Here is a 72,089-nt window from a genome sequence, read left to right as displayed (position 1 = left end):
TGACTTCTGTTGACTCCAACATGGCAGCTATCTGTTTGGGTTGTTTTGGTCTCTGAGCGCCGTACTCAGATTATTGCATGGTTTGCTTTTTCCGTAATGTTTTTTTGAAATATGACACAGCGGTTGCATTAAGGAGAAGCGTATCTAAAGTTCCATGTATAACACCTGTATTTTCATCAACATATGATGAGTATTTCTGTAAATTGATGTGGCTCTCTGCAAAATCACTATTTCTGATTTTTGTGACTCCTCTCTTTGGCTGAAAAATGGCTGTTTTTCTATGACTTGGCTCTGACCTAACATAATCGTTTGTTTTGCTTTCGCCGTAAAGCCTATTTGAAATCGGACACTGTGATGGGATTAACAAGAAGTGTATCTTTAAAATGGTGTGAAATACTTGTATGTTGGAGGAATTTTAATTTTGAGCTTTCTGTTGTTTTGAATTTGGCACCCTGCACTTTCACTGGCTGTTGTCATATAGATCCCGTTAACGGGATCTCAGCCCAAAGAGGTTTTAAGCAGACTGTGTTTGTCTGTTGTTGTGAAGATCCGATCAAAATTTCTGACCAATTTATACAGAAATCCAGGTATATTCAATGGGTTCACATACTTTATCTTGCCACTGTAAGTATTCAGACTCTTTACTCACTACTTTGTTGAAGCACCTTTGGCAGCAATTACAGCCTCAAGTCTTCTTAGGTATGACGCTACATGCTTGGCACACCTGTATTTGGGGAGTTTCTCCCATTCTTCTCTGCAGATCATCTCAAACTCTGTCAGGTTATTTTCAAGTCTCTCCAGAGATATTCGATCAGGTTGAAGTCTAGGCTCTGGCTGGATATTCAGAGACTTGACCCTAAGCCACTCATGCTTAGGGTCGTTGTCCTATTGGAAAGTGAACCTTCGTCCCAGTCTGAGGTCCTCAGCTCTCTGGAGCAGGTTTTCATCAAGGATCTCTCTGTACTTTGCTCCGTTCATCTTTGCCTCGAACCTGACTAGTCTCCCAGTCCCTGCCACTAAAAAATTACCCCACAGCATGATTCTGCCACCACCATGCTTCACCGTAGGGATGTTGCCAGGTTTCCTCCAGACGTGACGGTTGGCATTCAAGCCGAAGAGTTCAATTTTGGTTTCATCAGTGGCTTCTGTCTGGCTGCTCTACTATTAAGGCCTGATTGGTGGAGTGCTGCAGAGATGGTTGTCCTTCTGGAAGATTCTCCCATCTCCACAAACAAACTCTAGAGCTCTGTCAGAGTGACCTTCGGGTTCTTGATCACCTTAACACATTTATAAATACGGCGGTAATGTAACAAAATGTGGAAAAAGTAAAGTGGTCTGAATACTTTCCGAAGACACTGTATATACTTAGTGAAATGGAAATGAAGACAGGTGAATCATCAAATCAGATAGTTAAACAGAAGGATTAGGATTTCAGATATTACTAATAATTGGGCACATTACTAATAATTGGGCACATTAGTCGTAGGCAGGTAATGTGGAATGGCACATACAGTACTAGACTGCATTCAGAGGAGCAGGATAATATTCCATACTAGAGATGGATGTATATCAGTGACTCTAAAGTGCATGTACTTGGTGCTACTTCACAATGCCATGAGTGTGGGTGATTGCTCTTATTGATTTGTCATTTTACTCTGTCTGGGTACTGTCTCATCCTTATGCGGCCACTCCCAATACACACACACACACACACACACACACACACACACACACACACACACACACACACACACACACACACACACACACACACACACACACACACACACACACACACACACACACACTGTGAACACCTCTTACGGCAGAGGAAAACTAGTGGGGAAGAATTCCAGGTTATTGAAATGAAAAGTGACTGCATTTAATTACACACCATTCCACTATGAAGGTAGTTTTGTCGCCAGGGAAATGCAAGTAGCAAATAAGTACCTCCCATGGTAACTGGGTGACAAGGACCAAACTGGTCACTAGAAACACCTCTCTACTGGGGGACAAGGACCAACAAGGCCACTAGAAACACCTCTCTACTGGGGACAAGGACCAACCTGGTCATTAGAAACACCTCTCTACTGGGGGACAAGGACCAACAAGGTCACTAGAAACACCTCTCTACTGGGGGACAAGGACCAACAAGGCACTAGAAACACCTCTCTACTGGGGACAAGGACCAACCTGGTCACTAGAAACACCTCTCTACTGGGGGACAAGGACCAACCTGGTCACTAGAAACACCTCTCTACTGGGGGACAAGGACCAACAAGCTCACTAGAAACACCTCTCTACTGGGGGACAAGGACCAAAAGGCCACTAGAAACACCTTTCTACTGGGGGACAAGGACCAACAAGGCCACTAGAAACACCTCTCTACTGGGGGACAAGGACCAACAAGGCCACTAGAAAGACCTCTCTACTGGGGGACAAGGACCAACAAGGCCACTAGAAACACCTCTCTACTGGGGGACAAGGACCAACCTGGTCACTAGAAACACCTCTCTACTGGGGGACAAGGACCACCAAGGCCACTAGAAACACCTCTCTACTGGGGTACAAGGACCAACAAGGTCACTAGAAACACCTCTCTACTGGGGGGCAAGGACCAACCTGATCACTAGAAACACCTCTCTACTGGGGGACAAGGACCAACCTGGTCACTAGAAACACCTCTCTACTGGGGGACAAGGACCAACCTGGTCACTAGAAACACCTCTCTACTGGGGGACAAGGACCAACCTGGTCACTAGAAACACCTCTCTTACTGGGGGACAAGGACCAACCTGATCACTAGAAACACCTCTCTACTGGGGGACAAGGACCAACCTGGTCACTAGAAACACCTCTCTACTGGGGGACAAGGACCAACCTGATCACTAGAAACACCTCTCTACTGGGGGACAAGGACCAACCTGGTCACTAGAAACACCTCTCTACTGGGGGACAAGGACCAACAAGGTCACTAGAAACACCTCTCTACTGGGGGACAAGGACCAACCTGATCACTAGAAACACCTCTCTACTGGGGGACAAGGACCAACAAGGTCACTAGAAACACCTCTCTACTGGGGGACAAGGACCAACAAGGTCACTAGAAACACCTCTCTACTGGGGGACAAGGACCAACCTGGTCACTAGAAACACCTCTCATGGATACTGGGGGACAAGGTCATTGTTTTAAATAATCTAATCTAACCTATTAGCATGTCCAACTGAATGATGCACTTCGGGTCATGCATGCTTTCACAATGACGTCAGACAAGTGCCAGATCAGCCTAATATTTTGGTTGACAGATTGAAGGAAGAGCAAGGGGTCAATTACAAGCTTCACTCTGTCAAGAAGTAGAAGTAATCATCTTAGTATGGATCTTTTCTTCCAGGGTGTTCTGCTCTTGTCCCCAGCTTGGATAAAGGTGGTGAGGAGATTGACCAGTATGGCCATCACAAGTGCTGGTCCTTAAGAAATGACACTGAGAGGGATGCTGGATGCAAATTAGCAGTGACATGCATGCCTTCACTGGGTTTCTCAGGCACTGAGCTCTGGGTGCGTTTGTGTGGCTCACTGGCACGTTGTGAATTTGAGTTGCCTCTAGTGTGTTCATGGAGTCTCGCTTTCCCCTCTCTCTGTGATTTAGTTGATTGATTTAGTTTGAATGATTTAGTTGATGCGTGTTGGAGGCACTGTTTGATTGCTTGAACCACTTTCTCTGTGTTGTTGTGTATGAACTGCTCTACGTGTTTGCCTTGCTTTCCATGTGGGGCTTCACAGTTTCTGTGTGTTTGTGAGTCTCTGTGCGTCTGAAGAGAGAGAGAGTGCTTGTGTGTGTGTGTGTGCTTGTGGTCTGTCTCTGTGTGGCGTGTGTGTGTGTGTGTGTGTGTGTGTGTGTGTGTGTGTGAGTGTGTGTGTGTGTGTGTGTGTGTGTGTGTGTGTGTGTGTGTGTGTGTATGCGCATGTGTGTGCGCGTGTGTGTCTGCGTCTATGCACTTGTGTCTGAGAGTGAGAGTGTGTTTGTATGTGTGTGTTTGTGTGTGGGTGTGTCCAGGCTGTAGGCAGGGAGGGAACAGCTGTCGCCAGGGGTGGAATAATGAGTGCAGAGAGGATGGCATCATTCCACTGGCAATGGGTATCAGAGTAGTGTATTTTTTTTTTAGAACAAAGACACCATACCACAGGCTTGTCATTTTCATTTCAAGTTTTTGTTAGTCTTTGTTCCCACATGGCAGCCATTGTCCTCTATTGTTAGTCAACCGTGTACAACTGTGGCTTTAGAAGTTTTAGTCCATAAGGACTTCCGGCAGCAAGGGGAAATCCATAAGGAGGGCCATATAGCTATCCATAGTGGATTCAATTACTTTGTGATGAAGTTAATACAATCTGAGGTCAGTGCTAACTGAAGCTTCAATTATCGCACTATTTTCAGGGAAAAAAGCTGGGATATTAGTGGTGTAGCTTGTCCTCTCTAACCATTCTCAAACTACCTCTCAAGTTATCCATTATAAATAATAAGGAGCATATCGGGTCATTGAAGGGGTTTGATTCACAATGGCCTCTGTTTCCTTCCTATATTTACATTAAGATGTTATCCTGTTTTCCTAAATAACTCTGTTTAATGTATCTGATATATATGATGTATCTGCTGTCTAATGCATCTGATATCTTATGTATCTGATGTATCTGATGTTAAATGTATATGATGTCTAATGTATCTGATGTATCTGATGATTAATGTATCTGATGTCTAATGTATCTTATGTATCTGATGACTAATGTATCTGATGTTAAATGTATCTGATGTCTAATGTATCTGATGTATAAGATATCTGATGTAAATGAAGTATAATGTATCCGATGTCTGATGTCTATTGTATCTGATGTATCTGATGTCTAATCTATCTAATGTATCTGATATCTAATGTATCTGATATCTAATGTATCTGATATCTAATGTATCTGATTAATCTGAAGCCCAATGTATCTGATGTCTAATGTATCTGATGTCTAATGTATCTGATGTCTTATGTATCTGATGTCTAATGTATCTGATATATCTGATGTATCTGATGTATCTGATGTCTAATGTACCTAATGTATCTGATGTCTAATGTATCTGATGTCTAATGTATCTAATGTATCTGATGTCTAATGTATATGATGTCTAATGTATCTGATGTATCTGATGTCTAATGTATCTGATGTATCTGATGTATCTAATGTATCTGATGTATCTGATATCTAATGTATGTGATGTATCTGATGTATCTAATGTATCTGATGTATCTGATGTCTAATGTATCTGATGTCTAATATATCTGATGTCTAATGCATCTGATGTATCTGATGTCTAATATATCTGATATATCTGATGTCTAATGTATCTGATGTATCTGATGTCTAATGTATCTGATGTATCTGATGTATCTAATGTATCTGATGTATCTGATGTCTAATGTATCTGATATATCTGATGTCTAATGTATCTGATATATCTGATATCTAATGTATCTGTTGTCTGATGTATCTAATGTTTCTGATGTCTAATGTATCTGATGTATCTGATGTTTAATGTATCTAATGTATCTGTTGTCTGATTTATCTTATGTCTAATGTATCTGATCTATCTGATGTCTAATGTATCTGATGTATCTGATGTTTCTGATGTCTAATGTATCTGATGTATCTGATATCTAATGTATGTGATGTATCTGATGTATCTAATGTATCTGATGTATCTGATGTCTAATGTATTTGATGTATCTGATGTCTAATATATCTGATGTATCTGATGTCTAATGTATCTGATGTATCTGATGTCTAATGTATCTGATGTATCTGATGTCTAATGTATCTGATGTATCTGATGTATCTGATGTCTAATGTATCTGATGTATCTGATGTCTAATGTATCTGATGTATCTGATGTCTAATGTATCTGATATCTAATGTATCTGATGTATCTGATGCATCTGATGTCTAATGTATCTGATGTATCTGATGTTTCTGATGTCTAATGTATCTGATGTATCTGATGTCTAATGTATCTGATGTATCTGATGTCTAATGTATCTGATGTATCTGATGCATCTGATGTATCTGATGTCTAATGTATCTGATGTATCTGATGTTTAATGTATCTGATGTTTCTGATGTCTAATGTATCTGATGTTTCTGATGTCTAATGTATCTGATGTATCTGATGTCTAATATATCTTATGTATCTGATGTCTAATGTATCTGATGTATCTGATGTCTAATATATCTGATGTATCTGATGTCTAATGTATCTGATGCTGTATGTATCTGATGTATCTGATGTCTAATATATCTGATGTATCTGATGTCTAATGTATTTGATGTTGTATGTATCTGATGTATCTGATGTATCTGATGCATCTGATGTCTAATGTATCTGATGTATCTGATGTATCTGATGTCTAATGTATCTTATGTATCTGATGTCTAATGTATCTGATGTATCTGATGTCTAATGTATCTGATGTATCTGATGTCTAATATATCTGATGTATCTGATGTCTAATATATCTGATGTATCTGATGTCTAATGTATTTGATGTTGTATGTATCTGATGTTTCTGATGTCTAATGTATCTGATGTATCTGATGTCTAATGTATCTGATGTATCTGATGTCTAATGTATCCGATGTCTGATGTCTATTGTATCTGATGTATCTGATGTCTAATCTATCTAATGTATCTGATATCTAATGTATCTGATATCTAATGTATCTGATATCTAATGTATCTGATTAATCTGAAGTCCAATGTATCTGATGTCTAATGTATCTGATGTCTTATGTATCTGATGTCTAATGTATCTGATATATCTGATGTATCTGATGTATCTGATGTCTAATGTACCTAATGTATCTGATGTCTAATGTATCTGATGTCTAATGTATCTGATGTATCTGATGTCTAATGTATCCGATGTCTGATGTCTATTGTATCTGATGTATCTGATGTCTAATCTATCTAATGTATCTGATATCTAATGTATCTGATATCTAATGTATCTGATATCTAATGTATCTGATTAATCTGAAGTCCAATGTATCTGATGTCTAATGTATCTGATGTCTAATGTATCTGATGTCTTATGTATCTGATGTCTAATGTATCTGATATATCTGATGTATCTGATGTATCTGATGTCTAATGTACCTAATGTATCTGATGTCTAATGTATCTGATGTCTAATGTATCTAATGTATCTGATGTCTAATGTATATGATGTCTAATGTATCTGATGTATCTGATGTCTAATGTATCTGATGTATCTGATGTATCTAATGTATCTGATGTATCTGATATCTAATGTATGTGATGTATCTGATGTATCTAATGTATCTGATGTATCTGATGTCTAATGTATCTGATGTCTAATATATCTGATGTCTAATGCATCTGATGTATCTGATGTCTAATATATCTGATATATCTGATGTCTAATGTATCTGATGTATCTGATGTCTAATGTATCTGATGTATCTGATGTATCTAATGTATCTGATGTATCTGATGTCTAATGTATCTGATATATCTGATGTCTAATGTATCTGATGTATCTGATATCTAATGTATCTGTTGTCTGATGTATCTAATGTTTCTGATGTCTAATGTATCTGATGTATCTGATGTTTAATGTATCTAATGTATCTGTTGTCTGATTTATCTTATGTCTAATGTATCTGATCTATCTGATGTCTAATGTATCTGATGTATCTGATGTTTCTGATGTCTAATGTATCTGATGTATCTGATATCTAATGTATGTGATGTATCTGATGTATCTAATGTATCTGATGTATCTGATGTCTAATGTATTTGATGTATCTGATGTCTATTATATCTGATGTATCTGATGTCTAATGTATCTGATGTATCTGATGTCTAATGTATCTGATGTATCTGATGTCTAATGTATCTGATGTATCTGATGTATCTGATGTCTAATGTATCTGATGTATCTGATGTCTAATGTATCTGATGTATCTGATGTCTAATGTATCTGATGTCTAATGTATCTGATGCATCTGATGTCTAATGTATCTGATGTATCTGATGTTTCTGATGTCTAATGTATCTGATGTATCTGATGTCTAATGTATCTGATGTATCTGATGTCTAATGTATCTGATGTATCTGATGCATCTGATGTATCTGATGTCTAATGTATCTGATGTATCTGATGTTTAATGTATCTGATGTTTCTGATGTCTAATGTATCTGATGTTTCTGATGTCTAATGTATCTGATGTATCTGATGTCTAATATATCTTATGTATCTGATGTCTAATGTATCTGATGTATCTGATGTCTAATATATCTGATGTATCTGATGTCTAATGTATCTGATGCTGTATGTATCTGATGTATCTGATGTCTAATATATCTGATGTATCTGATGTCTAATGTATTTGATGTTGTATGTATCTGATGTATCTGATGTATCTGATGCATCTGATGTCTAATGTATCTGATGTATCTGATGTATCTGATGTCTAATGTATCTTATGTATCTGATGTCTAATGTATCTGATGTATCTGATGTCTAATGTATCTGATGTATCTGATGTCTAATATATCTGATGTATCTGATGTCTAATATATCTGATGTATCTGATGTCTAATGTATTTGATGTTGTATGTATCTGATGTTTCTGATGTCTAATGTATCTGATGTATCTGATGTCTAATGTATCCGATGTCTGATGTCTATTGTATCTGATGTATCTGATGTCTAATCTATCTAATGTATCTGATATCTAATGTATCTGATATCTAATGTATCTGATATCTAATGTATCTGATTAATCTGAAGTCCAATGTATCTGATGTCTAATGTATCTGATGTCTAATGTATCTGATGTCTTATGTATCTGATGTCTAATGTATCTGATATATCTGATGTATCTGATGTATCTGATGTCTAATGTACCTAATGTATCTGATGTCTAATGTATCTGATGTCTAATGTATCTGATGTATCTGATGTCTAATGTATCCGATGTCTGATGTCTATTGTATCTGATGTATCTGATGTCTAATCTATCTAATGTATCTGATATCTAATGTATCTGATATCTAATGTATCTGATATCTAATGTATCTGATTAATCTGAAGTCCAATGTATCTGATGTCTAATGTATCTGATGTCTAATGTATCTGATGTCTTATGTATCTGATGTCTAATGTATCTGATATATCTGATGTATCTGATGTATCTGATGTCTAATGTACCTAATGTATCTGATGTCTAATGTATCTGATGTCTAATGTATCTGATGTCTAATGTATCTGATGTATCTGATGTCTAATGTATCTGATGTATCTGATGTATCTAATGTATCTGATGTATCTGATATCTAATGTATGTGATGTATCTGATGTATCTAATGTATCTGATGTATCTGATGTCTAATGTATCTGATGCTGTATGCATCTGATGTATCTGATGTCTAATATATCTGATGTATCTGATGTCTAATATATCTGATGTCTAATGTATCTGATGTCTGTTGTGTCTGATGGCTTATATATCTGATGTCTGTTGTGTCTGATGTATCTAATGTATCTGATGTTGTATGTATCTGATGTATCTGATGTATCTGATGTCTAATATATCTGATGTCTAATATATCTGATGTTGTATGTATCTGATGTATCTAATATATCTGATGTCTGACGTATCTAATGTATCTGATGTCTGTTGTGTCTGATGGCTTATATATCTGATGTCTGTTGTGTCTGATGTATCTAATGTATCTGATGTCTGTTGTGTCTGATGTATCTAATGTATCTGATGTCTGACGTATCTAATGTATCTGATGTCTGTTGTGTCTGATGGCTTATATATCTGATGTCTGTTGTGTCTGATGTATCTAATGTATCTGATGTCTGATGTATCTAATGTATCTGATGTCTGTTGTGTCTGATGGCTTATATATCTGATGTCTGTTGTGTCTGATGTATCTAATGTATCTGATGTCTGTTGTGTCTGATATATCTAATATATCTGATGTCTGATGTGTCTGATGTATCTAATGTATCTGATGTCTGATGTGTCTGATGTGTCTGATGTATCTAATGTATCTGATGTCTGACGTATCTAATGTATCTGATGTCTGATGTATCTAATGTATCTGATGTCTGATGTGTCTGATGTGTCTGATGTATCTAATGTATCTGATGTCTGACGTATCTAATGTATCTGATGTCTGATGTATCTAATGTATCTGATGTCTGATGTGTCTGATGTATCTAATGTATCTGATGTCTGATGTGTCTGATGTGTCTGATGTATCTGATGTCTGTTGTGTCTGATGTATCTGATGTCTGTTGTGTCTGATGTATCTGATGTCTGATGTGTCTGATGTATCTGATGTCTGATGTGTCTGATGTATCTGATGTCTGATGTGTCTGATGTATCTGATGTCTGATGTGTTTGATGTCCAATGTATCTGATGTCTGTTGTGTCTGATGTATCAGATGTATCTGATGTTTGATCTATCTAATGTCTGATGTTGTCACGTTCTGACCTTAGTTCCTTTGTTTTGTCTTTTGTTTTAGTATGTTAGTTTGTCTCTGATTTTCTATTTCTGTGTTTGGCCTGGAATGGTTCTCAATCAGAGGCAGCTGTCAATCGTTCTCCCTGATTGAGAACCATATTTAGGTAGCCTGTTTTCCATTGTGTTTTGTGGGTGGTTATTTTCTGTTTAGTGTTGTGTTGCACCTTACCGGAATGTCCGTTGGTTGTTTATTGTTTTGTTATTATCTATTGTATCTGATGTTTAATGTATCTGATGTCTGATGTCTAAAGTGTCTGATTTATCTGATGTCTTATGTGTCTTATGTGTCTTATGTCTCATGTATCTGATGCCTGGTGTATCTAGTATATCTGATGTATCTAATATTTCTGATGTCTGATGTATCTGATGTATTGATATTTTTTATGATGTCACATGTATCTGATATGTCTGATGTATTATGTGTCTGATGTCAAATGTATCTGATGTCTGATGTATCTAAAGTGTCTGATGTATCTGATGACTTATGTATCTGATGTCTTATGTCTAATGTATCTGATGTGCCTGATGGGTGGGAGGCACCCACTCCTCTTTATATTCTGAATAGAGACAGTTTGCGCTGTTCTATGAAGTGAGCAGTACACGGCTTTGTACGAGATCTTCAGTTTCTTTGCAATTTCTCGCATGGAATAGTCTTCATTTCTCAGAACAAGAATAGACTGACGAGTTTCAGAAGAAATTCCTTTGTTTCTAGCCATTTTTAGCCTGTATTTTAACCCACAAATGCTGATGCTCCAGATACTCAACTAGTCTAAAGAAGGCCAGTTTATTGCTTCTTTAATCAGGACAACAGCTTTCAGCTGTGCTAACATAATTGCAAAAGTGTTTTCTAATGATCAATTAGCCTTTTAAAATGATAAACTTGGATTAGCTAACACAACATACCATTGGAACCCAGGAGTGTTGGTTGCTTATAATAGGCCTCTGTACTCCTATGTAGATATTCCATAAAAAATCTGCCGTTTCCAAAACAAGGACCTTTTTAAGTGACCTCAAAATTTTGAACAGTAGTGTGTATGACCAGTTTGTCTTTTTGTATTTCTGTGTAGTGAAGTCATGCTCTGTCTGAACGGTGAGACAGGACATACTACATCAATCATCTTCAGTAATGTCACTTCTCTCCTTCAGTAATGTCTCTTCTCTCCTTCAGTAATTTCTCTTCTCTTCTTCAGTAATGACACTTCTCCTTCAGTAATGACACTTCTCCTTCAGTTATGACACTTCTCTCCTTCAGTAATGTCTCTTCTCTCCTTCAGTAATTTCTCTTCTCTCCTTCAGTAATGACACTTCTCCTTCAGTAATGTCACTTCTCTCCTTCAGTAATGTCTCTTCTCTCCTTCAGTAATTTCTCTTCTCTCCTTCAGTTATGACACTTGTCTCCTTCAGTAATGTCTCTTCTCTCCTTCAGTCATTTCTCTTCTCTCCTTCAGTAATTTCTCTTTTCTCCTTCAGTAATTTCTCTTCTCTCCTTCAGTAATGACACTTCTCTCCTTCAGTAATAACACTTCTCCTTCAGTAATGACACTTCTCTCCTTAAAGGGCAAACCAACCCATTTCTTATGGTATTTTCTTCAGCATTGCAGTTAAACAAGTTTAGACTACTACAGGACAACTATCCAATTAACCAGGCCTGTAAATCACACCATTTGTCAGGTCCATTATAGCTATAGGATTAACGGCACATTTAGTAACTATCTTGCATTAAGTGCAAAGGTCAGTGTAGAACAATGTTCCCAGGTAGCTGCATAATATGCCTTCATAATTATTTAATATTCTTCTGAGGTTTGATAATATAAGGATTTTCAGCCAAAGATTATAGAGAGATTCGCTTCATACATCCCTCTCCCTACTGCAATGTGGTTTATAGAGAGCTGCATTTATCTTCAATAACAAATGCTACAGTGGTGTTTTCACTGGCAGCCACCCAGCATTCTCTCTCTATAACATATTCCTCTGCTGTGATTTGTCCGTAGTTAATTTTCCGAAATGAATTACGTTAAGTCAACAGCATTAATAAATAAACAGGGCTGCTTACACCTCTTGCTGTGAGCTGTTGGTAGGGGAAGGAGGTGATGTGTGGATCTCTCCCTGTTCTCCCTTCTCCCCATCTTCCTTTCCTGTCTACTGTACCATTGCTATGGAACACATGCCTGCCTTCAATCAACGGGTCATCGCAGGGTCAGGTGAATCCTTTATAGGGAGAAGTTTTGCATCACGTTGTTCTTCAGGACTTTTGCTATGTTTGGCCCTGCAAGGTGTTATTCTGACGGCAGACATTCTCTCTCTGTTGTTGTCTGTGATTGTTAATAGACGAGGCTGTGTCAGAAAACCCACTACATCTGACTCTGACTCCTCTCTGTGACTATTTAAAGATGGCTGACTTTTGCACACACAACACAGCTCAGACCTTCCGCATGGCTTCAAGTCAGGCGCAGAGGATTTTGCTACTCATAATTGTGCCTCTCATAATGCATCCTTGCAGGAAAAAAATGTGTCCCTTACAAGGACTTTGTCACCATTTTTAGATTTGCACAGACAGCAAAACAAGGAGCAGCTTCTGTAAATTGTGTTGGGCTTTTTCTCTCTGGATCAGAGACTGCTTGGAGTTCACTTGTCAACGTAAAGAAAGGGAATTCTGGCCTTACAGACAGGAAGCTTAGCTGATACTAATGTAAAGCTCCATTCAGTCAGGACAAAGACAACACAATGACATCATGCAATACTAAATATGACTTGTGCATGGCAGATTGGAGGTGAAAGGTGTGAACATGTGCAATTACATTTCCAGAGAAACAATTCACGACCAAACATTGGAAGAAAAGGTCACTGCCCAAAATGTTCAATTTAAAAATGCTTTTACTGTAGGGGATCTGTCTTCAATTTTCCTCAAGAGTGGTGTCTTTATTACTGCTCGACACTATCAGACCAAATACTAGGTTTGATCGATCTTGTCATCTTCTCAGACGTTCAGGTGGAACCTTTTCAATGTTACACTCAACACCGGCAGGTTTTCTTGTCCTGATACTTTGGTTTTCAGTTCAAATACAAGCTTTCATCTGTGAGGTCACAGACAGTGACTCAGTGATTTGTGTACAAGAGACCAGACCTGGGTTTGTGTATTTGAGTAGTTTCAAATACACAGCCCAAAACAAGCACTGTCCAAGTGCATTTCCAAATACAGTAAACCATTTAACTACTTTTCTTTACAAATAGAATATATCTGAATAGTTACTTCGAATGTATGTGAAAGTAATTGTCTGATAACATTCTAGGTTGACAGTTGACTCTTGACACCCCACCAAAATGATACCTTTATGTCAAGGATTTTGTAAAACAGCTGGGATGGGAATCCTGAATGTTGGCATTTTAGGGCAAAGTAGATTAATGGCTGATTTATGGTGAAAGGAATGTTTTTCATTTTATATATGCCACCATGATGTATTATTGCAAAGGTATTTATGTTAAGCATTTCCAAGGGAGCTATGTGTGAGTGAATTGGATGATTTATACATTTAGCCGCCGATAATGGATCAGCTTTATCTGCTCCTTGCAAGATAATAAAGGGTTTTTTCTTTAATGACCGTAAAAGCGCAAATAGATTTTGACAATCTTTTTTGGTCACCAGCTCTCACAAACAAAGGCATGGGAGAATAAAGTGTTGGTTTAAATCAATTCTCTCATGTTTGACAATGGGTTTACTCTGGGTTTCTCATTAGTTTGAGACCCCTTTCATTTCACCTTAAACTTTGCGAAGTCCTTTTGTTGTTAAATGGAGAGAAATGTGAATGCACCCTTCCTACTAAAACTTTTAATCATGGTACAAAAATATTCCCTGAAACAACTAATAAGGACCTTTGTTGAAAGAAATGTCAAGCTACGAAGAGCTGGTATGACGATGACTGCACACAATTATTATTTCAAAATCCACAGTAGACTACTGCACTGCATCTTGGTGAAGGGAACATATCTAACATGATTCACTTCAGGGGGAAGAGAGAGGTTTTGCTCTACTAAAATGCTACAGTGTGCAGCTCCTTCTGGCATAGCACACAGGCTACCTACAGTCAGATGCAGTTCCAAATGTTGCCAGATGGGTGATGTTGTTAGCCAGGTCAGGTATGGTCAAGAAAAATGCATCCCAAATATAACCCTGTTTCCTTCATAGTGCACTACTGTCATGGTGACCCACCTAGGGTGATAATGTTTATCCAGAATGTGATAAAGACGTGGATCTTTAGGTTGAAGGTTTTAATGATATTTATTGATACATACAGTGCAGAGGAGGCTGGTGGGAGGAGCTATAGGAGGACAGGCTTATTGTAATGGTTAGGATGGAATACATGGAATTTAGTCAAACATGTGGTTTCCATATGTTTGATGTGTTTGATACAGTTCCATTGATTCAATTCCAGCCATTACAATGAACCCGTCCTCCTATAGCTCCTTCCACCAGCCTCCTCTGATGAAATATATATTTTTGTGTTTCTCTCTCAGGTAGATGTAACTTAAACCCAAAGGGCATGGGACGCATTATGAAACTCACAGCCTAACCTTTTATTTTATTTTCTCCTCAATTCATATCCGTTCCTGAAGGACAACTCCTGTTAGAGAACTCCTGTCAGGGCAATTTGAATGGAACAAGATGCAAAAGTATGCAATCTACTTGTCAAACATCGGCATTTAACACACCCTGAACACTTTTACTGATTCAAAATGGGCTTTACATGATGTCAGCATCAATCAGAATTGATGCGGTGAACCAGACTCACATTTAGTCCCATCTACGCCATCCTTCCAAAACACTACATGGCAGTGTTGTCTGTCAATGGTGAATGTCAGGGACAGCCAGGGGGCCTCTTAATGTTCCCTTATGACATTTGACACAGGAATGTCTCCCATGATGGACAGGCAAACAACTCCAGAACTATTACTATATAACACAAGTGAATGCAGCAGGTTTCGTGTGTTATAACAGCAGTTCCACAATTAGGAATGTCTTCCTTTCAGAATAGAGGTTCCATCATTAGCATATAGAACACAGCTCAACTGAATCCCTTCTCTAGATACTTTCTAAACGCCCATAGCATAAAGATCCTTATGCAGATGTTACAATACAAGTTTCATATGACTGACTGTGATACACGACCACATTAACACAATGAAGCTTCATATGACTGACGGTGTACAACATTAACAACATCTTCATTTACAAATTAAGCTGCGTTTGTTTACAGAGACCTACAGTTTAGAGACCTAGAGTTGTTTACAGAGACCTAGAGTTGTTTACAAATTCCTATAATTGTTTACAGAGACCTACAGTTTAGAGACCTAGAGTTGGTCACAGAGTCCCAGAGTGGTTTACAGAGTCCCAGAGTGGTTTACAGAGTCCCAGAGTGGTTTGCAGAGACCTATAGTTGTTTACAGAGACCTAGGGTTGTTTTATAGAGACCTAGAGTGGTTTACAGAGACCTAGAATGGTTGACAAAGACCTAGAGGGGTTTAGAGAGACCTAGAGTTGTTTACAGAGACCTAGAATGGTTTACAGAGACCCAGAGTTGTTTACAGAGACCTATAATGGTTTACAGAGACCTAGAGTGGTTTACAGAGACGTAGGGTTGTTTACAGAGATATGGGGTTGTTTTGTAGAGCATTAGGGTTGTTTTATAGAGACCTAGAGGGGTTTACAGAGACAGAGTGGTTTACAAAATCAAGAGTTGTTTACATAGACCTAGAGTTGTTTACATAGACCTAGAGTTGTTTACAGAGACCTATAATGGTTTAGAGAGATCTAGAATGTTTTACAGAGACCTAGAGTGGTTTACAGAGACCTAGGGTTGTTTACAGAGATGTAGGGTTGTTTTGTAGAGACTAAAGGTTGTTTTATAGAGACCTAAAGTTGTTTACAGAGACCTAGAGTGGTTTACAGAGACCTATAATGTTTTACATAGACCTAGAGTTGTTTACAGAGACCTAGAATGGTTTACAGAGACATAAAGTTGTTTACAGAGACCTAGAGTGGTTTATAGAGACCTAGAGTTGTTTACAGAGATGGAGGGTTGTTTACAGAGACGTAGGGTTGTTTACAGAGACCTATAATGATTTACAGAGACCTAGAGGGGTTTACAGAGACCTAGAGTGGTTTACAGAGACGTAGGGTTGTTTACAGAGATGTACGGTTGTTTTGTAGAGACTTAGTGTTGTTTTATAGAGACCTAGAGTTGTTTACAGAGACCTAGAGTTGTTTACAGAGACCTAGAGTTGTTTACAGAGACGTTGGGTTGTTTACAGAGACGTAGGGTTGTTTACAGAGACGTAGGGTTGTTTGCAGAGATGTAGAGTGGTTTACGTAGACGTAGCGTTGTTTACAGAGACGTAGAGTGGTTTACAGAGACGTAGGGTTGTTTACAGAGATATGGGGTTGTTTTGTAGAGACTTAGGGTTGTTTTATAGAGAGCTAGAGTTGTTTACAGAGACCTAGAGTGGTTCACAGAGACCTATAATGGTTTACGGAGACCTAGATTGGTTTACAGAGACCTAGAGTGGTTTACAGAGACCTATAATGGTTTACAGAGACCTAGAATGGTTTACAGAGACCTAGAGTGGTTTACAGAGACCTAGGGTTGTTTACAGAGATGTAGGGTTGTTTTGTAGAGACTTAAGGTTGTTTTATAGAGACCCAAAGTTGTTTACAGAGACCTAGAGTGGTTTACAGAGACCTAGAATGGTTTACGGAGACATAAAGTTGTTTACAGAGACCTAGAGTGGTTTATAGAGACCTAGAGTTGTTTACAGAGATGGAGGGTTGTTACAGAGACGTAGGGTTGTTTACAGAGACGTAGGGTTGTTTACAGAGACCTAGAATGATTTACAGAGACGTAGGGTTGTTTACACAGATATGGGGTTGTTTAGTATATAACAGTATACACCTAGTGTATTTTACAGAGACCTAGAGTTCCAGGTGAGAAGAAAGGCAGAGTGTGGTCCATGGCTGCTGGACTGCTAGCGTGCTAATTTATAGAGCAGCCAGCAGGTTCTATAGAAAGGAGCTGGAGCAAGCCAGCTAATGACCAAGCCCATGAGCTATTCAGCCTCTGAATATGAGGCACAAGCCAATTTACAAGCACATATACAAGAGCTCTTCCCCACCGGGACACACATCAAAAGACAAACAAGCTGAGGTTGTCAGCAATAAAAGTTCACCCGTCTAAAGTCACCGGTTTTGAAGTAATGTGAGGCGTATTTCTCTTTCAATCTTTTTTTTTGTGTCCCTGGCAACCCATTGTTGTTCCACTGTTTCTCCAGTTATTTAGAGAACTGGCTTGGACTCAGCTGTTGGCTAGCAAGGTTCATTATGTACAGTCCATCATGTGAGTTTCATGGCATTTTGTCTTTTTCTCTCCTCATTAAAAACGATTCATTAAAAACGATTAAACCAGGCAAGATGACAACACTTGTCTATGAAAATATGGTTCCACACATGCTTGCAATGAGCAATTGACACCCTGGTCAATTGCTTTTTCAAAGTACAACAACTGTAGGACTGCATATAGAACCATCAATCAAGAGATTGTTGGAGTGCAGTGGCTCTGCAGTTAAAAGCTTTCATGCTGGTATGTTAGAGGAAGTTGTTGCTGGGGCATAGATGATTTAAAGCTTGCTCTGTGTTTCCACCTGTTCTGTTCTAATTACATTGTTGCTATCTGGAGATATCTAACTAATTATCATTTGAGAAAATCCAATCTAAAGTTGATAAAGATTAACATGCAGTATCTTCTCTAATGGTTCACACAGCAATGTTCCTCATTTTGAAGTTAAATTAAAATGACACAGACTGACCTGGAGAAAACAGCTGTGGTACAGATGTAGGATCTTATTTTGATCACCCTGTTGCAGGAGGACCTTCGTGAATTGCAAAACATTTAAAACATGTAGTGTATTTTAGGTTTAAAAGGCTTCTGTGAAGTTTTTTATTTCCACTTTGAAATGACTTGATTTTCCCTATGAAAATGTTAAGGAATTATAATCCACATAATAATTCACATTTCCAGTTCCTGATTGTTTTGCGGCTGTAGCAAACTTGCTCAAATGAATATCCTACATCTGTATAGCCTACCACACCGCCGACTGATTTATTGTAACTATTCATAACTTTGTCTGTCTTTGCCAACGGGGGTTAAGGCAAATATATTGTTCACTTCAGTTATTTCACTTTGCTGTGTAATAATGATGATATATTTTGAAATCCATTTATCCTGAAATCTACCTACATCAGAATGTAATTAGCTGCTCCACATCAAACAAGCACGGCTGCACAACTTCTTGGAGGTTGAATATCTAGCCATAAGCAGAAAGGGTTATGCTGCATTCTTAAGAATGTCAGCCAGGTGTTGCTCCAACATGTAGCAGGGAGAAAACTGCAAACCCATTCGGTCAGAAAACTTGGGCAATAAAAGTGCAGCGTGTGTGCTGCCTTTGTGAAGCAATTTCTTCTGTCTTTACTAGTAAATGTGTACGCTTCAGTTTATTTTTCAGGCTCAAAGACAATGAAAGGGCTCTTACATTGGCTTTATTGACACGCCTGAGTGAACTGGTACATGCAACTGACATAGAAAGTTAGCAAACTGGAGTGACACAGAGTTCACTTGGATATGATCAAATGTTTTACTGGTCCGAAAAGACTGTTTCCAAAGACCGATTTTAACTCTGTAGTATCCATTTGACTGCACAGAACTAAAACCGTACACAATAGACATCAGGGAGACTGTACAATGTTGTAGAATAGAATGCAATCGGAGCCACAACACTCAATAATGGTGAGACAGGAACAGAATTAGGACTCACAACACTGTTAGATGACACCCAGGGGCTGCCATTACATGGTAAACATATTTCCAAATGGTTCCCACAACACCTCTAATGCCATGCTCCAACCAAACTGTCATGTTTAAAGCTCTCTTGAAACAGCATTGACCATAAACCTTCAGGGGGCACATGTATCTGTAAGGACAAAGGCTAGAGCAGCCTACAGCATCCATCACATACAGCATCAGTCTACCTCAGAGCCCAATGGACTCACAACTGACTCAAATAGATTTCTCAGAGAATTCTCTCAGAAAGGTCAGAGGCAGGCCTGAGAGGGAGAGAGACGACAGCGAGAGAGAGGACCAGAGAGAGAGAATACCCTACAGCCCTCGTGCCACTACGGTAAAAACAAACAAACGCCATTCTTTGATACACAACACACTGCCGTTTTTTAGACTGTTGAACTAAAGGGGATGAACAGTCATTTGCCTTTGCAGTCACAATCACATACCTGAGTAGATATTGATATTGTTTTCTGTAATTACCAACAATTATTTACATTGTCCCTCTACACAGCTTCAGCTATAGACTCTATATTAGTCATTGGACCATTTATAAATCGCTATACTTGCACACATGCCGGCATGTCAGTAAGTCATGTTAGCCAGTAATCTTACATATTGTATGTTTTTATCCCTAGTCAGTACTCTGTATTTAAGAGCAGGTTGCTGTGTGTGTGTGTGTGTGTGTGTGTGTGTGTGTGTGTGTGTGTGTGTGTGTGTGTGTGTGTGTGTGTGTGTGTGTGTGTGTGTGTGTGTGTGTGTGTGTGTGTGTGTGTGTGTGTGTGTGTGTGTTACGGATACAAGTATCCTGTGTGTGTATCCTGTGTGTGTGTGTTTCTTTTCTCTCCTTCTCCCCTCACAGGTGAAAATCATCACTCCCCAATCAGTCAACAATCCAATCAACAATCAGAAGACACCTCCTCCTGTTTCCTGCCCTATCACAGTTCCTTCCCCATGGTTTAAAAACCCCATCATTTGTTTGCTCTAGAGCTCAATCTCTTTGTAAATGCCATGTTTGTAGATCTCTGTTCTTCGTAGATTTCAGTAGCTCAATCTCTTTGTAAATGCCATGTACGTAGATCTCGCTCTCTTTTGTTTGAGCACCTCCATAGCACTTTGTCATCTCCTGTGAGTATTGTTTTTGCTTATGGTGTTTGCTGGTGGGAAAAGGGGAAACCAAGACAAGTCGCCCATGGGCATACACTACCCGTAGGTAAACTTTGTTAACACTAGTTAGAACTGGGCGGACCACCCGCTGTATTTTTGGTTAGTTAGTTAGCTGTTGTTAAAGTAGGCTAGTCTAGCTTAGGGGTGTTTTTGCATATTTGTTTCTTTCCTTGGGTCCAGCTCAGCCCCTTTTCCTGCTCCCCCCATTACCGTGTGTTTATCAAATAAACCTTGAGTTTGACGGTAGATTTCAGTTGTCCTGGTTATTACGTTCACACTTTTACTTTGTCACAATTATAATTTACATGAGTTATGTTACGGGTCTCATTACCATCCCCCCTAGACTGTCGGGCCAAAAGGGATTCGTAACTGTGTGTGTGTGTGTGCGTGTGTGACTGTGCGTGTGACTGTGTGTGTGGCTTGCATCTCCCCAAAGTAATCAAGGCTCCCTGGCCATGTGGAACGAGGGCTGATCCAGGTGGATAACTGACTGATTGATAGCGTAGCTATTACGATGGAGCACCCCACACTACATTTCCTGGGCTGTAAATCTGAGGTTCTAGGCCTCTGAGAGCAGGATGAGCTCAGCCACAGTAAATAGGCCCTCAGTCTACTGCATCCAGGCCATGCCAGCAGTGAAGCTATCGGCTGGATAGTGTCATTATGCACAGTCTAGTGACTGATCAATACCCACAGAGACATGCATGGGATATCTCAGATGTTTCTTGGATGCAACAGTTATTTCATTTTCTTTGCTGTCCTCTTGAATGGTGCTTGTGTTCTGTCAAAAGCTGCTGATGCTATGTGTGGTGTATACATGCATGGTGTAAAGATAGCGTCCTGCTGTTTTGTTGCTTTTGGTGCAGAATGTCTTTTGAAGGACATAGAATCAGGGAAAACATGTTTGTAGCTATTAAGATTTGAGGCATGAACACATTCCACTGTATTGAGAACTCCAATCAAGCTTTAGGATTTTACAAATTTGCGTCAATACTAACCTCAACTGATTTCTACTTACTAACGTACTGTAGGAATCACAGTTGCTTACTCTCTGTGGGGTGCCCGTGATTTGAACTGATCAGCTATGCAACATTATGCATAATTTAGGCAGTAAGGAGACATTTCATGTTAGCTGGCTGGAAGCAGGCAGCCATACAGATGAGTTAATCACTGGCAGGGACCCAAGCTATTGAGGCCTGGCTGCGTTGACAGATACTGTACACATGAGGAAAATCCTTGTGGCACTGTCACCTCCACTGCCACTTTTAGGCATGCATAGATTAAGTTGACACACCGGGGACGAATCTGTCAATTACCCTCCACTCAAACTGTATAAGTTGTTGTGTAAGCCTCTCTCTCTGTCTCTCTGTCTCTCGCTCTCACTGTCCCTCTCCCTTTACCTCTCTCTTTCACTCCCCCGTCTGCCTTCCCCCCTCTCCCTTTCCCACTACCTCGCTTTTACGCTCCCTCTCCCCCTCTCTCTTTCTCTCTTTCTCTCTTTCTCTCTTTCTCTCTTTCTCTCTTTCTCTCTTTCTCTCTTTCTCTCTTTCTCTCTTTCTCTCTTTCTCTCTTTCTCTCTTTCTCTCTTTCTCTCTTGTTATCAATCCACGGAATTACATGAAATACACGTGCATCCAACAACACTTAGAAATTCCGGGGAAATTGAGCACGGTGCTCTTTTCTATCACCTTGTCTTAGGCATAAGGTTTTTAATGATTAGATGCCATCAGTATGTGTGTGCTATGTTGAATAAAGCATTGATCCCAGAGGTGTCGCAGAGGACAACATGAAACAGACGAGAGTCAAGCTAGCCTACATACCCTAGAAGTAAAGGTTGGAATTCCTAAAATATTATATATCATGGCCAAGTCGGAATAGTACTGTCAAAAGTACAGTCTTATCACACCATTAGGTTTTCCATAGTCAGCTAATATTGACTCTAATATACTTCCTCCTCTTTATCTGGCTCCTGGCTTCTTTCTGAATCCATCCAGCTTTATTTATAGTTTCATCTTTGGTCATTTTATTCCGACTTGGTATACTGCAGCCTCTACTGTCCTAAATCCTCTACTGTCCTGCAGCCTCTACTGTTCTGCAGCGTGTACTGCCCTGCAACTTCTGCTGTTCTGTAGCTTGTACTGCGCCCTGCAACTTCTGCTGTTCTGCAGCTTGTACTGCCCTGCAACTTCTGCTGTTCTGCACACTACTGTTATCTTGATAGACCTGTTCCTGGTTCAGAACAGGACAGTAGTGAAGTCATAGACCATGCCACAGAAACCCATGTTTACAACCAATTACATCAAATGGATTGGGGTTCACAGAAATGTAATGTAGGCTTCATTTGAATGTTTGGATTTTGGGGTTTGCCCACCATGTTCCTTTTCTGTCACCATGCCCTCGCCAAATGGTATGAGCCTGGGAGTTTGGTGACATGCTGTGAGTGAACATGTTAGCTAAAATTCAGCAAGGAAATGTTTAAGCTCCCACTTATAATGCACAACAGAGAAGGAAATAACTATCTGCAGATTAGCGAGCTGAGGTTAGACTGATATGAATCGCGCAATACCAAAAATGGTTCCTCACTCCATTGGAAATATAATTAAAAGATGACAAAGCTATGATAAAGCTGTGATGGATCAGTTAGTCATATTATGGATGTTAATATAATTAAATGTCATGGTGCTTAACTTCTATAGAAGGCTTTCCTGATTTTTTTTTTACATTTTATTTAACTAGGCAAGTCAGTTAAGAACAAATTCTTATTTTACAACGATGGTCTACCCGAGCCAAACCCTCCCCTAACCCGGACGACACTGATACAATTGTGCGCTGCTCTATGGGACTCCTGATCAGAGCCGGTTGTGATACAGCCTGAGATTGAACTAGGGTCTGTAGTGACGCCTCTAGCATTGAGATGCAGTGACTTAGACTGCTGCGCCAGTTGGGATCCCCATGTCATCCTTATCCTGAAATGATAATAACATCTATTTTATATTCTTTATATTTTTCATCCTGGAAAAATTCATTAATTAGGAAAATCAGAGGTCAGTATCACTGTAAAAAGTACAGAGAGCTCACTTTCCCCCAAAATCAGTCTCAAGTTGGCATTTATTGGGATGACCCATGTACAGGAGGCAGCTCCACAGGGTAGTTGGCACAATTACTGTACAATGTCATAACATCTGATTTTAATCCTAACCATAACCTTAACCACAATGCTAACCATAAGCCTAACCTAAACTTAAATTAAGCCCAAAAAGCCAATTTTGAATTTGCAGCTGGCATATCTAGTGAAATTAGCTCAGCTCTTCCTCTAGGACAAAATTCATCCCAATAAACATCAATCAGCAAATCAGTCTGTCCTTGTTTGCGATAACATCCCAGCTCAGTCATTCTTGTCATCAGTTCCCAAACACTATCTGCGCTTTGTAATATTTCATACTCCTTTGCTTGACAAGTTAATTTGAGTACTATTTCCTTGAGAGTCACTCTGCAGAGATTATTATATGGTTCCATTGTACAAATGGGGGTCGAAGGTGCACTACCTTGCAGCATGAAATCCGGAAGATGATTGGTCTGCCTCCATGGTGCCATGGCAAAGATCTGCTTTGAGCAGCAGACACAGGGACATGCCTGTATTCTCTTCTTAATTAGGGCAGTAGCCACAGCAAACCTCAGCTCTCTTCATCCTCATCCCCACGTCATCTGAATCCTCACCCCCTCTCCTTACACTGGTGCAGATCCACAGCCAATTAATGCTGCCGATGCCAGTGAGAAGACCTATAACTGGGACTCAAATTATGGGGTACTTAAAGGAATGAGGCATGGAAGCTGGGGAAAGGTGTCAACTAGCTCTACTGGAAAAAGAGCTGCAGAAAAAAAAGAGGAAGTGTGTTTTAAATGGATCAGTGTGTGTCCCGTTCACTAATCACAACCCAAACTCAGCAGGGGAGCTATGGAAGGCCACGGGGTGATGTAACACAATGCAACTACCACTCATCTTATCCTGTTGCAGATTGACCACCTCCAGCTAAAATGGAAGAGAGGAGAAGACAGGATTTAATGAGGTGGGATCTCAGGCTGACACTGAGGTTGGAAACCAGAATGACACTATGCCACACCTCCAGAGTAATCTACGGGGCTAAATCCCCTTAAGCCCCAATAGCAAAGCACCTTAACCTGGAGTGTGAATGGCCAGTGGATTTGGTAGCTCTCAAAGCTGTTGTAAAGTACTTGGAGCACCTGCATCTGATCTGTAGAGGAGATTCCTGCTCCAGCCACATCTGAGTTAATGCCCACTGGCTGTCCTCTGCCTGAGAAGATATCACCCAGGATTGATGGACACTCTCCAGCACCAGGCCCGCCTACTTCAGAGCCAGTTGATGTCGTCGTTTAGGAGAATGCATCCCAGGACCTTTTGTCCTTGATCAGATGAACTGCATCTTAATGAAAACCTGATGCGTTTGTGATGGAGACAGGATGCTCGTAATCATGCATTCAATCTCTCCCTCAGAGCCCATCACCGGATTGAGCCACAAACTTTAATTGCAGTCTGCATTCACCCATTAGTACTGGAAGCCCCTGTCGGCTGTGTAAGTCCTGTAACTACATTTTCACCTTCACTAACTTGATGCTTTGAATTTGATAAGAGTCTTGCAGATTGACATTATTTAGCTACTTGTCTGTTACACGCCCAAGTTGTCTCCAATCCAAACATGTATCATCATGTGATTTTGGTTTGAACAGTTCAGTGGTTTGAATGAAGAATGCAGTCAGTTGCAGATATGGGAGAGAAAGCTATGGCATGTCCTCTGCAACTGTGGACACAGATGGATAGAAGCTACTTTATGATTGTCTCAATAAAAACAAATTGGTGCTCCAGCAGTAGTTATAAATGTGCTTTCTGATTACATGACTTTGCTTTGAAATCAATTAAAAGCATCATATTAATCCAGCTTTAAAGAAAATGCCTGGCTTAATGAAAATGATAGGCCTCCTTCCATCTTCATTAATTAGAAACACCAGTACAGCTTCATAACACCCACAGTCATACAAATTGATAATCAAGTAAGAACATGAAATGCCACTGTCTGTGTACTGTCTGTGTGCTGTCTGTGTCACTGTCTGTGTGCTGTCTGTCACTGTCTGTGTGCTGTCTGTGTCACTTTCTGTGTCACTTTCTGTGTCACTGTCTGTGTCACTGTCTGTGTCACTGTCTGTGTCACTTTCTGTGTGCTGTCTGTGTACTGTCTGTGTGCTGTCTGTGTCACTTTCTGTGTACTGTCAGTGTCAGTTTCTGTGTCACTGTCTGTGTCACTGTCTGTGTCACTGTCTGTGTCACTGTCTGTGTGCTGTCAGTGTACTGTCTGTGTCACTGTCTGTGTCAAAGTCTGTATTGTCTGTGTACTGTCTGGAGACTGTCTGCATACAGTATTCTTATACATTTGTTTATAGTCTGATGGCACTCCAATGAATAAACAGTGAATACATTCAGAATATCAACAAATATGATGCTCAGCATGTGTGAGCCCTGATGCCACCAACACATCATTTACATCTCTTTAGAATATTGTTTTTGTTTTGCTCTCGTAATGATACAGTATTTGCATATACACATTTCAGAGTAGAGATTGATACCACTGGAGAAAAGGGATGGTACTGTTTCTTAAAACCTTTATCAACGTAGGCAATTATCACAATTTGTTTCACCACAGAAGTTCATTTGCTCAAGTTTCCTGTGAAGATACAATCAGTTAGAGCGTGAATTATGAGCGACTGTAGTCCCTAAACGACTATTCTGATTCACTGATAAGTGGATCGCAATTGATTTTATGATTACGTAAAAGTTTATTTTCCAGAACTCTCATGAGGAGTTATACTCAGAGTTACACTGTACTGCACTTCCAGTATAATTACTGAAATGGAGCTTTGCTTCATAGCATATATATTATGCGCCCCCGTCTGGGGCTCGTATGGCATCTAAATTATTTGCTTTTGTTTAGTTACTGCCATTTGCCTTCAATGATGTGTTATTCATATGAATTTGCCCCTCAGGTGCAAGTCTATTCTCATTACGAGTATGTCCATGCTTCTCTGCAATCTTGAAGACGTCCAGCATTCCCCAACTCTAGTCAGTTTGGGGTCACCATCATTTTGAGAGGTTATTGGAGTCTCTGTGTTGAATAAAGTCTGAAGAGAGCTTTATTCTTGATGGCTTTCTGTTTCTGTTAGTGTATGGCTTCATGACCTCCCTGTTAATTGGTGTTGTTTGGCTCTTCACATTCCAATGCTATACTGTCAGAGCACCAAGCGAAGCTTTTTGAAACAAACCAAATCTCTCTGAACCTTTCTTCTTCAAGCTAACCTGGAGGGTAATTCTCATAAGCACGATGCTAATGATATACTGAAGACGCAGAGGCACATCCAAAAGGCTTGTCGTCGCTGGGAAGCTAGACTATTTCTGAGGTGCCATCACTATCTTTTTAAAGCTCACGCACACTGATGTTTTTTGCCTGGTGTCTGGAGTTGTGCCAAACACCCTGTTTCAGTTAGGAAATGAACCGTGCAAGCTAATTACAAACAGTTTGATATAGGAAAAGTCATTTATGTTGCCCTACGAGATCTATGGAAGTCTGTCTGTGTGACAATGGTTCTGTTATATAACAGTAAATGTGATCATTTGCTACATGTAATACATTTTAGTGTCATCTTTTCCCTCCATCATTCCTTTTTTCTCCCTCTTTTACAGCTTACTTCACTCCCTTCCTCTCTCTCTCTCTCTCTGAAAAAATATATGGAATAGGGTTGCATGTTAGAAAAGCAGGGTGAGTAGTCAGCATATCCCTTAGAGTCGGGACTCAGAGGATTTTATAGCCAATCCACAGAAGAGGAGTGTGTGTCAGCAACTATGCTAGCTGGGGAGTTCTCCAGAGGCATGTGCCACTGCTGCCAGAGAATTTAATCAACTCAATAGCAAGAGGTTGGCAGCAGATCATTCACACCACACACTGACTGTCTGCATACTGTATGAGGTTAGCAGCAGATCATTCACACCACACACTGACTGTCTGCATACTGTGTGAGGTTAGCAGCAGATCATTCACTCTACACACTGACTGTCTGCATACTGTATGAGGTTAGAAGCAGATCATTCACTCTACACACTGACTGTCTGCATACTGTATGAGGTTAGCAGCAGATCATTCACACTACACACTGACTGTCTGCATACTGTGTGAGGTTAGAAGCAGATCATTCACTCTACACACTGACTGTCTGCATACTGTATGAGGTTAGCAGCAGATCATTCACACTACACACTGACTGTTGGCGTACTGTGTGAGGTTAGCAGCAGATCATTCACTCTACACACTGACTGTCTGCATACTGAATGAGCATGACTAAGACAATGTTATTTCAATATGTTGCTATGCAACAAACAGAACGCAGATCCGTCACCATAATCGATTTCAATAATAAACTATTTAAAAAGACAAACTCATTAGACATGTATCAATTGTGTGATTTGATCATTTACTAGATAACTGTGACTCAATTTGGCTGATGACGACCTCATCTAGCAGTTAAATGACCAACAGTCTTCACAGTGTCATCTGATTAGAGTACAATTTAGATAAGAAAAAGAGATGCCCCAGCGCTGTCCCTTTTCTGTTAGATTGGTTGATATTTCATGCTGTTTCATGTTCCTGTGATAAGATATGGAGTGTTTCATTGTACCTGGCTGGTGCAATTGAAGGACACTTACAGGGTGGCAGAGGGAAGCAACATCCTTCCAAATTGAAGGACACTTACAGGGTGGCAGAGGGAAGCAACATCCTTCCAAATTGAAGAACACTTACAGGGTGGCAGAGGGAAGCAACGTTCTTCTAAATTGAAGAACACTTACAGGGTGGCAGAGGGATGCAACATCCTTCCAAATTGCTTGATCTCAGCCAGTGGTCAGGATGTTTTAATTTGTTCCGGGATAATGATTGTTATTTGCATATGAAGTGATTTCCTCTGGCCTCGTTTTGTGATAAAGTAGCTTAGTAGCCACCGAGAAAGGAGTCAATTTGGCCATTCTTTACTCTGTCCACAACAGCAATCATTGTCCTCTGCTGTCTAAAGCAATCTTTCCATCAAACGGTTTCGTCAATTGCTCCACATAAATACCAACGTGACAGATGAAAATCTAAGTTTGAGAACATTTGAACACCTCATCCAAGGTGTTCCAAGGTGTCCTCTACTGTGACAATGTTGTGGAGTGGTTAGCCTGTGCATGTGCATATGCTAGTGTAGGCTGTGTCCAATACTGGAGGAGATCTTCAACTCACCATGAGGAGGATGTATGTCTCCAGTACTAACTGGAGGAGATCGTCAACTCAGCCTGAGGAGGATGGATGTATCCAATACTAACTGGAGGAGGTCTTCAACTCATCATGAGGAGGATGTATGTCTCCAGTACTAACTGGAGGAGATCTTCAACTCAGCATGAGGAGGATGTATGTCTCCAGTACTAACTGGAGGAGATCTTCAACTCATCATGAGGAGGATGTATGTCTCCAGTACTAACTGGAGGAGATCTTCAACTCATCATGAGGAGGATGTATGTCTCCAGTACTAACTGGAGGAGATCTTCAACTCATCATGAGGAGGATGTATGTCTCCAGTACTAACTGGAGGAGATCTTCAACTCAGCCTGAGGAGGATGTATGTCTCTCTCTCTGTCTTTTTTTCTTGCTCTGTTCATGGTGAGATGTTGAGCCCCAATCTTGAAGGCACAAGCATGACAACCACACTTAAATCCATGCATTTTGGCCCCTCAAGATGCTTTTTAAAACTGGTAAGCTGGAGAAGCGATGTGAACTGAAATGTTCCCTAATCCGGCGCAACCAGAGAAGACTGTAGACTACTATATGATGTGGGGCCCTGAAGCGCAGCATGTCTCATGGTGCGACACTCCGTTGAACAGTGTACCTACACTATCAAACAGCAATGGGCTTCTGACACCAAATGTACATTTCAAAGGATTTGGGCTTATAACTACTGCATGTGAAAGAGGATCAACCATGAAATATTGAAAAGCCGCATATGCAATGTGGCATGTCTCTGACACTGTACCCTGTGGCAGCCAACTCCATGAAAATCCCCTTTGAAGTCCATCTGATTTTCTCCATACAGAGAAAACGTCATTACCAACTGATGCACAGGACTCTCAGCCCGGAACTCAGCCCGGAAATGTAATCTCCACCTTATTCACAGACCTGTTTAATACACGAAGGCTCAAGCTGTTTACTACAACAGTTACCACACAGCTTTAGTGTTAAAGTTGATTGTAATTTTCTGTAACAACTTCACTTTCTTTTCCAGTTTGTAATGCTTGTATATCTAGTTTAAATAGGGTCAATATTCAAGACCACTTGCCGTACCCCGTCTGGTGTTAACTGCTTGCGTTCATCGAATTGTGATGAAGGCATTTTTGACTTCAAATGTGTACATTTAAATAGCACAACATTTTGGAATTACTATTTAATGTCAACATTTTGCACTAAGAAAAGTAATTTAAATAGTCCCTTTCATCAACTGATTTTACATTGCTTACTAGATAAGCATTCCCACCTCATCTTCTATGTCTGTCCCACAGACAGAGGGTACAGGGGATTTCTTCAGGTCCTGTCACACCACTGCCTATTGGAACAGCTTGTGGGCCACTGCAGTTGACTCATACTTCTACTCCATGGTCTAAATCAGGACGTTGCGGCAGGGTTGTATGAAGGACGTCCAGGACTTTGCCCAAAGGGTCAGAGTTGTGCTAGTTTTAGACTGGAGGAGCTCTATACATACCCAGGGGTTTGGCAATGGAGGGAACCTGCCTTAGTATTAGACTGGAGGAGCTCTATACATACCCAGGGGTTTGGCAATGGAAGGAACCTGCCTTAGTATTAGACTAGAGGAGCTCTATACATACCCAGGGGTTTGGCAATGGAGGGAACCTGCCTTAGTATTAGACTGGAGGAGCTCTAAACATACCCAGGGGTTTGGCAATGGAGGGAACCTGCCTTAGTATTAGACTGGATGAGCTCTATAAATACCCAGGGGTTTGGCAATGGAGGGAACCTGCCTTAGTATTAGACTGGAGGAGCTCTATAAATACCCAGGGGTTTGGCAGTGGAGGGAACCTGCCTTAGTATTAGACTGGAGGAGCTCTATAAATACCCAGGGGTTTGGCAGTGGAGGGAACCTGCCTTACTATTAGACTGGAGGAGCTCTATAAATACCCAGGGGTTTGGCAGTGGAGGGAACCTGCCTTAGTATTAGACTGGAGGAGCTCTATAAATACCCAGGGATTTAGCAATGGAGGGAACCTGCCTTAGTATTAGACTGGAGGAGCTCTATACATACCCAGGGGTTTGGCAGTGGAGGGAACCTGCCTTAGTATTAGACTGGAGGAGCTCTATAAATACCCAGGGGTTTGGCAGTGGAGGGAACCTGCCTTAGTATTAGACTGGAGGAGCTCTATACATACCCAGGGGTTTGGCAGTGGAGGGAACCTGCCTTAGTATTAGACTGGAGGAGCTCTATAAATACCCAGGGGTTTGGCAGTGGAGGGAACCTGCCTTAGAGGTGGTAATGCAGTCAGAGAGGGGAGGCAGCCTGGTGCTGGCAGAGGAGGGAGAGATGGAGAGGAGGGATGTGGAATGAAAGGAAGAAAAAAAAACTATCTTTCCCTCCTCTGCGCTGACGGAGGAGGGAGAAATATAGAGTGGCAGAGGAGGAAGAAGAGGGAGCGGAGTGATGCGGAGTGGAGGGAAGCAGAGTGAGTTCTGTGGAGTGCAATGGCCCCACAGTGCTTCAATCTGCTGCAGAATACCACGGCCCAGCTGCCCCCCCCCCCCACCCCCCCCCCCCCCCCTTATCACCAGACCCATGTTGATTGGTGCTGTTGGTGGCCCTCTGCCTTCGCCACAGGGGTCATGGGACTCGGAGTGAGGCTCCCTCTGGTTGCCATGGAGATCTGCACGACTTTCTCTCTGCTAGTTCCTCTCTGTATGCACCATTCAGAGTGCAGAAGGTTACATATATTGACAGTGTGCACTGTTAGTTATACTTTAGGATAATAACAGTTTTATGTATGTAAATATGTTAATGGTGTCATATTTCACTAGAAGGATCGTGGTACTAGGAGTATTGACAGCCACAGTGTTAAAATAGCTGCATTCTCTGACAGTAGTTTCCATACTGTATATCTGGAGCTACATAGACAGAGTAAAGAGACAGCTTCCCTACCTAGCCACAGTGTGCTTGGACAGATGATACCATTTACAAAGCCTTCATATGCGTTGGGCAAGCTATTCCTTTTATTATCTCCTGTCTAACTAGAATCAATCCCAACTCAGCAATCAGCCATCCCAAACACCAAACAGCCCTCAAACATCTGACCTGGCATCAGTACACTTCTGGTTGAAATCTCACACTGTGAGTGGTTCTATATTCTCTTTTGAATCAGATAAAGATGTAGAGGGTGCGTGAGAGTTCTGTTGGGGCTCTTTGAAGCCTGCATGAGTGGTGAGTTGGAGTCTCTGTGGGCATTGTGCACACAGGAAGCGGTGAACTGTGGGAGTTTTTCAGGCATCAATAGGTGCTTTCCACTGGGCTCTGGATCGGGGCCAGCCATGGAGACTGGGACGGTGCTGGAGGCACACAAGTCACTGCCTCCTCTCAGCAGCCATTTCCTGGGAGACACATTATGAATAATGATTTATTATGGGAGCGTGGAGAGGGAGGCCTTGAATCTGTATACAGTTCTCGGAAGCGTACAAAATGCTTGATTTGGGGTATAATCTTAAATAAAGAATATCTATTCATGCTCAAGTGAAGGATATCTTGTGTGTAAAGGATAGAATGCATATCAGAGAATGCCAGTGAGTGAAGAGACTCTTGGTGTCAGCATGTCTGACAGAGCAGCTGAATATCACTCAAATCTAATCAAAGATCATTCATCCTGGAAACAATTGGAAATAAGAAATCTCCACACCCCATTTATCATAACAAAGGAAATGGATGGAAAAAACAAGTAAAAAACAACAAAAAGGGAAAACAGAGCCAGTGATTCATTACCACTACTACCCCTTCTCATCAGGAGAGGATGAATGGAGGGGTGGCTAAATGGGGAGGGGTCACTGCACTGTGCTTCTTCTTACTCCTAAACTATTTACAGCTGTACCACAGACACAGTTACAGTACATGTTAACCTTGAAGGTTTCAGTATGGACACAGTTACAGTACCTGTTAATCCTGAAGGTTTCAGTATGGACACAGTTACAGTACCTGTTAACCCTGAAGGTTTCAGTATGGACACAGTTACAGTACAGTACTTGTTAACCCTGAAGGTTTCAGTATGGACACAGTTACAGTACCTGTTAACCCTGAAGGTTTCAGTATGGACACAGTTACAGTACAGTACTTGTTAACCCTGAAGGTTTCAGTATGGACACAGTTACAGTACTTGTTAACCCTGAAGGTTTCAGTATGGACACAGTTACAGTACCTGTTAACCCTGAAGGTTTCAGTATGGACACAGTTACAGTACCTGTTAATCCTGAAGGTTTCAGTATGGACACAGTTACAGTACAGTACTTGTTAACCCTGAAGGTTTCAGTATGGACACAGTTACAGTACTTGTTAACCCTGAAGGTTTCAGTATGGACACAGTTACAGTACCTGTTAACCCTGAAGGTTTCAGTATGGACACAGTTACAGTACCTGTTAATCCTGAAGGTTTCAGTATGGACACAGTTACAGTACAGTACTTGTTAACCCTGAAGGTTTCAGTATGGACACAGTTACAGTACCTGTTAATCCTGAAGGTTTCAGTATGGACACAGTTACAGTACAGTACTTGTTAACCCTGAAGGTTTCAGTATGGACACAGTTACAGTACCTGTTAATCCTGAAGGTTTCAGTATGGACACAGTTACAGTACAGTACTTGTTAACCCTGAAGGTTTCAGTATGGACACAGTTACAGTACCTGTTAATCCTGAAGGTTTCAGCATGGACACAGTTACAGTACTTGTTGACCCTGAAGGTTTCAGCATGGACACAGTTACAGTACAGTACTTGTTGACCCTGAAGGTTTCAGTATGGACACAGTTACAGTACCTGTTAATCCTGAAGGTTTCAGTATGGACACAGGTACAGTTCTTGTTAACCCTGAAGGTTTCAGTATCAACATAGTTACAGTACTTGTTAAGCCTGAAGGGTTTTAGTATGGACGCAGTTACAGTGCAGTACTTGTTAACCCTGAAGATTTGATTAAAGATTGCCTAGCCTTTGGTGACACCACATAAGTACCCTGTGGGATTGAGGCGTTCCTGGCCCTCACGTCTTTGTCACCCACCCGCCTACTCACCCAAACACATCGCAGACTACGTCATTACACGGGTCACTGCAGCACTGCACTCTTCCTACTCCTCATAGAACACAGTCTGTTAGAGCTAGCCTTTACGCTTCATTACTCTGACATCTAATCAGTATTGCCACATTCAACCCATCTGCAAACGTAACATTACTCTACAGATGTAGGATCTTCATTTGAGCCAGTTTGCTACAGCAGGAAAATAGTCCTACAGCAACAGGAAATGTGAATTATTGTGATGTGATTATAATTAGGGGTTAAAACATTTCTCATGAGGGAAAATCATGTCTGAAATTTCAAAGTGTAAATTACAAACTTCAGAAGCCTTTTTAAACCTCAAATACACTACAAGTTTTAAATGTCCTGCATTGCAGGAAAGTTCCCCTGCAACATGGTGATCAAATTAAGATCCTACATCTGTACCACTATATTTACACACAGACAGTAGCCCTGTTTTTGTGTGTCGTTCTATTTTAGTACTGCTTCCTCCAGCAGAGAGTAGACTGAAGACTCACATGAGGGAATTCATGCATCTAGTGTGCCAAAATAAGACTCTAATCGATTTCGTGTTGAGTTCATTATAAGTATACATCATCCACCTAGCTCAGTTACTGTGAATGCTAAACTACTGGGTTGACATGAATTGATCTTGAGAAGTTTTATAAAGGAATTATGGTTCATTACTTATCAAAGTAGAATTGATGTGTAATGAATTGATAAATTATGAATAATGTTCAATATCATGTTTGAATGTTACCATTAGGAAGCCAACACTTCACCGTCGGAAAAAAAAGGAAAAGAAAGATTGATCCTGACCTCCAACTGGTCAAGCCTGTGGTTTATTAGAGGGTCACATGGAGATCAGTCTGAATGTATTATGAACATATCCTGCAGTGACCTCTTGGCTCTAATGGTAGGTCAGCTCTCTTGGTTCCCTCTCCTTCTATTCAACGTCAATTGAGCTAAAGTTTGTTTTAAAAGGAATTCCTTTAGGTTGTATAAGAGGGCTGTAAAACCAATCTTGGATTCTATTAGGATAATGTATTTTCATAGTCTTATTCTCAAAGATGCTGTCTTCCCTCAAAAGCATGTCTTGCATTCTGCTTGAGTGAAGCAGTCTGCTAGGATGCATATGAAATTAGGTTTGAATGAAGCAACTTTAGAGAGTGTAGAATTAAGAGCTGGTGAGACATTCTGGAACAACTGATATTTAACTTGGCATAACCACAGTTTGCATACATTTCATCACCTTCTATTCCTGTAGAGAGTGGAAAGAAGTCCTCGATGTTAAACCACTAAACTCTGTGTGTGTGTGCGTGCATGTGTGCGTGTGTGTGCCACAGGACTTTTTCATCCCCTCAGCTCAGCTAGCAGTGGTGTCAGGTTTACTCTTTGCCCAGTGGTGTCAGATTTATTCCTGGTCCAGTGGTGTCAGATTTACCTGGTCAGTGTTGTCAGACTTACTCCTGGCCCAGTGGTATCAGATTTACCTGGTCAGTGTTGTCAGATTTACTCCTAGCCCAGTGGTGTCAGATTTACCTGGTCAGTGTTGTCAGACTTACTCCTGGCCCAGTGGTATCAGATTTACCTGGTCAGTGTTGTCAGATTTACTCCTGGCCCAGTGGTATCAGATTTACTCCTAGCCCAGTGGTGTCAGATTTACTCCTTGCCCAGTGGTGTCAGATTAACTCCTAGCCCAGATTTATTCTTGGCCCAGTGTCAGAGTTACTACTGGCCAGTGTTGTCAGATTTACTCCTGGCCAAGTGTTGTCAGATTTACTCCTGGTCCAGTGATGTCAGATTTACCTCTGGCCAGTGGTGTCAGATTTACTCCTGGCCCAGTGGTGTCAGATTTACTCCTGGCCCAGTGGTGTCAGATTTACTCCTAGCCCAATGGTGTCATATTTACTCCTAGCCCAATGGTGTCATATTTACTCCTGGTCCAGAGGTGTCAGATTTACCTCTGGCCAGTGGTGTCAGATTTACTCCTGGCCCAGTGGTGTCAGATTTACTCCTTGCCCAGTGGTGTCAGATATACTCCCTGCCTAGTGGTGTGAGATTTACTTCTGGCCATGAATTTTGCATAATAAGTCAGCTCTGCAGTAAGTGCAGTGGGCAGAAACCTGACTGGCCATATTCATTAATGTTCCATGTTAAATAAATGTATCTGGGGATCCCTCTCAGTACATTTGTTGGAGAATATTATTCAAACCACCAAGCTGAAAAAGGATCTAGCCAATGAGTGCAGAGACTAAAGTCTAATTAATGAGACATTTCAACAGAAACATAAACTAGAGCCTCCATACACAACAGCAGGCAGGGGGATTATGGATGGTCAGGCATTATTATTCAATTCGCTGATTGTGCACTGTTTTATTTCAATTGTGTATCGCTTTAGACCAGAGGAGAGTGGATGAATTAATCAAGTGTGTGGGGGGGGGGGGGACACATTGTACAGCAGCAGCCATCCATCCAGGGACATATTGATGCTGTCTAGTAGTCACACTGACTATTAGTTACCTGAACATGGTTCATATCCACACTCTATTCTGGAGATCATTTGTAAAGTCAACACACTTGCAATTATTAATTAAAGTTCTGAGCATCACAATGTGGGTGGCCTGCAACCCAGTCTTTGAATAATTGCCCATTAGGGATCTGCATTAGTAAAGGTGATATACACTGCATACCAAGTTGGAGGGGCTGTGTCTGTGTTCATGCATCTCTGAACTCTTCATCTTAACCAGTCAAATGAGCAGCACTGCAGTACACAGCACACTTGCTGACAACAGCATTATGCATATAGATTCATAGAATATTGGTTCTGTCATGAATAATGTGACATTCTCCTGGAGAATAGCTATGATTCCGATTCACATTCATACGGAATTCCTGACAAGAATTTGGTAGTCAGAAGTTACAGTCTGCCTGAAGTAGCCCTTTTCCTGCAGTCAAATAACCAAACCTCCCTTTAGTAGCCTCATGGGTGGAATGTTAGTAATATTTTTCATAATTTAATAATTGATCCAGTGTTTATATGTCAAACAGTTTTGTTATATTTCAGTCTTCTGTGGTGTATATAAAGTGAAATATTGGAATGCAAACTCAAATTGTAATACATTTCAACTCTACATCTGACATGGTAAAGGTGTCTTATTTGTTTAAGCCCATAACCATGTGTGTGAGGTGTATAGCCTCCAGTATTATTTCTCCAATAGTTTTTGTCGGGGGGCTAGCGTCAGTCTGTTATATCTGGAGGATTTCTCCTGTCTTATGAATTTAAGTATGCTCCCGCTAATTCTCTCTTCTCTATCTCTCTTTCTCTCGCTTTCCCTCTTCTATCAGAGGACATGAGCCCTAGGACCATGCCCCTCCCCCAGGACTACCTGGCCTGATGACGTCTTGCTGTCCCCAGTCCACCTGGTCATGCTGCTGCTCCAGTTTCAACTGTTCTGCCTTACGGCTATGGAACCCTGACCTGTTCAGCAGACGTTCTACCTTGTCCCGGACCTGCTGTTTTTGACTCTCTCTCTACCGCACCTGCTGTCTCTGACTCTGAATGATCGGCTATGAAAAGCCAACTGACATTTACTCCTGAGGTGCTGACCCGTTGCACAATCTACAACCACTCTGATTATTATTATTTGACCCTGCTGGTCATCTATGAATGTTTGAACATGTTGACCATGTACTCTTATAATTTCCACCCGGCACAGCCAGAAGAGGACTGGCCACCCTTCAGAGCCTGGTTCCTCTCTAGGTTTCTTCCTAGGTTCCTGCCTTTCTAGGGAGTTTTTCCTGGCCACTGTGCTTCTACATCTGCATTGCTTGCTGTTTGGGGTTTTAGGCTGGGTTTCTGTATAGCACTTTATGAGATTGGCTGATTTAAAAAGGGCTTTATAAATACATTTGATTTGATTTGATATACTTTTGTTTCAAAGTAGATTTGTTTAAGACTACCAAGAAACATTCTGTGTGACCCTGACTTAGCCCACTGCACTAAAGACTTAATGGATGATCTGTTATGCTTCTGCTATGTCATTAGAATAACCATGGAAAGATTTAACATACTGTAAATATTGAAGTGCAAGGGTGGAATCCATATTTATGCATCTGTCTAAGTCTCCCAAAGCCGTGTGTAGGACAATTCATTCACTACACTTACCCTATTCCATATTCCTCGAGTAGCTAGCTGTACATGGTGCTGAATCTGTTCAGACACATACAAAATCCATGATTGCAGTCACAAGTGAAGTCCCCTGTACGTTCTGCTACAGGGATAACCTAAAAAGGCTTCAAAGTGAGATATCAAAGGAAGGTCAACTTATTTTAGTGGAAATGTGACCAGACAGAAAAAAGTCTGGATACGAACACAGGAGGGCATTGTCAACGTGATAAATGATGAGTATATTTGTCTCTCTTCATGAATGCATTGTGAAGACAAGCTGAGTCAGCTAGTGTGACTGAGCTTCAGGCAACACATTTTAATGTGATGGGGTGTAAGCTGGAGAACATTGCCCTGCCAAACGGCTGTACATTTTTATGCCGGGCTTTATCTCCAGCGATATTCTTACTATACACAAATGGCTTTTCTGAAAACACCTTGAACCATGTTAGAACATGCACATGAAAAAAACAAGAAGCAACATCATCTGTTGAAAAGTGAGAGGGACCAGTATACCTTTTCTCTGGAGTTTGACTTGGCAATAAACAATTTGATTAAGCTGCACACGCTGTCAAACACACAGGCCATAGCTCTGTTAGTGAGATGCTGATTTCTTATTTAACAATTCTGAGAAGAAACTCATGAACAGGCCTCCCCGTCCTTGGCGAAGCATACAGCAACCAGCACAGATTCACAGAAACTATGATAGCAGAGAGAAGATAGCTCCTAACATAAATTTCATTGCTCAGTTCCCACACTGTAAAAAGTATTATTATTATTTCAGCAGCAGTAGTAGTAGTAGCAGTCGTCGTAGCAGTAGTAGCAGTCGTCGTAGCAGTAGTAGTAGTAGCAGTCGTCGTAGCAGTAGTAGTAGTAGTAGCAGTCGTCGTAGCAGTAGTAGCAGTCGTCGTAGCAGTAGTAGTAGTAGCAGTCGTCGTAGCAGTAGTAGTAGTAGCAGTCGTCGTAGCAGTAGTAGTAGTTGCAGCAGCAGTAGTAGTAGTAGCAGTCGTCGTAGCAGTAGTAGTAGTAGCAGTCGTCGTAGCAGTAGTAGTAGTTGCAGCAGCAGTAGTAGTAGTAGCAGTCGTCGTAGCAGTAGTAGTAGTTGCAGCAGCAGTAGTAGTAGTAGCAGTCGTCGTAGCAGTAGTAGTAGTTGCAGCAGCAGTAGTAGTAGTAGCAGTCGTCGTAGCAGTAGTAGTAGTAGCAGTCGTCGTAGCAGTAGTAGTAGTTGCAGCAGCAGTAGTAGTAGTAGCAGTCATCGTAGCAGTAGTAGTAGTCGTCGTAGCAGTAGTAGTAGTTGCAGCAGCAGTAGTAGTAGTAGCAGTCGTCGTAGCAGTAGTAGTAGTTGCAGCAGCAGTAGTAGTAGTAGCAGTCGTCGTAGCAGTAGTAGCAGTCGTCGTAGCAGTAGTAGTAGTAGCAGTCGTCGTAGCAGTAGTAGCAGTCGTCGTAGCAGTAGTAGTAGTAGCAGTCGTCGTAGCAGTAGTAGTAGTTGCAGCAGCAGTAGTAGTAGTAGCAGTCGTCGTAGCAGTAGTAGTAGTTGCAGCAGCAGTAGTAGTAGTAGCAGTCGTCGTAGCAGTAGTAGCAGTCGTCGTAGCAGTAGTAGTAGTAGCAGTCGTCGTAGCAGTAGTAGCAGTCGTCGTAGCAGTAGTAGTAGTTGCAGCAGCAGTAGTAGTAGTAGCAGTCGTCGTAGCAGTAGTAGTAGTTGCAGCAGCAGTAGTAGTAGTAGCAGTCGTCGTAGCAGCAGTAGTAGTAGTTGCAGCAGCAGTAGCAGTAGTAGCAGTCGTCGTAGCAGTAGTAGCAGTCGTCGTAGCAGTAGTAGTAGTAGCAGTCGTCGTAGCAGTAGTAGTAGTCGTCGTAGCAGTAGTAGTAGTAGCAGTCGTCGTAGCAGTAGTAGTAGTAGCAGTCGTCGTAGCAGTAGTAGTAGTTGCAGCAGCAGTAGTAGTAGTAGCAGTCGTCGTAGCAGCAGTAGTAGTAGTAGCAGTCGTCGTAGCAGTAGTAGTAGTAGCAGTCGTCGTAGCAGTAGTAGTAGTTGCAGCAGCAGTAGTAGTAGTAGCAGTCGTCGTAGCAGTAGTAGTAGTTGCAGCAGCAGTAATAGTAGTAGCAGTCGTCGTAGCAGTAGTAGTAGTTGCAGCAGCAGTAGTAGTAGTAGTAGCAGTCGTCGTAATAGTAGTAGTAGTTGCAGCAGCAGTAGTAGTAGTAGCAGTCGTCGTAGCAGTAGTAGTAGTTGCAGCAGCAGTAGTAGTAGTAGCAGTCGTCGTAATAGTAGTAGTAGTTGCAGCAGCAGTAGTAGTAGTAGCAGTCGTCGTAGCAGTAGTAGTAGTTGCAGCAGCAGTAGTAGTAGTAGCAGTCGTCGTAGCAGTAGTAGTAGTTGCAGCAGCAGTAGTAGTAGTAGCAGTCTTCGTAGGAGTAGTAGTAGTTGCAGCAGCAGTAGTAGTAGTAGCAGTCGTCGTAGCAGTAGTAGTAGTTGCAGCAGCAGTAGTAGTAGTAGCAGTCGTCGTAGCAGTAGTAGTAGTAGTTGCAGCAGCAGTAGTAGTAGTAGCAGTCGTCGTAGCAGTAGTAGTAGTTGCAGCAGCAGTAGTAGTAGTACTAACATACTTGTCTCAACCAAAATGAGCAAACATCTTCATATACTTTAGCTGAGGGGACCTGAAATAAAACATTTTGTCAACTTAACAAATCAAGGCAACTAGCTGCAATATGATTTCTTGTTTATTCAACTTCAGGGCAGGGAATTTCCGCTAACATATATTCCTAAGTTGTCTAAACTTTTGATTTCATGTCCTCTAACCTATATAAATATGTTTGCTCAACAATGGAAATGATTTAGTTTTTGAAAGATTGCTGTTATATTTTTATTATGGTTGAGACAAGTATGTTAATACTCAAATCAAATCGAAATCAAATCAAATTGTGTTAGTCACATGTGCTGAATACAACAGGTGTACAGTGAAATGCTTACAGTCAATGTGCGGTGGCACGGGTTAGTCGAGGTAATTGGTAATAAGGTAATATGTACATGTAGGTAGAGTCATTAAAGTGACTATGCATAGATGACAACAACAAAAAATCAAATAAAAAAATCTAATCAAATCAAACTTTATTTGTCACATGTGCCCAATACAACAAGTGTAGCCTTTACCGTGAAATGCTTACTTACAAGTCCTTAACCAACAGTGCAGTTCAAGAAGAATTAAGAAAACAATTCCCAAATAGACTAAAGGAAAAAAAAAAGTCACATAATAAGAATAACAATAACGAGGCTATATACAGTGGGTACCGGTACCAAGTCAGTGAGCGGGGCTACAGGTTAGTTGAGGTAATTTGTACATGTAGGTAGGGGTGAAGTGACGATGCATAGATAATAAACAACTAGTAGCAGCAGTGTACAAAAGGGAGGAGGGAGGTTAATGTAAATAGTCCAGTGGCGATTTTATTAATTGTTCAACAGTCTTAACAGAGAGTAGCAGCGGTGTAAAAGAGGGGGTTGGGGGCAATGCAAATAGTATGGGTAGCCATTTGATTGGATGTTCAGGAGTCTTATGGCTTGGGAATAGAAGCTGTTTAGAAGCCTCTTGGACTTAGACTTGGCGCTCCGGTACCTCTTGCCATGCGGTAGCAGAGAGAACAGTCTATGACTAGGGTGGCTGTAGTCTTTGACAATTTTTAGGGCCTTACTTTGACAACGCCTGATATAGAGGTCCTGGATGGCAGGAAGCTTGGCCCCAATGATGTACTGGGCTGTACGCACCACCCTCTGTTGTGCTTTGCGGTCAGAGGCCGAGCAGTTGCCATACCAGGCAGTGATGCAATCAGTCAGGATGCTCTCGATGGTGCGGCTGTAGAATCTTTGAGGATCTGAGGACGCATGCCAATCTTTTCAGTCTCCTGAGGGGGAATAGCTTTTGTCATGCCCTCTTCATGACTGTCTTGGTGTGCTTGGACCATGTTGGTTTGTTGGTGATGTTGACACAAAGGAACTTGAAGCTCTCAACCTGCTCCACTACAGTCCAGTTGATGAGAATAGGGGCGTGCTTGGTCCTCTTTTTCCTACAGTCCAGAATCATCTCCTTTGTCTTGATCCCGTTGATGCAGAGGTTGTTGTCCTGGTGTAACAGTATAGACTTTACATCCGTCCCCTCGCCCCGACCTGGGCGCGAACCAGGGACGCTCTGCACACAGACAACAGTCACCCTTGAAGCATCGTTACCCATCACTCCACAAAAGCCACGGCCCTTGCAGAACAAGGGGAACCACTACTTCAAGGTCTCAGAGCAAGTGACGTCACCGATTGAAACGCCACTAGCGCGCACCACCGCTAACTAGCTAGCCATTTCACATCGGCTACACTCACCCCCCTTTTGACCTCCTCCTCTTTCCGCAGCAACCAGTGATCCGGGTCAACAGCATCAATGTAACAGTATAGACTTTACGTCCGTCCCCTTGTCCCGACCTGGGCGCGAACCAGGGACGCTCTGCACACAGACAACAGTCACCCTCGAAGCATCGTTACCCATCGCTCCACAAAAGCCACGGCCCTTGCAGAACAAGGGGAACCACTACTTCAAGGTCTCAGAGCAAGTGACGTCACCGATTGAAACGCCACTAGCGCGCACCACCACTAACTAGCTAGCCATTTCACATCGGCTACTTTCATCCCCCTTTTGACCTCCTCCTCTTTCCGCAGCAACCAGTGATCCGGGTCAACAGCATCAATGTAACAGTATAGACTTTCCGCAGCAACCAGTGATCCGTCCCCTTGTCCCGACCTGGGCGCGAACCAGGGACGCTCTGCACACAGACAACAGTCACCCTCGAAGCATCGTTACCCATCGCTCCACAAAAGCCACGGCCCTTGCGGAGCAAGGGGAACCACTACTTCAAGGTCTCAGAGCAAGTGACATCACCGATTGAAACGCCACTAGCGCGCACCACCGCTAACTAGCTAGCCATTTCACATCGGCTACACTGGCACCACATGGCCAGGTCTCTGACCTCCTCTCTATAAGCTGTCTCGTTGTGGTTGGTGATCAGGCCTACCACTGTTGTGTCATTGGCAAACTTAATGATGGTGTTGGAGTCGTGCCTGGCTGTACAGTCATGAGTGAACAAGGAGTACAGGAGGGGACTGAGCACGCCCCCCTGAGGGGTCCCCGTGTTGAGGATCAGCGTGGCAGATGTGTTGTTACCTACCCTTACCACCTGAGGATCCATAACAAATGTAAATACCTGGGGGCGGCCCATCAGGAAGTCCAGGATCCAGTTGCAGAGGGAGGTGTTTATTCCCAGTTTTGTTAGCTTATTGATTGGCTTTGAGGGCACTATGGTGTTGAACGCTGAGCTTTAGTCAATGAATAGCATTCTCACATAGGTGTACATTTTGTCCAGGTGGGAAAGGGCAGTGTGGAGTGCAATTGAGATTGCATCATCTGTGGATCTGTTGGGGCGGTATGCAAATCGGAGTGGGTGTAGGGTTTCTGGGATAACGGTGTTGATGTGAGCCATGACCAGCCTTTCAAAGAACATCATGGCTTCAGACGTGAGTGCTACGGGTCGGTAGTCATTTAGGCAGGTTACCTTCATGTTCTTGGGCACAGGGACTATGGTGGTCTGCTTAAAATATGTTGGTATTACAGACTTGGACAGGGAGAGTTTGAAAATGTCAGTGAAGACACTTGCCAGTTGGTCAGCGCATGCTCGCAGCACATGTCCTGGTAATCCGTCTGGCCCTGCGGGCTTGTGAATGTCGACCTGTTTAAAGGTCTTACTCACATTTGCTGCGGAGAGAGTGATCACACAGTCTCCCGGAACAGTTGGTGCTCTCATGAATGTTTCAGTGTTAGTTGCCTGGAAGTGAGCATAGAAGTAGTTTGGCTCATCTGGTAAGCTTGTGTCATTGGGCAGCTCTCGGCTGTATTTCCCGTTGTAGTCTGTAATGGTTTGCAAGCCCTGCCACTTTCGACGAGCATCAGAACCAGTGTAATACGATTCGATCTTAGTCCTGTATTGACGTTTGGCCTGTTTGATGGTTCGTCGGAGGGCATAGCGGGATTTCTTCTAAGCTTCCGAGTTAGAGTCCCGCTCCTTGAAAGCGGCAGCTCTAGCTTTTAGCTCAGTGCGGATGTTGCCTGTAATCCATGGCTTCTGGTTGGGGTATGTACGTACAGTCACTGTGGGGAGGATGTCATCGATGCACTTATTGATGAAGCCAATGAATGATGTGTTGTACTCCTCAAAGCCATTGGAGGAATCCCGGAACACATTGCAGTCTTTTCTAGAAAAACAGTCCTGTAGCTTAGCATCTGCTTCATCTAAGCACTTTTTTATTGATCGAGTCACTGATGCTCCCTGCTTTAATTTTTGCTTGTAAGCAGGAATCAGGAGGACAGAATTATGGTCAGATTTGCCAAATGGAGGGCGAGGGAGAGCTTTGTATGCGTCACTGTGTGTGGAGTAAAGGTGGTCTAAAGTTTTTTTTCCCTCTGGTTGCACATTTGACATGCTGATAGAAATTTGGTAAGACCGATTTAAGTTTCCATGCGTTAAAGTCCCCAGACACTAGGAGCGTCTCTGGGTGAGCGTTTTCCTGTTTGCTTATGACGGAATACAGCTCATTTAGTGCAGTCTTTTGTGCCAGCATCAGTCTATGGTGGTATGTAGACAGCTGCGAAAAATACAGATGAAAACTCTCTTGGTAGATAGTGTGGTCAACAGCTTATCATGAGATACTCTACCTCAGGCGTGCAAAACCTTAAGACTTCCTTAGATATCGTACACCAGCTGTTATTTACAAAAATACATTGCCCCCACCTCTTGTCTTACCCGACGCCACTGTTCTCTCCTGCCGATACAGCGTACAACCAGCCAGCTGTATGTTAAAATGTCGTCATTCATCCACAACTCCGTGAAGCATAAGACACTACTGTTTTTTATGTCCCATTTGTAGTTTAATCTTCCCCGTAGGTCATCGATTTTATTTTCCAAAGACTGCACGTTTGCTAGCAGATCTGAACGCAGTGTGGATTTATTCTATCGCCTACAAATTCTCAGAAGGCAGCCCACCCTCCAGCCCAATTTTCTCCGCCTTCTCTTCACACAAATGATGTGGATCTGGGCCTGTTCCCGGAAAGCGGTATGTCATTCACATCAGGCTTGTTAGACTCGATTCTGCCAGTTTGTGGTGAATAATCGAAGTTCTGATGTCCAGAAGTTATTTTCGGTCATAAGAGACGGTAGCAGTAACATTATGTACAAAATAAGTTACAAAATAAGTTACAAACAATGCAAAGAAATGAAAATAAAACTATTGGATAGGAATACGTAAATCCTCAGCCTTCTTTTCCGGCGCCAACTAAGGCACCTACTACTAATTCAATCAATTCGTAAAGTGCATTTCTCATATCCAAGACACTTAAATGTTGTACTTAGAATCCCTTTTGACTCATGTCCAGTTTTAATGGACCAGACAATGAGTTCTATCAAATCTATCCTGAGTTACCATAGACCAGATTCACAAGCATAACAATCTCACTAATGGGTAGAACAAACCCACTTACTTTTTTGCTATGTCTGGTTTAATACATCATATTTCATCCTCTGAAATACATGTATTAATGGTATACTGGTCTCTGACAAGTAAAATTATTCAAATAAAGTAAGATACAACAAATTACTGGGAAATAAATTAGTGAGAAACATTTCATTTAAAACCTATTTAATATTTTAAGTTGTTGTTCTCAGCAAACTAAACTATCTTGTATGATCAAGGAAGCTATTTGTGTTGCAAATGCAAACTTCTATATATATATATATATAATATTTTCAGTCAGCATTGTTTTTCAAATTCAACTCACGTTGAACAGAAATCATTTGGTTAATGAAGTACTAAATGTCAGCTTAGCAATTTCCCAATTTGAAGTATAAGTAGCATTTTTTTTACAGTGCAGAATATTTACATGACATCAGGTTGATATTGGACTTGCCCTTCAAAAGGAGCAATCACTTATGAAGCCCTTTGATGGTAAAACAGGTGTGTAGAACTATTTGGTGGTGAAGTCAGAGAATACTAGGCAGTTAGTTCCAAGCAGAGTGTAGAGAGGTGAGTTCTGAATCTCTCCCTTGCCAAATGTATTCCAAAAACCTCTCAAACACCAGTAGCTATGACTGTAAATTACAACGTAACCTCCAACACAACCTAACTGTGGGTTTATCTCACAGCATACAGAGCAGTAGGTGTTTGATTGCCAGTAGTTGTTTGACTGTACATGCAGTTAACGTACATACTGTTATTTTGGACACTTCCCTGTGCAACACCATGCCAAATGTCTGCCTATTTAGAGCGGTTTTTCTCAAGAGGTATGACATGGTGTGTGGATTTCTTTGTGGTAATCCTGGAAAACTGAATTTTTTTCAACATTTCTCTACCACTGCTAACTAGATTTAAAGTATTAGTAAAAAAATAGAGCCTTTCCTTGACACTTTAGTGGGTGTTATGTATGTGCATCACATACAGTAGGATGGTCACGTGAAATATTATTGTTAGTGGTTGACCTTGGGGTTATGTTACGCCCATAGCTGTGGGAAGTAGGGTGCTGAGGGTGCCACAACTCCCCCTGATAAAAAAATGAACAATAATATATTATTAATCATTATTTGTGAACTAGGCCTTTATTACTCCTGTATTATAAAAATAATCCTCAGCACCCCCCCCCCCCTTTTCCCTTTACTGTAGAATAGATCAAATATTGTATACATAAACTAGTGATATGCACTGTAAATAAATTAAAGTTTAGGTTATCCTTTTACAGACTATTCCTATATGCAGCGCAACCTAGTTAAGAATGGAAAATAAAGACTGTCTCATTCGCCTTCTCATAGACTATCCAGAGCAACAGGTCTCTCTGTATTCTGTTTAACCAGACCCTTAATGGCCCTTCAAGTATTACTGGAAGCAATGGAGCAAGAGCACAATTGGCTTTACAGTAAGCAAATGACAATCAATGAAGATATTTCATGAATGGGACAATACTGACTTGGCCAGATCATCGGCGGCACACAAATGCAATTTCAGGTCTAATGGATATGCACGAGGGATACCATTTACTCAGAACAACGAGCCTTTTGGTTTAGAGCCCAAAACGCCTATCTGAGTAAGGGGACCTAAATAGAATCAGGAGCAAGGAAACATTGACATGCTAAATGCGCCACTTACGGCAGGGCCAATGCAAGCTATTTACAGGAGAGGTAATCCTTAGTGCCAGGAGATCTGGAAAAACAATATGAATCTCCCAGAACCAATTTAAATGTATATCACGTTAATTAAAATTTTTGAATTAATTGATGACACGTTGCCTGAGCCACACAGAATGATTACACTTTCTTATAATTAAAATTATTCCATGCACTTCATTCAAAATAGCCAGTCCCTCCAATTTCAATGCTAATTTAGGTACAGACATTGATTCTCAGCCACTTACCTCTGAGCATTTGTCAAAGGCTAACTACTTTGAGGGAGCTTGATAGTAAAACAGAATGATTTTAATTGGTTAACAACACAATGATGTGTATTTGTACGGTTAACAACACAATGGTTTGTATTTGCATGGTTATCAACACAAATGTGTATTTGCATGGTTATCAACACTATGATGTGTATTTGCATGGTTATCAAAACAAATGTGTATTTGCATGGTTATCAACACAATATTGTGTATTTGCATGGTTATCAACACAATGATGTGTATTTGCATGGTTATCAACACAATCATGTGTATTTGCATGGTTATCAACTCAATGATGTGTATTTGCATGGTTATCAACACTATGATGTGTATTTGCATGGTTATCAACACAATATTGTGTATTTGCATGGTTATCAACACAATGATGTGTATTTGCATGGCTATCAACACAATATTGTGTATTTGCATGGTTATCAACACAATTGTTTGTATTTGCATGGTTATCAACACAATCATGTGTATTTGCATGGTTATCAACTCAATGATGTGTATTTGCATGGTTATCAACACTATGATGTGTATTTGCATGGTTATCAACACAATATTGTGTATTTGCATGGTTATCAACACAATGATGTGTATTTGCATGGCTATCAACACAATATTGTGTATTTGCATGGTTATCAACACAATGATGTGTATTTGCATGGTTATCAACACAATGTTGTGCATTTGCATGGTTATCAACACAATGGGGTGTATTTGCATGGTTATCAACACAATGGTGTGTATTTGCATGGTTATCAACACAATGGTTTGTATTTGCATGGTTATCAACACAATGATGTGTGTTTGCATGGTTATCAACACTATGATGTGTATTTCCATGGTTATCAACACAATGATGTGTATTTGCATGGTTATCAACACAATGGTGTGTATTTGCATGGTTATCAACACAATGGTTTGTATTTGCATGGTTATCAACACAATATTGTGTATTTGCATGGTTATCAACACAATGGTTTGTATTTGCATGGTTATCAACACAATATTCTGTATTTGCATGGTTATCAACACAATATTGTGTATTTGCATGGTTATCAACACAATGGTGTATATTTGCATGGTTATCAACACAATAGTTTGTATTTGCATGGTTATCAACACAATATTGTGTATTTGCATGGTTATCAACACAATGATGTGTGTTTGCATGGTTATCAACACTATGATGTGTATTTGCATGGTTATCAACACAATGATGTGTATTTGCATGGTTATCAACACAATGGTGTGTATTTGCATGGTTATCAACACAATGGTGTATATTTGCATGGTTATCAACACAATGGTTTGTATTTGCATGGTTATCAACACAATATTGTGTATTTGCATGGTTATCAACACAATGATGTGTGTTTGCATGGTTATCAACACTATGATGTGTATTTGCATGGTTATCAACACAATGATGTGTATTTGCATGGTTATCAACACAATGGTGTGTATTTGCATGGTTATCAACACAATGGTTTGTATTTGCATGGTTATCAACACAATATTGTGGATTTGCATGGTTATCAACACAATGGTTTGTATTTGCATGGTTATCAACACAATATTGTGCATTTGCATGGTTATCAACACAATATTGTGTATTTGCATGGTTATCAACACAATGGTTTGTATTTGCATGGTTATCAACACAATGATGTGTATTTGCATGGTTAACAACACAATGGTTTGTATTTGCATGGTTATCAACACAATCATGTGTATTTGCATGGTTATCAACACAATGATGTGTATTTTCATGGTTATCAACACAATATTGTGTATTTGCATGGTTATCAACAAAATGGTTTGGATTTTGCATGGTTATCAACACAATCATGTGTATTTGCATGGTTATCAACACAATATTGTGTATTTGCATGGTTATCAACACAATGGTTTGTATTTGCATGGTTATCAACACTATGATGTGTATTTGCATGGTTATCAACACAATATTGTGTATTTGCATGGTTTTCAACACAATGGTGTGTATTTGCATGGTTATCAACACAATGGTGTGTATTTGCATGGTTATCAACACAATGGTTTGTATTTGCATTGTTATCAACACTATGATGTGTATTTGCATGGTTATCAACACAATGGTTTGTATTTGCATGGTTATCAACACAATGATGTGTATTTTCATGGTTATCAACACAATGGTGTGTATTTGCATGGTTATCAACACAATGGTGTGTATTTGCATGGTTATCAACACAATGGTTTGTATTTGCATGGTTATCAACACAATGGTGTGTATTTGCATGGTTATCAACACAATTATGTGTATTTGCATGGTTATCAACACTATGATGTGTATTTGCATGGTTATCAACACAATTATGTGTATTTGCATGGTTATCAACACAATGGTGTGTATTTTCATGGTTATCAACACAATGGTTTGTATTTGCATGGTTATCAACACAATTATGTGTATTTGCATGGTTATCAACACTATGATGTGTATTTGCATGGTTATCAACACAATTATGTGTATTTGCATGGTTATCAACACAATTATGTGTATTTGCATGGTTATCAACACAATGGTGTGTATTTTCATGGTTATCAACACAATGGTTTGTATTTGCATGGTTATCAACACAATTATGTGTATTTGCATGGTTATCAACACTATGATGTGTATTTGCATGCACTGCATTTCTGAGGCAATATTAAACTTTTTCACTTAACACAGGTAATGTGTTGCTTACAGAAAATGTACCATTAATTCAAAGGGCCTTAACTTGAGGCACTTTTACTGCATGTGCCTTAAATTGAATTTCAAATAGTTTCAAGTAAATCTTAGCCTGCACTTGCTTAAGAGGGCGTTCTATGTAAACATAATAAATATGTCTAGAATATTATGGAAATGAGACAGCCTTGGGACAGACATGCAAAACTGGTTCGCATATTTTACGTACTGTAGTCTCCATTCATCAAAAATCTGCTCGCTCTATTCTTCCTTTGTCAAAATCCATTTCACATTAAGCTTTTTTCCTAAAAAACCTGCAAAGCAATAATGCTGCAACTGTGTAACTCCAGGCTCCTTTTGACCCAGTTTGAGCAGGTCTGAAAAGAATCCTCCCTAATATGACTGTTCTTAAAAAGGAATCCTGCAGGTCACATTATTATGGAATTGCTCAAACTACTTGTAGACTCACTATATCTTCAATTGGATATTATTCTTTGCTTTTCTCTCCGGTTCCTTTTTTTTGACCATTTCTTTACATTTTCTTCTGTTCTGCTTCATTTTCCTGATCATTGTTTCCTTGTCATTTTCCTAGAACCGATTGGTTGACAGTTTGACCCTGTCCCCTCGACGTAGACCCTACTCAAATCTGATGCACTGCTGCAGACACATTACTGGGGAGATTGGCTTGGAGAAAGGATTACTTAGAAAGTCATGCTGTCTTCGTGATGTTGATTTGATGGTGCGTGAGTGACAGGTCCATGCCCTTTCCGCTGCTGCCCTTGTCCAAGGCAAAGAACATCCAGTATCTCCAATTTTATGTAACATAAAAAATCCTTTCATAGAGACAAAATACATTGACTTAAATTGGAGCTTGTGATCAAAGTGAAGGTTGCAGTATTGTAAGTAGTCCATAATATCATGGGACTCAATATCTGCTTAATATCGAAATTCCTGCCCTTCACATTTTATCTAAAAACCCAACATCGTATTTGAGCCTAATTAAGCTATTTGATAGAGGCCCATTTTGAAAATGTTCTTTCATTCCTCCTCAGAAACGTGACTTTATTTGTCAAAGGTCCAACCAAAATTTAAATTTATCCCAACCGCTCTGAAAGACACGGCAGGCAATGGCATCTAGGATTTGATACCATCAACCTTGCGGTTGCCAGCTCACTTCTTGCCAGATTTTTTCCCGTCAGACCTGGGATTCAAACCCGGCAACCCTCCATTTGCTGGCTCGCCTCTCTAACCGGTAGTCTTCATGCTGCCAGACAGATCTCAATCAGTAGCTCGTCTCATATAATTTCATCAGCCATCTCATCAACGCTGTCTGGTTGAAAGCAGATCACTATGAATCTGTGTGTTGAGCTGAACAACCTCTGATCATTATGTGCCAAACCTACTCTCTGGATAGCAACAGCTAGGTTAATAGTGTTGGTTACATACCCATACCTGACATAAGATCATATACAATGCACAACGCGGGATCTTCATTTGACAGCCCTGTTACAGGAGAACTGTCTTGCAAGGAACAATAAACTTGTTTATTTGAGGTTTAAAAAGGCTTCTGAAATGTCAGACTTGATTTTTCCTTACGAAAAATGTATCAACCTCTACAAAAATGTCTGTTATTTATAATCCACATTATAATTACCATTTCATGCTGCTGCAGGAATATTTTCCTGCTGTAGCAAACTGATTCAAGTTAATATCCTACATCTGTACAGCTACTTTAACAATAAGTCTATATCATACCAGCAGCTCTTGGATAAGAATCTTACAGTAATTAGAATCTTTCCCGGGGAGAGTAGATGGTAGTGTGAGCATCCTATTCGCACTGCCAGACTAATTGCCTTGTTTTTGTGTGGAGCCTATTCAGAACATGAAGCCCGCTGGAGTGGTGGTTATTATTACTGATGATCCCTACTGGTCACTTGAAGACCATACATCAACAGAAAGATGTATTAATGTTTCAAAGAATGCCTTAGGAACTAGTACACATCTTGAAATAATAAAACATTTCATCATATTTTGAAATTGCTGTCTTATTGATTATTCATCTAAAGAATAACATGGCTCTCCATGTTAGGTGCCACAGTTACTGTATGTCTTGCTTCAAGGAAATAATATCCAGTATTTGATGACGTGGTCATATACGTGCTAAAACCTATCAATGTCATATATTTTCATTATTGAACTTTCCTCCCATACAAGCTTTCCCTGGTGTGGATGTTGTTATTAGACCACATCATGGACCCTGATCCCCTATGGTGAAATCCAAACCAACTCCAAATGACTTAATGATTAACTCCCTAATTTCCTCTCCACAGAAACAACCATCTCTTTATCTAATTGACTGTAATTCATTTTGTCACCCCACATTACCAACCTGGTTAGTCATTCAATAAGATAAACAATTTGAACTGCTGAAAATATTAATCATGCTTGCTCTGAGAATGTGTGTGAGTGCACAACATTTCGCTAACCCTCTGTAAACAGAATAATGTCAGCCCACCGTCAACAGAATATTGTTTGCCCACTGTCAACATAATAATGCTGACCCACTGTCAACATACTAATCCTGGCCCTCTGTCAACGTAATAGTGCTAACCTACTGTCAACACATTAATGCTAGCCCACTGTCAACAGAATAATGCTGGCCAACTGTCAACAGAATAATGCTAGCCCACTGTCAACAGAATAATGCTAGCCAAATGTCAACAGAATAATGCTAGCCCACTGTCACCAGAATAGTGCTAGCCCACTGTCAACACATTAATGCTAGCCCACTGTCAACAGAATAATGCTGGCCAACTGTCAACAGAATAATGCTAGCCCACTGTCAACAGAATAATGCTAGCCAAATGTCAACAGAATAATGCTAGCCCACTGGCACCTGAATAGTGCTAGCCCACTGTCAACACATTAATGCCAGCCCACTGTCAACAGAATAATGTTAGGCCACTATCAACAGAATAATGCTAGCCCACAGTCAACAGAATAATACTGGCCCATTGTCAACATAATAGTGCTAGCCCACTGTCAACAGAATAATGCTAGTCCACTGTCAACAGAATATTGTTAACCCAATGTCAAGATAATAATGCTTGGCTACTGTCAACAGATTAATGCTTGTCTACTGTCAACCGAATAGTGCTAGCCACTGTCAACAGAATAATGATGGCGCACTGCCAAGAGAATAATGATGGCCCACTGCCAACATAATAATGCTAGCTCACTGTCAACATAATAGCGCTAGCCCACTGTCAACAGAATAATGCTAGCCACTTTTAACATAATAATGCAATAACACTTCCAACAGAATAATGCTTCACTTGACACTAAGTACCTCTTAAGGTTTGAACACTTTTTTTCAATTTTTGCCTAAAACGACATACCCAAATCTAACTGGCTGTAGCTTAGGACCTGGAGCAAGGAAATGCATGTTCTTGATACCATTTGAATAAACCTTGCTTTTTTGGTATTTTTTTTTGTATCATCATCCTTGAAATGCAAGAGAAAGGCCATAATGTATTATTCCAGCCCAGGCGCAATTTCGATTTTGGCCACAAGATGGCAGCAGTGTATGTGCAACGTTTCAGACTGATCCAATGAACCATTGTATTTCTGTTCAAAATGATGTAACAAGACTGCTCAAATGTGCCTGATTGGTTTATTAATAACTTTTCAAGTTTATAACTGTGCACTCTCCTCAAACAATAGCATGGTATTATTTCACTGTAATAGCTACTGTAATTTGGACAGTGCAGTTAGATTAACAAGAATTTAAGCTTTCTGCCAATATCAGATATGCCTATGTCCTGGGTAATGTTCTTGTTACTTACAACCTCATGCTAATCGCATTAGCCTCCGTTAGCTCAACAGTGCTCCGGGGGGGGGGGGGGGACACCAATACCGTGGAGGTACTACTTAAAAACAAGTTCATCAGTGGTAAGACATATATTTAGTTACTTTCGGGAAAGGCCGGAAAACTCCTCCCCTCCCAAGTTGGTATGACTGGACAAGAACTCCATTCGCAAACTTCCAACCATGGGAGATAGAAAAGCATTGAAGATATGAAGGTTTTATTAGGCTCTCAACCAACAGACAGCCACACCCCTAGTGGGAATGTATGATGGTGATGCATTTTGACATTTAAGACTGAAACAGTGCCTATCTTTAAATATGCACATTGGTGGCAAAGCACACGATTTTAAATAAGGTCACCAACTTGAATTTAATAACCAACTGCATCCTTTCATTGGAGAAGACGTGTTTCTTCAATAGGGGGAAGGGAAACTCCTTGAAATGCCATGTTGTAGAATTTGGGATTATAAAAGCATGAAGAAATGGTTTTGTCAAAAACCTTGTGAAGTTCTTCACAGATAATCACTTCAGAGTGACTATTGTGACATAGTCACTGACCCCATGTTTCTTGGTGAGATTTTTCCAGTCCATTAACGAGCCTGCTGCTATTATTCCTGGTCCTAACGTAGGATGCACATCACTGTTGATGCGCACAAGGTCACATTAGCGCTGGGGGTGACGTGGAGGTCTGAGAGACACTTCAGAAACGACGTGAAGAGAAGCTCTGCTGCTGCAGACTGACTTGACTAATCTCGGCATAGCAATGCCTTCCAGCTGCCTGTTTAATCACTGCTTCTCCTCACTTCTCCTTCCACATGCAGCCTTTCCTATCTAGGTCATACAAGTCCTCTTCCTCTCTCACTTCTTCTCGATCTTCTTCCTCCTCCACTGTGTGAGCCAGCCTCACAATGCATAGCAGATAAGCCACTTTTACACTATCAATTGTTTAACTGTTTGGATCTACATAATCACAGCACAGTGGTGTTTATACTATAATGCGATGGCGTTGTGAGATGCTTTATTCTCTGTTCCATAGGCATTGTATGGTACAGTATACAGAAGCTGAAATATGATGATTCAACCAGCGGAAAAAAGAAACAGCAACACAATAGAGTTTATCTTAGAGGTTAGTGCTTCGATTCACATTCTGCTCTGCCCTATGCATCAACAGATATCTGATATCTGCCCTACGTATCAACTGAAATCTGATCTCTGCCCTATGCACCAACATAAAGATCCACTGCTAGTCTTTGGCCTTCTGTTTCTTTCAGTTTCTGAATTCTAACCCAAACAAGACTAGTAGGAAGACAGAGACTAGACATAGAGGTAAGACAGAGTGCATTATTTGAACATGTACAGAATTAGTAATTTTCGCTCTACCTCCTTCAACACCATAGCAGAGTAACAGAGGAGTCACAGTGATGGATGTCCCCCAGAATGGCTGCTCCATACTCTGCTCTCCATGACTCTATTCTGGGGACAAGTTCCTCTACATGTACCACTATGATCAACTGTGCTAATATTAATATTTAATGGATGTGCAAAATACATGTGTTTTCACCACTCCATGTTATGTCCTTGTCAAGTCCTGAGCCAACGTCAGAATTCTCAGTGCTGTTATCTCTGGGGTATCTGACTCTGTTGTCACACGTGCTGTGGTGCATTTCAAATGAGAGCACTGTATCAACAAGGTACACATGAAAAAAGCATGTGGAGCGAAAATCCTTTCGTAGCCTTTTAAGATCAAAGTCGCTCTCACAACTAGGCTAAGACATTCACTTGACATGCTGTAACTTTGACAGTACAGCTGGCTCAACACGAGAGAGTGGGAGAGATTTCATGTGCTTTTCAAGGTCCCTTTCATCTCCAGCTTTTTCAAAGGGCCAGGGAATACAGGATCCGATCCTTGATGCCATATTGGCACTGCTCTAGCCTGCCACAAGGGGAGCTTTGACTCCTCTTTTCTGACCCTGGTGCTGTTTTTCTGGGGTTGAAAGAACCAGTTGTTTCTTATTTTTCCCCCACTGCCAGACTAGATCATGTTTGTTGTGGCCTAGCCTCTGCTGCCTCAGCTGCAGTGGATAATGCAACAGTCAGCAAGGTCATTGGCCCCAGGCAGTGTGCCCTAGACCCAAGCAGAGTGCCCTAGACAGAAAGCCACAGTTCTATAAGACCACCAGTTTTACATTCAAGATATCATGTGCTATGACACCCTGGCCTTAGGCTAAAGCCTTCAGGTATGAATCAACGTCATGGCTAACCAGCTTCATCAAATGCAGCATGGAAGGATCCTGGAGTAAGTAGTTCCACCCATCCCGGAACCTCAGACAACCTTCGGTCCCGTCATTCTCATAGGTGTCTTTTTCTGCTGTGATTACATATGGAGCTGCATCTGATGGTTTCTGCTCTGATTGGATATGGAGCTGCATCTGATAGTTTCTGCTCTGATTAGATATGGAGCTGCATCTGATGGTTTCTTCTCTGATTAGATGTGGAGCTGCATCTGATGGTTTCTGCTCTGATTAGATATGGAGCTGCATCTGATGGTTTCTGCTCTGATTAGATATGGAGCTGCATCTGATGGTTTCTTCTCTGATTAGATGTGGAGCTGCATCTGATGGTTTCTGCTCTGATTAGATATGGAGTTGCATTTGATAGTTTCTGCTATGATTAGATATGGAGCTGCATCTGATGGTTTCTGCTCTGATTAGATATGGAGCTGCATCTGATGGTTTCTGCTCTGATTAGATATGGAGCTGCATCTGATGGTTTCTGCTCTGATTAGATATAGAGCTGCATTTGATAGTTTCTGCTCTGATTAGATATGGAGCTGCATCTGATGGTTTCTGCTCTGATTAGATATGGAGCTGCATCTGATGGTTGACATAAGTGAAATGACACTACTGAATACCTCTCAAATGAGACTGTGCCTAAACCATCTCATTCAGAAAATCAAAGACATGGTGTGTCACAACTAAATATCTCACAATTTGTCAGTAGAACTCTATAGTAACAAAGCTTCACAGATTCTAAATTAGGTGTACTGTATATTCCACTTAGTGAAGGACGCAATTTTGTGAATTTAGTCAAGTTTGTGCCCAAAGTTTATGGAGAAAATTGAAATCTGTTTTAGTTCTACTCAAATTGTAGCAATCTCTGCACTGCTGTGACTAAGGCTGCTTGCAACATCATCATAATCATTTTCCAAGTGTCATTAAGCTGTGGAGGAATGAGGTCTTTGACATTGAGCTCATAGCCACTGTGCCTGTGTTTACAACGGTGGTGTGTTCATCGCAGACTGCAGAGGTCCTCAATCTCCATATTCAGCCCTCTCAACACAACACCCACCCAGAGGTTTGGATGGCTTCCAGCAGCTGATGGTTCATTCATTTCCCAAGAATCTGATTAATGATAACTGACGCCAAAGGCATTAGCTTGATCATGGCTGAGCAATAGGAAGCCCTGCTCCTCCAAATGAGTTGTTGCTGGGGATGCTGGGTTCCCCAATTTTTCTTTGAATTAAAACCTAATTTCGGAGTGCCATATGGTAATTAGCGATGACTCGACTCTGACGGATGCACTGTCCTTACCTGGCGATGCTTCTAGTTCTGCAGTGTTTGGCATTGGATGCACCAAACACCGAAGCTGTTTTCCATAAATCGGGTGTCAACAACGCACAGCTATGCAGTGACATGATTGATTGACACCAGGTATCTGGGGGAGCCTGCTAAGGGAGTTTCATATGACAAATGTCTGACAGAGAAAGGAAAGAGCATCGATAAAGTATAGGCCAGGGCCTGAGGACGAGGTTTGGGACTCGAGGGCCTCGCCAATCATGATGAATAGACATAATACATTTTTTATGACTTGTCGAAGATCCTTCTAAACATTGTTTGTTAGTGAATAAAGGTACGTGGTGGAGCTTGTGTTAGTGAATAAAGGTACGAGGTGGAGCTTGTGTTAGTGAATAAAGGTATGTGGTGGAGCTTGTGTTAGTGAATAAAGGTACGTGGTGGAGCTTGTGTTAGTGAATAAAGGTACGAGGTGGAGCTTATGTTAGTGAATAAAGGTACGTGGTGGAGCTTGTGTTAGTGAATAAAGGTACGTGGTGGAGCTTGTGTTAGTGAATAAAGGTACGAGGTGGAGCTTGTGTTAGTGAATAAAGGTACGTGGTGGAGCTTGTGTTAGTGAATAAAGGTACGAGGTGGAGCTTGTGTTAGTGAATAAAGGTACGTGGTGGAGCTTATGTTAGTGAATAAAGGTACGAGGTGGAGCTTGTGTTAGTGAATAAAGGTATGTGGTGGAGCTTGTGTTAGTGAATAAAGGTACGTGGTGGAGCTTGTGTTAGTGAATAAAGGTACGTGGTGGAGCTTGTGTTAGTGAATAAAGGTACGTGGTGGAGCTTGTGTTAGTGAATAAAGGTACGTGGTGGAGCTTGTGTTAGTGAATAAAGGTACGAGGTGGAGCTTATGTTAGTGAATAAAGGTACGTGGTGGAGCTTGTGTTAGTGAATAAAGGTATGTGGTGGAGCTTGTGTTAGTGAATAAAGGTACGTGGTGGAGCTTGTGTTAGTGAATAAAGGTACGTGGTGGAGCTTGTGTTAGTGAATAAAGGTACGAGGTGGAGCTTGTGTTAGTGAATAAAGGTACGTGGTGGAGCTTGTGTTAGTGAATAAAGGTATGTGGTGGAGCTTGTGTTAGTGAATAAAGGTACGTGGTGGAGCTTGTGTTAGTGAATAAAGGTACGAGGTGGAGCTTGTGTTAGTGAATAAAGGTACGAGGTGGAGCTTGTGTTAGTGAATAAAGGTACGAGGTGGAGCTTGTGTTAGTGAATAAAGGTACGTGGTGGAGCTTATGTTAGTGAATAAAGGTACGAGGTGGAGCTTGTGTTAGTGAATAAAGGTATGTGGTGGAGCTTATGTTAGTGAATAAAGGTACGTGGTGGAGCTTGTGTTAGTGAATAAAGGTACGTGGTGGAGCTTATGTTAGTGAATAAAGGTACGTGGTGGAGCTTGTGTTAGTGAATAAAGGTACGAGGTGGAGCTTGTGTTAGTGAATAAAGGTACGTGGTGGAGCTTGTGTTAGTGAATAAAGGTACGAGGTGGAGCTTATGTTAGTGAATAAAGGTACGTGGTGGAGCTTGTGTTAGTGAATAAAGGTACGATGTGGAGCTTATGTTAGTGAATAAAGAGTGTGGGGTCTCTATTTCAATAGAATACTTGCATATAATATTTGCTGAGTACATGTATTGTTCTAGATTTCCCATCGTGATGTCTCAGGGCCAATGCGTCAGGATCGGAGACTAATTCTAGTTCTTTCTCCTGGCAGATTAGGATACCAACTGTGCTAATTGCAAAAACACAATATTGTCCCAAGATTACTAAAACCACACTCAGGGAGCCCATATGTAGGCAGGCGAAGTTGAATAGTTCACTCTGGTACAACAGTGGGTCTCGGAAAAAGAGATAAATGAAAACAATGTAACATGTATGTACTTAGGGTAGATGAGAATTTTTTTATTTTTTATTTCACCTTTATTTAACCAGGTAAGCTAGTTGAGAACAAGTTCTCATTTGCAACTGCGACCTGGCCAAGATAAAGCATAGCAGTTCGACACACAACAACACAGAGTTACACATGGAGTAAACAAAACATACAGTCAATAATACAGTAGAAAAAAAGAAAACAAAAAGTCTATATGAAGCAGTGAGCTTGAGAGATGTCACCATGTGCCAGACAGGCCAATATCTCATTCTTTAAATCTCTCAGCTTATTTATTTAGTATGTTACCCACAGCCCAGGTGGAATAATCAGGCCAGCTGTCCAGCCGCTGAACCTTGTCTAACCCCCAACTGTGCCAAAGACGTCTCTTTTCTCTTTTAGAAACTCTGTCTAATCTAATCTTTCCTGACACATATTGCACAATGCCCTCCTTGTTTTCGTGTCCGTAATCTGTTTTGCCTACTACTTACTAAAACTACATACTGTGTACTAATTGTACTACATACTGTTTAGAACAGGGATCATCAACCAGATTCAGGCCGATTTTTTTAGCTAACATTTGTATACGATCACGTATCTCTATCTATTATGCGTTGGAATAGTTTGGATCAGACTACCAAAAATCACATGGAGCTGACTTGCTGGTGTTTTTACAGTTTTTTGCCCAAAATAATTTAAGAAAATAAAACATGTATTTTTTTTTGCTCAGAAACCTTGGGGGCGAAAGAAAAGCACCCACGAGCCAAATCTGACCTGCTGTCGCCAGTAGGGTGTTCTTGATTTAGATCGTACTGTTTAGTCAAAATGAATGCAGTAATCTACAAATATCAACATCCTAGACTCATCCATACTGAGAAAGCATCATCTAATGATCAAACACATATTGATTTGGAAAGGCGATTCTCTTCCTGCAGCAAATTCTACTAGATGGAAAGCAGAAATTAGCAGGACATCCTAGCATTTAAAGCATACTACATTTCCAAAATGTAATTTACTATAAAATAATTATCTTTTCCCATACTCAAAATGCCTACTGTTCAGAACACTAGTATGGGTGGTTAGACGTGACTGGGTGGTCAGACGTGACTGGGGAGTTAGACGTGACTGGGTGGTCAGACGTGACTGGGTAGTGAGACGTGACTGGGTGGTCAGACGTGACTGGGGAGTTAGACGTGACTGGGTGGTCAGACGTGACTGGGTGGTCAGACGTGACTGGGTAGTGAGACGTGACTGGGTGGTCAGACGTGACTGGGTAGTCAGACGTGACTGGGTAGTGAGACGTGACTGGGTGGTCAGACGTGACTGGGGAGTTAGACGTGACTGGGTGGTCAGACGTGACTGGGTGGTCAGACGTGACTGGGTAGTTAGACGTGACTGGGTGGTCAGACGTGACTGGGTAGTTAGACGTGACTGGGTGGTCAGACGTGACTGGGTAGTTAGACGTGACTGGGTGGTCAGACGTGACTGGGTGGTTAGACGTGACTGGGTGGTCAGACGTGACTGGGTGGTCAGACGTGACAGGGTAGTTAGACGTGACTGGGTGGTCGGACGTGACTGGGTAGTCAGACGTGACTGGGTGGTCAGACGTGACTGGGTAGTCAGACGTGACTGGGTAGTTAGATGTGACTGGGTGGTCAGACGTGACTGGGTAGTTAGATGTGACTGGGTGGTCAGACGTGACTGGGTAGTTAGACGTGACTGGGTGGTCAGACGTGACTGGGTGGTCAGACGTGACTGGGTGGTCAGACGTGACTGGGTGGTTAGACGTGACTGGGTGGTCAGACGTGACTGGGTGGTCAGACGTGACTGGGTGGTTAGATGTGACTGGGTGGTCAGACGTGACTGGGTAGTTAGACGTGACTGGGTGGTCAGACGTGACTGGGTGGTCAGACGTGACTGGGTGGTCAGACGTGACTGGGTGGTTAGACGTGACTGGGTGGTCAGACGTGACTGGGTGGTCAGACGTGACTGGGTGGTTAGATGTGACTGGGTGGTCAGACGTGACTGGGTAGTTAGACGTGACTGGGTGGTCAGACGTGACTGGGTAGTTAGACGTGACTGGGTGGTCAGACGTGACTGGGTGGTCAGAAGTGACTGGGTGGTTAGACGTGACTGGGTGGTCAGACGTGACTGGGTAGTTAGACATGACTCGGTCATAGATTGAGTCTGAAATTGCACCTTATTCCAAATACAAAATAGTGTACAAAACATCAAGAACAACTGCTCTTTCCATGAAATAGAATTACCAGGTGAATCCAGGAGAAAGCTATGATCTCATATTGATGTCAGTTGTTAAATCCAATTCAATTAGTGTAGGTGAAAGGCAGGAAACAGGTTAAAGAATGATTTTCAAGCCTTGAGACAATTGAGACATGGATTATGTATGTGACGCCATTCAGAGGGTGAATGGGCAAGACAAAAAATGTAATTGCCTTTGAATGGGGTGTGGCAGTGGGTGCCAGGCTCACCGGTTTGTGTCAAGAACTGCAATGCTGCTGGGTTTTTCACGCTCAACAGTTTCCTGTGTGTATCAAGAGTAGTCCACCACCCAAAGGACTTCCAGCCAACTTTACACAACTGTGGGAAGCAACATGGGCCAGCATCCCTGTGGAACGCTTTCGACACGTTGTAGAGTCCATGCCCTGACGAATTGGTGCTGTTCTGATGGCAAATGGGGGGGGGGTTACTCAATATATAGTGCACTCCTTTTGACCAGAGCCCTATGCGGGCCCTGTGTAACAGTAGTGCATCATATACGGAAGAGGGTGCCATTTCAAATGCAGCCCAAGTGTGCAGAAAGGTTGTCAGAAAGTTGTGGATGAGATGTTCGAAAGCTCTCCAGCTTCCCTTTCTTATTCTGCTTCCTGGTGCATAATTCCCGAATGATGAGCAGTATCATGTAGTTTATTAATAACATTTAACATTAGAGGGGGGTGATGTGATATGACAGGCCACGCATGAAGTGTGAAGGGACTAGAGAACATAGAGGAGAGAGGGGGGAGAGGCATCCTGATGGTAATGTGCCGTTAAATACCTTTAATCATGGATAATCAGATCCAGCTGACTAGACGGCAAAACTGACATCATTCACATGGGTCGTATCAGAGAGGTCAGCACATGGGTCGTACCAGAGGTCAGCACATGGGTCGTACCAGAGAGGTCAGCACATGGGTCGTATCAGAGAGGTCAGCACATGGCACACACACTGTGCTGGGTTCACTTGATAGGAGAGCAACACACACACACACACACACACACACACACACACACGCACACGCACACACACGCGCACACACATGTGTACACAGTGTAATCCTTATCTATTGTGTGCACAATCTACTCAACTTTAACCTGATTTGACATGATCAATCATAAGTAAACATAATGTCGCTGAAGCTAAAAACTGGTCCAGAAGCTGTTTTACTTCCTCTCAGTCTACGTGAGTCAGAATGGCCTGTTTTTCAACCATGGTGCAGCTGTGACAGTGTCTGGCTTCACGTTAGTTAGTTATCACTGCCTCACCTCTCTCTTGTAGACAGCATCCAGTCTGTCTGGCCTCGCGTTAGTTAGTTATCACTGCCTCACCTCTCTCTTGTAGACAGCATCCAGTCTGTCTGGCTTCGCGTTAGTTAGTTAGTTAGTTATCACTGCCTCACCTCTCTCTTGTAGACAGCATCCAGTCTGTCTGGCCTCGTGTTAGTTAGTTATCACGGACTCTCCTGTAGACAGCATCCAGTCTGTCTGGCTTCGCGTTAGTTATCACCTCTCTCTTGTAGACAGCATCCAGTCTGTCTGGTCTCGCCTTAGTTAGTTATCACGGACTCTCCTGTAGACAGCATCCAGTCTGTCTGGCTTCACGTTAGTTAGTTATCACTGCCTCACCTCTCTCTTGTAGACAGCATCCAGTCTGTCTGGCCTCGTGTTAGTTAGTTATCACTGCCTCACCTCTCTCTTGTAGACAGCATCCAGTCTGTCTGGATTCACGTTAGTTAGTTATCACTGCCTCACCTCTCTCTTGTAGACAGCATCCAGTCTGTCTGGCCTCGCGTTAGTTAGTTATCACTGCCTCACCTCTCTCTTGTAGACAGCATCCAGTCTGTCTGGCTTCGCGTTAGTTAGTTAGTTAGTTATCACTGCCTCACCTCTCTCTTGTAGACAGCATCCAGTCTGTCTGGCCTCGTGTTAGTTAGTTATCACGGACTCTCCTGTAGACAGCATCCAGTCTGTCTGGCTTCGCGTTAGTTATCACCTCTCTCTTGTAGACAGCATCCAGTCTGTCTGGTCTCACCTTAGTTAGTTATCACGGACTCTCCTGTAGACAGCATCCAGTCTGTCTGGTTTCGCGTTAGTTAGTTATCACTGCCTCACCTCTCTCTTGTAGACAGCATCCAGTCTGTCTGGCTTCGCGTTAGTTAGTTATCACTGCCTCACCTCTCTCTTGTAGACAGCATCCAGTCTGTCTGGCCTCATGTTAGTTAGTTATCACTGCCTCACCTCTCTCTTGTAGACAGCATCCAGTCTGTCTGGCCTCGTGTTAGTTAGTTATCACGGACTCTCCTGTAGACAGCATCCAGTATGTCTGGTCTCCCGTTAGTTAGTTATCACGGACTCTCCTGTAGACGGTATCCAGTCTGTCTGGCTTCGCGTTAGTTAGTTATCACTGCCTCACCTCTCTCTTGTAGACAGCATCCAGTCTGTCTGGCCTCGTGTTATTTAGTTATCACGGACTCTCCTGTAGACAGCATCCAGTCTGTCTGGCTTCGCGTTAGTTATCACTGACTCTCCTGTAGACAGCTTCCAGTCTGTCTGGCTTCGTGTTAGTTATCACTGCCTCACCTCTCTCTTGTAGACAGCATCCAGTCTGCCTGGCCTCATGTTAGTTAGTTATCACTGCCTCACCTCTCTCTTGTAGACAGCATCCAGTCTGTCTGGCCTCGTGTTAGTTAGTTATCACTGCCTCACCTCTCTCTTGTAGACAGTATCCAGTCTGTCTGGCCTCGTGTTAGTTAGTTATCACTGCCTCATCTCTCTCCTGTCGACAGCATTGCACTCCCTGACAAAGGCCATGCAGCCGAAACGTGTCGGAGTTTTTAAAATTAGTTTCCATTAAACATGCCATACAAATAAATGCATTTTAATTAATTATATATGAACAGTGACTTGGTCCTCCTTTCTTTTTGATGATCAATTTATACATTTTACCAAAGAGCCCCTTCTGTCTTACAAAATCTACTATTGGGTACCTTAGCAGCACTTCCTTTAACTTCAGCATACTGAAGACTCACATGTTGTCTAATCTAAAATAAAATCAGATTTTATGTCACATGCGTGAATACAACTGGTGTAGACTTCACCGTGAAATGCTTGCTTATGACCACTTCCCAACAATGCAGATTTAAAAATAAAAATAAAATAGTAACACAAGAGGAATAAAATAAGTACACATGAATGGAGCTATAGACAGGGACTATCACTACCAGATCAATGAGCAAGGTAATTGAGGTAGATATGTACATGAGGGCAGGGTAAAGTGACTAGGCAACAGGATAGATAAGAGTAAAATAAAGAACAGAGTAGCACAAGCAAATGATTTGTAAAAGTGTGTAAGTATGCATGTGTGTTTGTGTTGTGTCGGTCAGAAGTTGACATACCAAATACTAATTGAGTGTAGCATTGCCTTTACATTGTTGAACTTGGGTCAAACGTGTCGGGTGGCTTTCCACAAGCTTCCCACAATAAGTTGGGTGGATTTTGGGCCATTCTTCCTGACAGCTGGTGTAACTGAGTCAGGTTTGTAGGCCTCCTTGCTCGAACACACATTTTCAGTTATATACAGTTGAAGTTACATACACTTAGGTTGGGGTTATTAAAACGCGCTTTTCAACCATTACACAATTTTCTTGTTAACAAACTATAGTTTTGGCAAGTCGGATAGGACATCTACTTTGTGCATGACACAAGTAATGTTTCCAACAATTGTTTACAGATTATTTCACTTATAATTGACTATCACTATTCCAGTGGGTCAGAAGTTCATATACACTAAATTGACTGCCTTTAATAGCTTGGAAAATTACAGAAAATGATGTCATGGCTTTAGAAGCATCTGATATCATTTGAGTCAATTGGAGGTGTACCTGTGGATGCATTTCAAGGCCAACCTTGAAACTTTGTGCCTCTTTGCTTGACATCATGGGAAAATCAAAAGAAATCAGCCAAGACCTCAGAAAAAAATGTGAAGACGGCCACAAGTCTGGTTCATCCTTGGGAGTAATTTCCAAACGTCTGAAGGACCCACGTTCATCTGTACAAACAATAGAAAGCAAGTATAAACACCAATGGATCACGCAGCCCTCATACCGCTCAGGAAGGAGACACGTTCTGTCTCCCAGAGATGAAAGTACATTGGTCAGAAAAGTGCAAATCAGTCCCAGAATAACAGCGAAGGACCTTGCGAAGATGCTGGAGGAAACCGGTACAAAAGTATATACAGTATATTCACAGTAAAATTATTCCTATATCGACATAACCTGAAAGGCCGCTCAGCAAGGTAGAAGCCACTGTGCCAAAACCGCCATAAAAAAGCCAGTCTACAGTTTACGCCTCTAGGAAGAGGGAACCTTTACTGGCAGTGTAGACACTACAACACGGAAACGTCCTGATACCAAGTCTGACACTAAGTGGACCCAGTGTAATGGTACAGGCACTGTTTGTCTGTTTGTGAGTAAAACATTTAAACGTGTTAACCCTCGCAAGGCTGCAGGCCCAGACGGCATCCCCAGCCGCGCCCTCAGAGCATGCGCAGACCAGATGGCTGGTGTGTTTACGGACATATTCAATCGATCCCTATCCCAGTCTGCTGTTCCCACATGCTTCAAGAGGGCTACCATTGTTCCTGTTCCCAAGAAAGCTAAGTTAACTGAGCTAAACGACTACCGCCCCGTAGCACTCACTTCCGTCATCATGAAGTGCTTTGAGAGACTAGTCAAGGACCATATCACCTCCACCCTACCTGACACCCTAGACCCACTCCAATTTGCTTACCGCCCAAATAGGTCCACAGACGACGCAATCTCAACCACACTGCACACTGCCCTAGCCCATCTGGACAAGTGTGAGATTGCTGTTCATCGACTACAGCTCAGCATTTAACACCATAGTACCCTCCAAACTCGTCATCAAGCTCGAGACCCTGGGTCTCGACCCCGCCCAGTGCAACTGGGTACTGGACTTCCTGACGGGCCGCCCCCAGGTGGTGAGGGTAGGTAACAACATCTCCACCCCGCTGATCCTCAACACTGGGGCCCCACAAGGGTGCGTTCTGAGCCCTCTCCTCGGCGTACACATCACAGACAAACTGAATTGGTCCACCCACACAGACAGCATCGTGAAGAAGGCGCAGCAGCGCCTCTTCAACCTCAGGAGGCTGAAGAAATTCGGCCTGTCACCAAAAGCACTCGCAAACTACCTGCCCTCCAGGACACCTACACCACCCGATGTCACAGGAAGGCCATAAAGATCATCAAGGACAACAACCACCCGAGCCACTGCCTGTTCACCCCGTTATCATCCAGAAGGCGAGGTCCTCCTACAGGTGCATCAAAGCTGGGACCGAGAGACTGAAAAACAGCTTCTATCTCAAGGCCATCAGACTGTTAAACAGCCACCACTAACATTGAGTGGCTGCTGCCAACACACCGACTCAACTCCAGCCACCTTAATAATGGGAATTGATGGGAATTTATGTAAAATATATCACTAGCCACTTTAAACAATGCTACTTAATATAATGTTTACATACCCCACATTATTTATCTCATATGTATATGTATATACTGTACTCTATATCATCTACTGCATCTTTATGTAATACATGTATCACTAGCCACTTTAAACTATGCCACTTTGTTTACATACTCATCTCATATGTATATACTGTACCCGATACCATCTACTGCATCTTGCCTATGCCGCTCTGTACCATCACTCATTCATATATCTTTATGTACATATTCTTTATCCCTTTACACTTGTGTGTATAAGGTAGTAGTTTTGGAATTGTTAGCTAGATTACTCGTTGGTTATTACTGCATTGTCGGAACTAGAAGCACAAGCATTTCGCTACACTCGCATTAACATCTGCTAACCATGTGTATGTGACAAATAAGATTTGATTTGATTTGATTTGGAAGGTCTACCCGTCTCCTCTCCTGAAGCCTCCCTCTCATCTTTCAACAAGAAAATTAGTTCTCACTAAACCCTCCCTGACTAGCACCAAAAGCTCAGCCTTTAGGGCTTTCCCAAGGACGAAGAGTCCATAATGGTCAGATATAGCAACAAGGTCTACTTTCCACAACCACATAAAAATGATAAACAGAGGGCTGAGGCAGCCATCTTGTACACTGCAGTCTACAGAACACACAATCTAAACAAGTCATCCAAACTCACAACCTACCATCACACCTCAATCACCAACCACAGAGAGCTCAGAGCAGCAGGGTCCGGTGGGTTTAATGGAATCCCGGATGAGCCCCCATTATGTACACCTCTAGGAAGAAGGGACACAACACCCTGCTACAACTCAACTCCCTGTGGAGTGAAAGAGGTATAGGACTGTAGGTGCGAGTAAGGCTGACAAAGGCAGAGAATTTACCGTTTACTGGGTATTTATTCCTTCACACGGTAAATTTGGGGAAAAGGGGCTGAACGGATCCAAAGCAAGTAAATGTCAAAGCCCCCTCTACCTTACCTGCCTACCCACTACTTACCTAACTTAGCACCACCTGGTGCGCTAAACAAAATACAGGGGGTGGTCCGCCCAGGTCTTACCTAGTGTGCATAGACAGTGAATACTACAGGTTAAGTACTGTATGCCTGCATGCCTCTTGCCTAAGCACTCCCTAGGTGCCTTCCCCTTCCCCCCTGGGAACAAAAACAGATAGGTACAAACAAGTTCAATAATCAAAACAGTCCTTTGGACATAAACTTATCTCCGCAGGACCTCTACAAAATACTTCAAAAATAACTAACATATGATATAACCCTCAGCTCTCTTTAAGCAACAATACCCAAAATACAGGACCTAACCATCAGCTCTCTCTCAGCAATTACCAACACAGGAAGTATCACTCATCAGCTCTCTCTCAGCAAAAACCAACACAGGACATATCAATCATCAGCTCTCATCTGAGCAACAGAAAACTGGCTTGTATAGCTGAAGAAGGAGTCTGTAATGGGATACAGCGTGGTTAGCTCTTCAATTAGCAATGGCGGACGACCAATCAGCTGCTTGGGGGAATTTCAGGAAGCCATCCTGAAACACACACATACAAAACCACAACACAGAAACTGGGGAACGTAAAAAAATGGGGACAAAGATCGTACCTTTTGGAGAAATGTCCTCTGGTCTGATGAAACAAAAATAGAACTGTTTGGCAATAATGACCATCAATATGTTTGGAGGAAATAGGGGGAGGCTTGCAAGCCGAAGAACACCATCCCAACCGTTAAGAACAGGGGTGACAGGATCATGTTGTGGTGGTGCTTTGCTGCAGGAGGGACCAGTGCACTTCACAAAATAGATGACATCATGAGGATTGGAAAATTATGTGGATGTACTGAAGCAACATCTCAAGACATCAGAAAGGAAGTTAAAGCTTGGTCGCAAATGAATCTTCCAAATGGACAATGACCCCAAGCATGCTTCCAAAGTTGTGGCAAAATGGCTTAAGGACAACAACGTCAAGGTATTGGAGTGGCCATCACAAAGCCCTGACCTCATTCCTACTGAACATTTGTGGGCAGAACTGAAAAAGTTTATGCGAGCAAGGAGGCCTGACTCAGTTACACCAGCTCTGTCAGGAGGAATGGGCCAAAATTCACCCAACTTATTGTGGGAAGCTTGTGGAAGGCTACCCGAAACGCTTGACCCAAGTTAAACAATTTTAAGGCAATGCTACCAAATACTAATTGAGTGTATGTGAACTTCTGACCCACTGGGAATGTGATGAAAGAAAGAAATGCTGAAAAAAAGCATTCTCTCTACTATTATTCTGACATTTCACATTCTTAAAATAAAGTGGTGATCCTAACTGACCTAAGACAGGGAAGTTTCACTTGGATTAAATGTCACAGATCTTCATTGTAAAGGGTTTAAACACTGTTTCCCATGCTTGTTCAATGAACCATAAACTGAGGGCTTGTAGGCCTGTTGTAAGGAGGTCCATAACCAGACATCACCGGCAACAATGTTGCTTATGGGCACAAACCCACTGTCGCTGGACCAGACTAGATTGGCAAAAAGTGCTCTTCACTGACGAGTCACGGTCTCACCAGGGGTGATGGTCGGATTTGTGTTTATCGTTGAAGGAATGAGCGTTACACCAAGGCCTGTCCTCTGGAGCGGGATCGATTTGGAGGTGGAGGGTCCGTCATGGTCTTGGGCAGTGTGTCACAGCATCATCAGACTGAGCTTGTTGTCGTTGCAGGCAATCTCAATGCAATGCGTTACAGGGAAGACATCCTCCTCCCTCATGTGGTACCCTTCCTGCAGGCTCATCCTGACATGACCCTCCAGCATGACAATGCCACCAGCCATACTGTTCATTCTGTACGTGATTTCCTGCAAGACAGGAATGTCAGTGTTCTGCCATGACCAGCGAAGAGCCCGGATCTCAATCCCATTTAGCACGTCTGGGATCTGTTCGATTGGAGGGTGAGGGCTTGTGCCATTTCCCCCAGAAATGTCCAGGAAATTGCAGATACGTTGGTGGTAGAGTGGGGTAACATCTCACAGTAAGAACTGGTAGATCTGGTCCAGTCCATGAAGAGGAGATGCACTGCAGTACTTAATACAGCTGTTGGCCACATCAGATGCTGACTGTTACTTTTGATTTTGACCCTCCCCCTCCCCTTTGTTCAGGGACACAATTTTCTGTTTCTGTTAGTCACATGTCTGTGGAACTTGTTCAGCTTATGTCTCAGTTGTTGAATCTTGTTATGTTCATACAAATATTTACACATGTTAAGTTTGCTGAAAATAAATGCAGTTGACAGTTAGACGACATTTACTACTGAGTGTACGTAGGGTCAGTGCAAGATAGAGTTAGTGCAGATCGTTCGGGTGCCATTCATTTCCTATTTAGCAGTCTGGCTATTTAGCAGTCTTATGGCTTGGGGGTAGAACGGTTTCGGAGCCTGTTGGTCTGAGAGCTGATGCTCCGGTACCATTTGATGGATGGTAGCAGAGAGACCATTCTATGGCTTGGGTGGCTAAAAACTTGGGCAACTTCTCGGCCTTCCTCTGACACTGCCTGACATAGAGATCCTGATTGGCAGGGAGCTTAGTCCCAGTGATGTACTGGACTGTCTGCACCACCCTCTGTAGCGCTTTGCAGTCAAGGGCAGTGCATTTGTCATACCAAGCGGTGATGCAGTCAGTCAACATGTTCTCGATGTGGCAGCTGTAGAAGTTTTTGAGGGTAGCAGAGCCCATGCCAAATCTTTTCAGCCTCCTGCCGGGAAAAAGGCGCTGCCATGCCCTATTCACGACTGTGCTGGTATCTGTGGACCATGTTAAGTCCTTAGTGATGTGGACACCAAGGAATTTGAAGCTCTCGACCCGCTCTACAACAGCCCCGTCAATGTGGATGGGGGCGTGCTCTCCCCTCTTTCTTCTGTATTCCACAATCAGCTCCTTGGTCTTACTGACATTGAGGGAAAGGTAGTTTTTCTTGGCACAACACTGTCTCTGTCTCTGACCTCCTCCCTGTAGGCTGACTCATCGACATCGGTGATCAGGCCTACCACTGTCGTATCGTCAGCAAACTGATGGTGTTGGAGTTGTGGGTGGCTATGCAGTCAAGGGTGAACAGGGAGCACAGGAGGGGACTAAGCAAACACCCCTGAGGGGCCCCCGTGTTGAGTGTCAGCGTGGGGGAGGAGATGTTGTCTACACTTACCACCTGGCGTCGGCCCTTCAGGAATCCAGAAACCAGTTGCAGATGGAGGTGTTCAGTTCCAGTGTCACTAGCTTGGTGATGACCTTAGAGGGGACTCTGGTGTTGAATGCTGAGCTGTGGTCTATGAACAGCATTCTTACATAGTTATTTCCCCTCTTGTCCTGGTGGGAGAGGGCAGTGTGAAGTGCAATTGAGATTGTGTCATCTGTGGATCTGTTGGGGAGGTATGCAAATTGGATTGGGTCTAGGGTGTCTGGGATGATGGTGTTGATGTGTGTCATGACCATTTCATAATTACAGATCTGAGTGCTACA

Source organism: Oncorhynchus clarkii, chromosome 31 (genome assembly GCF_045791955.1).
Source record: "Oncorhynchus clarkii lewisi isolate Uvic-CL-2024 chromosome 31, UVic_Ocla_1.0, whole genome shotgun sequence".
Lineage (NCBI taxonomy): Eukaryota > Metazoa > Chordata > Actinopteri > Salmoniformes > Salmonidae > Oncorhynchus > Oncorhynchus clarkii.
The sequence above is the reverse complement of the archived record's forward strand: the minus strand, read 5'-3'. Positions refer to the sequence as shown.